The sequence below is a fragment of the Bos taurus genome, chromosome 7 (genome assembly GCF_002263795.3).
Source record: "Bos taurus isolate L1 Dominette 01449 registration number 42190680 breed Hereford chromosome 7, ARS-UCD2.0, whole genome shotgun sequence".
NCBI lineage: Eukaryota > Metazoa > Chordata > Mammalia > Artiodactyla > Bovidae > Bos > Bos taurus.
The window spans coordinates 41,973,420-42,045,508 of NC_037334.1; the positions used below are offsets into that span (position 1 = coordinate 41,973,420).

Consider the following 72,089-nt stretch of genomic DNA (forward strand, 5'->3'; position numbering starts at 1 on the left):
CAAGACAATGCACTGGTCATAGCAAACACCCTCTTCCAACAACACAAGAGAAGACTGTATACATGGACATCACCAGATGGTCAACACTGAAATCAGATTGATTATATTCTTTGCAGCCAAAGATGGAGAAGCTCTATACAGTCAGCAAAAACAAGACCAGGACCTGACTGTGGCTCAGATCATGAACTCCTTATTGCCAAATTCAGACTGAAACTGAAGAAAGTGGGGAAAACCCCTAGACTATTCAGGTATGACCTAAATCAAATCCCTTATGATTATACAGTGGAAGTGAGAAATAGATTCAAGGGATTAGATCTAATAGATAGAGTGCCTGAAGAACTATGGACAGAGGTTTGTGACATTGTACAGGAGACAGGGATCAAGACCATCCCCACAGAAAAGAAATGCAAAAAAGCAAATGGCTGTCTGGGGAGGCCTTACAAATAGCTGTGAAAAGAAGAGAAGTGAAAAGCAAAGGAAGAAAGGAAAGATTTAAGCATCTGAATGCAGAGTTCCAAAGAATAGCAAGAAGAGATAAGAAAGCCTTCCTCAGTGATCAATGCAAAGAAAGAGAGGAAAACAACAGAATGGGGAAGACTAGAGATCTCTTCAAGAAAATCAGATCTACCAAGGAAACATTTCATGCAAAGATGGGCTCGATAAAGGACAGAGATGGTATGGACCTAACAGAAGTAGAAGATATTAAGAAGAGGTGGCAAGAATAAACAGAAGAGCTGTACAAAAAAGATCTTCATGACCCAGATAATCACGATGGTGTGATCATTGACCTAGAGCCAGACATCCTGGAATGTGAAGTCAATTGGGCCTTACAAAGCATCACTATGAACAAAGGTAGTGGAGGTGATGGAATTCCAGTTGAGCTCTTTCAGATCCTGAAAGATGATGCTGTGAAAGTGCTGCATTCAATATGCCAGCAAATATGGAAAACTCAGTAGTGGCCATAGGACTGGAAAAGGTCATTTTTCATTCCAATCCCAAAGAAAGGCAATGCCAAAGAATGCTCAAACTACCGCACAATTGCATTCATCTCACACCCTAGTAAAGTAATGCTCAAAATTCTCCAAGCCAGGCTTCAGCAATACATGAACCATGAACTTCCAGATGTTCAAGCTGGTTTTAGAAAAGGCAGAGGAATCAGAGATCAAACTGCCAACATCTGCTGGATCATCGAAAAAGCAAGAGAATTCCAGAAAAACATCTATTTCTGCTTTATTGACTATGCCAAAGCCTTTGACTGTGTGGATCACAATAAACTGTGGAAAATTCTGAAAGAGATGGGAATACCAGAACACCTGACCTGCCTCTTGAGAAACCTATATGCAGGTCAGGAAGCAACAATTAGAACTGGACATGGAACAACAGACTGGTTTCAAATAGGGAAAGGAGTACGTCAAGGCTGTATATTGTCACCTTGTTTATTTAACTTCTATGCAGAGTAAATCATGAGAAATGGTGGGCTGGAAGAAGCACAAGCTGGAATCAAGACTGCTGGGAGAAATATCAATAACCTCAGATATGCAGATGACACCACCCGTATGGCAGAAAGTGAAGAGGAACTAAAAAGCCTCTTGATGAAAGTGAAAGAGGACAGTGAAAAAGTTGGCTTAAAGCTCAACATTCAGAAAATGAAGATCACGGCATCTGGTCCCATCACTTCATGGGAAATAGATGGGGAAACAGTGGAAACAGTGTCACACTTTATTTTGGGGGGCTCCAAAATCACTGAGGATGGTGACTGCAGCCATGAAATTAAAAGACGCTTACTCCTTGGAAGAAAAGTTATGACCAACCTAGACAGCCTAATGAAAAGCAGAGACATTAGTTTGCCAACAAAGGTCCGTCTAGTCAAGGCTATGGTTTTTCCAACAGTCATATATGGATGTGAGAGTTGGACTGTGAAGAAAGCTATGCGCCAAAGAATTGGTGCTTTTGAACTGTGTTGTTGGAGAAGACTCTTGAGAGTCCCTTGGACTGCAAGGAGATCCAACCAGTCCATTCTAAAGGAGATCAGCCCTGGGTGTTCTTTGGAAGGATGATGCTGAAGCTGAAACTCCAGTACTTTGGCCACCTCATGTGAAGAGTTGACTCATTGGAAAAAACTCTGATGCTGGGAGGGATTGGAGGCAGGAGGAGAAGGGGACGACAGAGGATGAGATGGCTGGATGGCATCACCAACTTGATGGACGTGAGTTTGAGTAACTCCGGGAGATATTGATGGACAGGGAGGCCTGGCGTGCTGCAATTCATGGGGTCACAAAAAGTTGGACACGACTGAGCAACTGAACTGAACTGACTGAACTGAACAACCTAGAATGGGTGGGGTGGGGAGGGAGGTGGGAGGGATATTCAAGTGGGAGGGGACATTGATAAATCTATAGCTGTTTCATGTTGATTTTTGACAGAAACCAATGCAGTACTGTAAAACAATTATCGTTAAATTAAAAATAAATCTTTAAAATATATAAAAAGATTGGAAACATGTATCATATTATTTCTAGGTACGGTTATAAAACTAGAAATCACTAACAAAAGAAAAATTTACCAACACATGGAATTTAAAAACTACAAACTCCTGAACTAGCAAGAGGAAATCAAAAAGGACATTTTTAAAATGATAAGTTAAAATGGAAACATGGCATGCATACCTTATAGAATATAACTAAAACAATTCCAAGAAGGAAATGCATAGAGATAAATGTCTTCAGTTAGAAAAAGAAAAATCTTTAATAAACTATCTAATTTTACACTTTAAGGAAATTGAAGAAGGAAAAATAAGCCCATAAATTAGTAGAAAGAAAGAAAAGTAAATGTTAGACTAATATAAATAAAATAGAAATTGAAAAATATAAGAATGATTAATGATTTGGAAAGATAAAGTACCTATGACAAAAATAATATAATTAGATTAAAAAAGAGATACAGCAACTGATGAAGCTTAAATGATCATAAAACACCTATGAACATTTATTTTCTAATAAATTTGATAACTTAGATCACTAAATATCTAGGAATATACAACCTTTCAAGTCTGAATCATGAATAAACAGAAAATCTGAACTAATGGCAAATGAAGAATTTAATCAATAATCAAAAAAGTCCTACAGAGACTAGCCAAGGCCTGGATAGAATGAATCATTGGCAAATTCTATGAAACATTTAATGAAAATTTAACAAGAATTCTTCTAAAAAATCTTCCCAAAAAAATGAAGAACAAAAATATAACCAAACTTATTTTATAATGCTAGTATCACTGTGATCCCAAAGCCAGGCAAGAACTCTAAAAGAAAATTACAGACCAATACTGGGCTACTCTGATGGCCCGGAGGTAATCAGAATCCACCTGCCAATGCAGAAGATCTGAGTTTGATCCTCTGGAGAAAGAAATGAAAATGTACTCCAGTGTTCTCACCTAGAAAATCCCATGGACAGAGGAGCCTGGTGGGCTACAGTCCATGGGGTCGCAAAAGAGTTAGACACGACTTAGCGACTAAACAATAACAGCAGCAGCATTCCTTATGATAATGAATGCAAAATTTCTCAAAACTACTAGCAAAATAAAATTCAACAACTCATTAAATAATCGTACACCATTAAATAATTTACATCAAATAATCATATATAATAATAATCACAAGTCAAGTGGGATTTACCCCCAAGATTCAAGGATAGTTAAACATATACACAACTTACCAATTATACCACCACCAAATATACAAAAATCAATTAATGTAATATACAACATTAGCATAATGAAGGATAAATATATATACAATTATTTCAATAGATGTAGTAGAAACGTGACAAAATTTAGCATCCTTCTATGATAGGAATCTCAACAAAGCAGGTATGGACACAGTGTACCTCAATATTTTGGCCATGTAAAACAAACACAGGACTAACATCACTGTCAACAACTCAATACATTATAACTAACTATCTGTTGTCAGACAAGAGCTCATCCAGACATTAAGTTTCTAGAGATTTTATACAATATAGATTTTATTTGGGGTTTCCCAAGTGGCACTATTAGTAAAGATCCAGCCTGCTAATGAAGGAGACTTAAGAGATGTGGGTTCGATCCCTGAGTCAGGGAGATACTCTGGAGGACGCCATGGCAACCCACTCCAGTATTCTTGCCTGGAGAATTCCATGGACAGAGGAGCCTGGCAGGTGATAGTCCATAGGGTCGCACAGAATCAGACATGACTGAAGCAACTTAGCACAGCACAGCACACACAAATAATTTACAAATTAGTCACTATTTATATATGCCAACCAATTTACTTCCAAAATATTTGATAATACTTTACGTCAACCTAGACAAAAATTAACATATGTATGTGAGAAGTCATAATCCTGTATTTCTTTTATGAAGATTTGTGGGTTCTTGGTTTTTATAAAATGGAGTCCACCTTCCTTAATATGGCTCAGTTGTGCCCAACTCTTTGCAACTCCATGGACTACAGCCCACCAGGCTCCTCTGTCCATAGGATTTTCCAGGCAAGAATGCTTGAGTGGGTTGCCATTTCCTTCTCCAGTGGATCTTCCTGACCCAGGGATCGAACCCAGGTCTCCTGCACAGCAGGCAGATTCTTTACTGACTGAGCTACAAGGGAAGCCCCTCCTTAATATCACATAAAGATAAATTTATATGACCAGCTTTGAATGAAAAGAATAATTATCTTAACAATGATCCTACTTATATTTATTTCACAGTAACAAAATGACTATAATTCGTATATTATGGTGATTATCAAAATAGATGATATAGAATTTGAAGAATCAGTTTTGGGGAAAATATGTGATTTGTATCATCCATAAGCTACTTATCAGTATTCTATTCTTGATCAATTCATTTGATGTTTCTGAATCAACTTTTAGCTGAAATGAGCTCTCCATGAGTGGAATGTTTTCTAAGTTATTGTAAATGAAATGAATACTTCAAAATGTGAGTATTTTTAAGCAGAAAGTATTAGAATTCACAGAATATATCTGACACAAGTGGGATAACCTGAGCTGCTTATTTCTCACATAAAATTAGTAAAATTACATTCCGATGTATCTGAAAAAAGAAAAATTAGAAATAAAAAAGTTTATACATTTATACTCTTCTGTTTAAGAATTGAACTGTAGTTGATTTACAGTGTTGTGTTAATTTCTGATATATAGTAAAGCGATTCATATATATATATATATATATATATATATATTCTTTTTCATATTCTTTCCCATCACGGTTTATCACAGGGTATTTAATGTAGTTCCCTGTGCTATCCAGTAAGACCTAGTTGCTTATCCATCCTATATATTATAGTTTGCATCTGCTAATTACAAACTCCCAATATTTCCCTAGGGCTTCCTTGGTGGCCCTTGCCTGGAGAATCCCATGGACAGAGGAGCCTGATGGGCTAAAGTCCATGGGGTTGCAAAGAGTTGAACATAACTGGGCGACTTAATTTTAATATTTCCCTCCCCCACCTCTCCTCCTTGGCATTCACAAATCTGCTCTCTATGTCTGTCTGTGACTTTGTCTATTTCATAGATATGTTCATTTGTGTCATATCTTATATTCCACATATAAGTGATACCATATGTTATTTGTTAAAGTGTCTAAAATGTTTTAAAAATATTTAATTTAATTAATTTTTCATAGACCACACCACCTGGTTTGCAGGCTCTTAGTTCCCTGACCAGAGATCAAATCCAGGTCCCTGGTAATGGAACAGATTCCTAATCACTGGACTGCCAGGGAATTTTCAAAATTATCTACATTCTTAATCTAAATTTCTGTGCTTATCTTTTAAGGCTGATTTCAAGAAATTATGGACTCTTGGTGATCAATGGTCAGTATTTCATAGAACATTAAGGTAAATTTCAACAGGGTGTTGGTATCCAACTGAATGCGTTATACAACTCCTAATAAAACTTAAAAATCTTTAATTGAGAATTGACTCTGTTTGAAGTAACTATCTCTATCTATTTATCCATCTATGAACTGATGAATCTTCATTAGAATAATAAACTTCAGTGAGTTGGATATTATTGAGTAAAGTAATAACACTTCCTGTATAACCAGAAAATGGAATTGAAGAGCCCCAGCCTTAGCACTTTCCCATTTTAACTACTCAGTAGTTATAATAAGCTAAACATATGAAAAGACTCCTGGAGGAGGGCATAGCAACACACTCCAGTATTCTTGCCTGGAAAATCCCCATGGACAGAGAAGCCTGATGGCCTACAGTCCACAGGGTTGCAGAGAGTTGGACATGACTGAAGCAACATAGCACAGATTCATGAAAATACTAATTATGGACATTTCCCACACACAAAAACCATCTGTATGAAATAGAAGAACACACTTTCTAAGAAAATGTTTAAGGTGATTTCATTCATTCTTTTTTTGAATCCTGTTTCTCACAGTTTATCCCTTTTATTTTCCAGATCGATCACCCTTTTAAAAATATGGTCAATTCTACCACTGTGATCTTTGCTGATAGTTGGAAGCTAAGGTACCTACACTCCATGTTGCTATTTCTGATGTACTGGGTTACCTTGTTAGGGAATCTTCTCATCATTACTGGTCACCATATTTGACCAGAAACTTCACAGGCCCTTGTGCTTCTTCCTCAGAAATCAGTCTATTTTAGATACGTGCTATATTACTGTCACTGTCCTTAATGCCTGTGTCGACTCTCTCCCTGGTAACAGGACCATTTCAGGAGCTGCATGTGCAATCCAGATATTCTTGGTCCTTTACTTTGCCTATGTAGAGGTGATGTTCCTCAACATCATGGCCCGAGACTGCTATATAGCCATCTGCCAGCCCCTCTACTACCCAGTTATCATGAACTCCCAATTCTGTGTTCAAATGACACACCTTCCTGGTCAGTGGTCTTGTGTATGCAGGTATGCAAACATGTAAATCATTCCAGCTGACCTTCTGTCAGTCCATCGATTCTTCTCTGATGTACCCTCTCTGCTGAGGATCTCCTGCCCTGACACCTCCAGCAATTTTCTTTTACTTCTTGTATCTGTCATTGTAGTTGGTGGGGGCTGCTTTATCTTTATTACTATGTCATATGTTCACATATTTTTCACTGTGCTAAGGTTTTCAATGAGAGCAAGGAAAAGCCATTTCTACCTGTGTCCCTCACATCCTTGTGGTATCTGCCTTTCTCAGTTCTATCATCTGTGTATACTTAAGGCCTTCAGTAAGCTCTAAAACAATTAAAGATATTATTTTTTCTGCCTTTTATACCATAGTTCCTGCATTCTTAAATCTTATTATCTATAGTCTTAGAAACAGACAGGTAAAGGAAGCTGTAAGGAAAATAATATTAAGATAGTTTTATTCTGCTGCTGCTGTTGCTACATCGCTTCAATCGTGTCCGACTCCGTGCGACCCCATAGACAGCAGCCCACCAGGCTCCCCCGTCCCTGGGATTCTCCATGCAAGAACACTGGAGTGGGTTGCCATTGCCTTCTCCAATGCATGAAAGTGAAAAGTGAAAGTGAAGTCGCTCAGTCGTGTCCGACTCTTCTCGACCCCATGGACTGCAGCCCACCAGGCTCTTCAGTCCATGGGATTTTCCAGGCAAGAGTACTGGAGTGGGATGCCATTGCCTTCTCCGAGTTTTATTCTGGATGATAATAAAAATCCATTTCAATTTTATCCCAATGTCACTGAAAGAGATCCAGACTTCTATAAAATAGCTTCTTGCCTGGGTTGTATATGTTAGTCTGCTCACTCCAAATTCACTCTATTGAGATCTGTTTAATTAATCTTATACAATAATGGTTGTACCTTATATTACCCTTTCCATTTATTCTCTATAAAAATTAACTATTTTAATAAATGAATATGATCCAAGATATTTGATCAGAACCATTTTAGATTATATGTTTGCTGTTCATCAAATATTAACAATATTAATAATTCCTTGAAAGAATTCTTAGCAAATCAATATGGAGGTAATTTGTAGGCTGCGTTATCTGTATTTAGTCAGCAAAATTTGAAATAAGTATATAAAAAATATGGTAGTTAATTATATTCATTTATGTAAAAAGTACAAATAAATAGTCTATGACATTCATCGAATGAAACTAACATACAATACATCTGAAAAGTGCAGAAAAATTCCACAAAATAAAATCTAAGTAAACTGTGATTTTTTTTTTTCTTCCTCACTTATTGGTTGTGGAATTCCTATTTGTTTTTGTGACCATGCTTTAATTCTCTAAGCTTGTTTCTTTTTCTTTTCTTTTTTTTTTTTTTGCAATTGTTTTAACAACTTCATTCTGAATGATCCATTTTCAAGGGACAAAATTTGATCCTGGGCTGAAGGTAAATGTTCCTTTTTCTTTTTTTCCCTCCAATATGTTACTTGATCTTTTTTCTCTGTGTATAGTGTCATGTCTGGCAATTCTGAAAAAATGACCTCTAATTTTTGGCCTAATTGATAACCTATGTCAGTTCTTAAATTTATTTGAGCTTATTTGGCAACCATAACATAAAAGTCTTATCTCCACCTGTAGTCCCAATTTTTTCATAAATACTTCTTTATATTCAATAGACAAATTAATTTTTTCTAAAATTTTTGTTTCCAAACTACCAAATTATTTTGCCTCATTAGTTTGCAACCACTTTGGTGTACATTCAGAATTAATTTATCTTAAGGAATTTTCTATAACAGACAAAATGGGAAATAAACCAATTTGTATAAAAATCATTAAGTGGTAAAAGAAAGGTAAATATCAGAAAATGAATTGCACTTTGATACATTGTTGAAAAATGAGGAAAGCAAAATGAATATATAACTTAATACAGCTTTTTAAATAGCCAAAATATACTTGTGCACCATTCTACTCTTTAGCTCTACAGATTTGATTATTCTGAGTACTTCATATAAGTGGAATTGTGGAGTATCTGCCTTTTTATGAGTGACATTTCATTTAGCATATTGAACTCCAGGTTCATCCATACTGGAGCATGTATTAGACTTTTCCTCCTATTTAAAACTGAAAAATATTTCACTATATGTATGTCACATAATTTTTATCCATTCATCTTTTGGTGGATGCTTGTGGATGCTTCTACCTGATGGCTGTTTTCTTGTTTTAATTAAAAGTGGTGCAAGAATGTGGACTGTATAGTTCATACTTGGTGGGATTCACTAAGAATTTCCAGGTATTTGAGCAATTTATATTCTGAGGGAAATTCAAAATTTTTCATTAAGCTTACCACAGAATTTTTTAAATTTGTATTGCTATCTCTCCATAATAATTCAACTTTACACATCACAAAGGAGGAAACAGAGGGAATTTTCTCATTATATTTCACAGGAATGAATAGAAGCATCTTAGTTTTTAAAGGGAAAGATTCTGGCACTATTATTACAGAGAGGCTTAGAAACAGGGCAATAACTTGCAATGAATGTGGAATGATTGGCATAACTTGCCTAAGAGTCTACTTTTACTCTTTTGCATTTAGCAAGAAGTTAGACCATATTGAACCAGTGCATTTAAGTCTATTTCTATATGGATAGATCCTCTCACCATTTGACTTTGTTCTCTAGTGGTTGTTAAAGACAGACGGAGAATTGTTTGGGTAAATACAATTTCTAACGAACATACTGAGGATAGAATTGTTGTAACCAGGACATTATTGCTGTTTATATTTTTTTAATTGAAATAAAATATAAACAACATAAAAGCTACCGTGTTGACCATTATAAAAGGCACAATTGTGTGGCATTATGACTGAGGTAGTTACATAATTATAAAAACACTGTTGATCTTTAACTCAATTTTAGAAATATAACTAGATTTATTTTATATTTTACCTTTGTCCTCAAAATCATTTGATTAATAAAATGAGCCTAGATTATGTCACTATTGCAGCTAATATTATCAGTTATTAGGGCAGTCAAATACAGAATGAAATTTCATTAAATGAAATTGTTAAAATTGCATCAGGTTAATATTGTTAGAAAGGTATCATGATAGATAAATAAGACTTTCTTTAGTTCAGAGAAATGGGTCAAGCTCTACTTTTACATATATTTTACATATATACATACATACAATATTACATGTTTTACATATAATTCATACATTTATTGTTTTATAGATGAATACCCATGTGAAGGAATTTTTATGAATTAAAGTGATCAGAAAAATTAAGTGTTAATTTAATGTGCAAAAAAAATCCCAAATTGAATGTTAACAATTTAGAACTATTAGTAGATATCAGTCTTGATTACAACTTTGTGTTTTATTCTACTCTAAGATATTTTACAATAAAGCAGCTCATAGCATCAGGAGATGGGAACTATCACAACCCTATAGTAAATATTTTACCACTATATCTCCCATTTGAATGCAAAATCCTTGGTGGTAACTCCTCTGCAAACAAAGAGAGCATCAAAATAAAATTTAATGTTAAAAGCTTTCCTTTATGTAATGTCATTTATCCTTGATAGCTATTCTCAACTGAATCTTTTAGATGAAATAGAGATATGTTCAGGGGTTATTAATTTTTTTTTTTTTTTTGCATTTTTTCTTTTTTTTTTCTTTTATTTTTTTTTCTAATTTTATTTTATTTTTAAACTTTACATAATTGTATTAGTTTTGCCAAATATCAAAATGAATCCGCCACAGGTATACATGTGTTCCCCATCCCGAACCCTCCTCCCTCCTCCCTCCCCATACCATCCCTCTGGGCCGTCCCAGTGCACCAGCCCCAAGCATCCAGCATCGTGCATCGAACCTGGACTGGCAACTCGTTTCCTACATGATATTTTACATGTTTCATTGCCATTCTCCCAAATCTTCCCACCCTCTCCCTCTCCCACAGAGTCCATAAGACTGTTCTATACATCAGTGTCTCTTTTGCTGTCTCGTACACCGGGTTATTGTTACCATCTTTCTAAATTCCATATATATGCGTTAGTATACTGTATTTATGTTTTTCCTTCTGGCTTACTTCACTCTGTATAATAGGCTCCAGTTTCATCCACCTCATTAGAACTGATTCAAATGCATTCTTTTTAATGGCTGAGTAATACTCCATTGTGTATATGTACCACTGCTTTCTTATCCATTCATCTGCTGATGGACATCTAGGTTGCTTCCATGTCTTGGCTATTATAAACAGTGCTGCGATGAACATTGGGGTACACGTGTCTCTTTCCCTTCTGGTTTCCTCCGTGTGTATGCCCAGCAGTGGGATTGCTGGATCGTAAGGCAGTTCTATTTCCAGTTTTTTAAGGAATCTCCACACTGTTCTCCATAGTGGCTGTACTAGTTTGCATTCCCACCAACAGTGTAAGAGGGTTCCCTTATCTCCACACCCTCTCCAGCACTTATTATTTGTAGACTTTTGGATCGCAGCCATTCTGACTGGTGTGAAATGGTACCTCATAGTGGTTTTGATTTGCATTTCTCTGATAATGAGTTATTAATTTTTTTATAGTACCTCACATGTAAATTGTTGCTCAGTTGCCCAGTAGTGTACATCACATAAGCTATACTAATTTTGATTTTTACATGAAGACTTAGCTTTTCTTTTATATCAAACATTTTGTTGTTCAGTCTCTCAATCGTATCTGATTCTTTGAAACCCCATGGACTGCAGCATGCCAGACTTCCCTGTCCTTCACCATCTCCCAAAGCTTGCTCAGACTCATGTCCATTGAGTCAGTGATGCCATCCAAACGTCTCATCCTCTGTCACCCCCTTCTCCTCCTGCCTTCAATCTTTCCCAGCATCAGGGTCTTTTCCAATGAGACAACTCTTCGTATCAGGTGGCCAAAGTATTGGAGCTTCAGATTTAGCATCAGTCCCTCCAATGAATATTCAGGATTTATTTCTCTTAGGATGGATTAGTTTAATCTTCTTGCAATCCAAGGGATTCTCAAGAGTCTTCTCCAATACCACAGTTTAAAAATATCAATTATTTTAATATTTCATTAAATATTTCAGTATTTTATAAATCAAACTCATTGAAAGAGATGTTTGATGGATGAGTAAAGTACCCTGGAAGTTTACAAGGATTATTAGCAAAAATGTACATCTGTGCAATTAACAAGTATTAACAAATAATCACTACTGTGCTTCAAATCTAATCATTTGAAACTAATAATTTGTGTTTTACCAAAACACCCCTAAGATACTACCTTATGGTACAGATCTGGTGTGTGTCTCTTCATATGACTTCTTTGTATCAGATGGCAAGGTTTATACGGAATGCTCTTCAAGAAAAAAATTTTAATGGCCTAATTAAGGAGACTCCCTTGTAAAATATTACAAAATTAAGCAACTCCTTGTTGAAGATCTCTATTTGTAAATATCTGTTTACATGGGTATTTCCTATAGCTTGCTGACAGTTATAGTATTATATATAGAAAAATCTTATCCTAAGAGTCACATGATAAACCTTTTAGATTTTGATTTATCTTATTGGTTGTAATTTTGTCCACTTAAAATTTTACTTAAAGGAAGGAAAACGACAAAATAGTATCTGCAGAAGTGATTAAGACGAGGTGGCAAGAATAAATAGAACTTTACAAGAAAGGTCTTAATGACCTGGATAACTATGATGGTGTAGTCACTCACCTAGGGAGCTAGACATCCTGGAGTATGAAGTCAAGAGGGTGTTAGGAATAATTTCTATGAACAAAGCTATGTGATGAAATTCCAGCAAAGCTATTTAAAGTCCTAAATTGTTCATTTAATACATTCCTCTATCGAAAGACATTTAGGTTGCTTCCATGTTTTGGCTATTATAATACGGCTGCAGTGAATGTGGAAGTGCATGTGTAATTTGTCTTATGGGATTCTCCGGACACATGTCCAGGAGTAGAATTGCTGAATCACATGATAGTTTTATTTTTAGTTTTAAGTGAAAATCCGTACCATTCTCCACAATAGATGTACCAGTTTACATTGCCACCAACAGTGCAAAAAGATTCCATTTTCTCCATATGTCTCCAGCATTTATTATCTATAGACTTTTTTGTTCTGATTTTATTAATTTATTTTAATTGAAGATAATTGCCTTACACAATTCTGTTGTTCTCTGCCAAATATCAACATGAATCTGCCATAGGTATACAAAACTCCCCTCCCTCTTGAACGTCCCTCCCATCTCCTTCCCCATCTCACCTAGTGGTTGCATTGTCCCTGTTTGAATTCCCTGAGTCATACAGCAAACTCCCATTGGCTATCTATTTTAAAAATGATAATGTAAGTTTCCATGTTATTCCCTCCATACATCTCACCCTCTCCTTCTTCCCCACACCCCCATGTCCATAAGTCTGTTCTTTATGTCTGTTTTTCCATTGTGTGCTGTGCTGTGCTTAGTCACTCAGTTGTGTCTGACTCTGCAACTCCATGGACTGCAACCCTTCATGCTTCTCCGTCCATGGAGATTCTCAGGCAAGAATATTGGAGTGGGTTGCTATGGCCCTCCTCCAGGGGATCTTCCCAACCCAGGGATCAAACCCAGGTCTCCCACATTGCAAGTGGATTCTTTACTGACTGAGCCACCAGGGAAGTTCCCCTGTTTCTCCAATGCTGAACTGCCAAATAAATTCATCAGTACCATCTTTCTAGATTCCATATATATACATTAATATACTATAGTAATATAGTATATATATTATATTAATATATTGTATACTATAATATATTAACTGAGTTGCTTCATTCTATATAATAGGCTATAAACTCATCCAATTCATTAAAATTGACTCAAATGTGTTCCTTTTTTATGGCTGAATAATATTCCACTGTATATATGTACTATAACTTCTTTATCCATTCATCTGTCAATGGACATGTAGGTTGCTTCTATGTTTTAGCTATTGTAAATAGTGCTGCAATGAACACTGGGGTACAAGTGTCTTTTTCAATTTTGGTTTCCTCAAGATATATGCCTACTAGTGGGATTGCTGAGTCATATGGTGATTTTACCTTGGACATGAGGTAGCTCCTCTCAGCTGCCGCCCACAACCTTGGGCATGGGGTAGTTCCACTCGGCTGCCAACCCAAGCCTCAGGCCTACCCCATGTCTGAGGTAAGGAGAGGCAGCTGAGGTTTGCTGGAACAGCCATGAAGAGATACCCCACATCCAAGGTAAGAGAAACCCAAGTAAGTCTGTAGGCACTGAGAGAGGGCATCAGAGGGCAGACAGACTGAAACCACAGTCACAGACAACAGGCCAATCTGATCACATGGACAACAGCCTTGTCTAACTCAATGAAACTAAGCCATGCTGTGTGGGGCCACCCAAGATAGATGGGTCATCGTGGAGAGGTCTGACAAAATGTGGTCTACTGGAGAAGGGAATGGCAAACCACTTCAATATTCTTGCCTTGAGAACCCCATGAACAGTATTAAAAGGCAAAAGGATAGGACACTGAAAGATGAACTGCCTAGGTCAGTAGGTGCCCAGTATGCTCCTGGAGATCAGTGGAGAAATAACTCCAGAAAGAATGAAGGGATGGAGCCAAAGCACAAACAACACCCAGTCGTGGATGGGACTGGTGATAGAAGCAAGGTCTGATGCTGTAAACAGCAATGTTGCATAGGAACCTGGAATGTAAGGTTCATGAATCAAGGTAAATTGGAAGTGGTTAAACAGGAGATGACAAGAGTGAACATTGACATTGTAGGAATCAGAGAACTAAGATGGACTGGAATGGGTGAATTTAACTCAGATGACCATTATATCTACTACTGCGGGCAGGAATCCCTCAGAAGGAATGGAATAGCTGTTATAGTCAACAAAAGAGTCCGAAATGCAGTACTTGGGTGCAATCTCAAAAATTACAGAATTATCTCTATTTGTTTCCAAGGCAAACCATCCCATATCACAGTAATCTAAGTCTATGCCCCAACAAGTAACGCTGAAAAAGCTGAAGTTGAACAGTTCTATGAAGACCTACAAGACCTTCTAGAACTAACACCCCAAAAAGATGTCCTTTTCATTATACGAGACTGGAATGCAAAAATAGGAAGTCAAGAAACACCTGGAGTAACAGGCAAATTTGGCCTTGGAATACAGAATGAAGCAGCACAAAGGCTAATAGAGTTCTGCAAAGAGAACTCACTGGTCATAGAAAACACCCTCTTCCAATAACACAAGACTCTACACAAGGACATCACCAGATGGTCGACACTGAAATCAGATTGATTATATTCTTTGCAGCCAAAGATGGAGAAGCTCTATTCAGCCAGAAAAAATAAGACCAGGAGCTACTGTGGCTCAGATCATGAACTCTGTATTGCCAACTTCAGACTGAAATTGAAGAAAGTGGGGAAAAACACTAGACCATTGAGGTATGACCTAAATCAAGCCCCTTACAGTGGAAGTGAGAAATGAATTTAAGGGACTAGATCTGATAGACAGAGTACCATATGAACTATGGACAGAGGTTTGTGACATTGTACAGGAGACAGGAATCAAGACCATCCCCAAGAAAAAGAAATGCAAAAAAGCAAAATGGCTGTATGATGGGGCCTTACAAATAGCTATGAAAAGAAGGGAAGCAAAAAGCAAAGGAGAAAAGGAAAGATATACCCATTTGAATGCAGAATTCGAAAGAATAGCAAGGAGAGCTAAGAAAGCCTTCTTCAGTGATCAGTGCAAAGAAATAGAAGAAAACAACAGAATGGTAAAGACTAGAGATCTCTTCAAGAAAATTAGAGATACCAAGGGAATATTTCATGCAAAGATGGGCTCAATAAAGGATATAAATGGTATGAAGCTACCAGAAGCAGAAGATATTAAGAAGAGATGGCAGAATATTCAAAACTGTACAAAAAAGATCTTCATGACCCAGATAATGTCTGGCTGTGGTCACTCATCTACAGCCAGACATCCTGGAATGTGAAGTCAAGTGGGCCTTAGGAAGGATCACTATGAACAAAGGTAGTGGAGGTGATGGAATTCCAGTTCAGCTCTTTCAAATCCTGAAAGATGATGCTGTAAAAGTGCTGCACTCAATATGCCAGCAAATTTAGAAAACTCAGCAGTGGTCACAGGACTGGAAAAGGTCAGTTTTCATTCCAATCCAAAAAAAGGCAATGCCGAAGAATGCTCAAACGAATGCACAATTCCACTCATCTCACACGCTAGTAAAGTGATGCTTAGAGTTCTCCAAGCCAGGCTTCAACAATACATGAACTGTGAACTTCCTGATGTTCAAGCTGGTTTTAGAAAAGGCAGAGGAACCAGAGATCAATGCCAACACCCACTGGATCATTGAAAAAGCTAGAGAGTTCCAGAAAAACATGTATTTCTGCATTATTGACTATGCCAAAGCCTTTGACTGTGTGGATCATGATAAACTGTGGAAAATTCTGAAAGAGATGGGAATACCAGACCACCTGACCTGTCTCTTGAGAAACGTGTAGCCAGGTCAGGAAGCAACAGTTAGCACTGGACATGGAAAAACAGACTGGTTCCAAATAGGAAAAAAGAGTATGTCAAGGCTATATATTGTCACCCTGCTTATTTAACTGATATGCAGAGTACATCATGAGAAACGCTGGGCTGGAAGAAGCACAAGTTGGAATCAAGATTGCCGGGAAAAATATCAATAACCTCAGATATGCAGATGACACCACCGTTATGACAGAAAGCAAAGAAGAACTAAAGAGCCTCTTGATGAAAGGGAAAGAGGAGAATGAAAAAGTTGGCTTAAAGCTCAACATTCAGAAAATGAAGATTATGGCATCCGGTCCCATCACTTCATGGCAAATAGATGGGGAAACAGTGGAAACAGTGGCTGACTTTATTTTTCTGGGCTCCAAAATCCCTTCAGATGGTGAATGCAGCCATGAAATTAAAAGACGCTCATTCCTTGTATGGAAAGTTATGACCAACCCAGACAGCATATTAAAAAGCAGAGACATTACTTTGTCAACAAAGGTCCATCTAGTCAAGCCTATGGTTTTTCCAGTAGTCATGTATGCATGTGAGAGTTGGACTGTGAAGAAAGCTGAGCACCGAAGAATTGATGCTTTTGAAGTGTGGTGTTGGAGAAAACTCTTGAGAGTCCCTTGGACTGCAAGGAGATCCAACCAATCCATCCTAAATGAGATCAGTCCTCGGTGTTCATTGGAAGGACTCATGTTGAGCTGAAACTCCAATACTTTGGGCACCTGATGCAAAGAGCTGACTCATTTGAAAAGACCCTGATGCTGGGAAAGATTGAGGGCAGGAGGAGAAGGGGATGTCAGAGGTTAAGGTGGTTGGATGGCATCACTGATTCAATGGACATGGGTTTGGGTAGACTCTGGGAGTTAGTGATGGACAGGGAGGCCTGGAGTTCTGCAGTTCATGGGGTCGCAAAGAATCGGACTCGTCTGAGCGACTGAGCTGAACTGATGGTGATTTTATTCTTAGTTTTTTAAGGAATCTCCATACCGTGTTCCAAAGAGGCTGTATAAATTTACATTTGCACCAACAGAGCCAAAGTGTTCCCTTTTCTCTTCACCATTTCCAGCATTTACAGTTTGTAGACTTCTTGATGGATGGCCATTCTGACTGGTATAAGGTGTTATCTCACTGCAGTTTTTATTTACATTTCTCTAATTATGAGAGATGTTGACTATCTTTCCATGTGTTTGTTAGCTATCTATATATCTTTGGAGAAATGTCTGTTTAGGTCTTTGGCCCACTTTTGGATTGCATTGTTTCTTTTTCTGGTATTGCACTGTATAAGCTGCTTGTATATTTTTGAAATTAATCCTTTTTCAGTTGTTTCATTTGCTATTATTTTCTCCCATTCTTAGGGTTGTCTAAGTTTAACTAGGTCTCATTTGTTTATTTTTTATTTTATTTCCATTACTCTAGGAGATGGATCACAGAAGATCTTGCTTTGATTTATGTCATCAACTGCTCTGCCTATGTTTTGCTCTAAGTGTTTTATAATTTCTGGTCTTACATTTAGGGCTTTAATCAATTTTGAGTTTATCTTTGTGTATGGTGTTAGGAAGCAAGTGTTCTAATTTTATTCTTTTACACATAGCTGTCCACTTTTCCAAGCATCACTTATTGAAGAGACTATCTTTGCCCCATTGCATATTCTTGCAACCTTTGTCAAAAATAAGGTATCCATAGGTGTGTGGGCTCATCTCTGGGCTATCTTGTTCCATTTGCCTATATTTCTGGTTTTGTACCAGTAACAAACTGTCTAGATGACTGTAGCTTTGTAGTACAGTCTGAAGTCAGGAAGGTTGATTCCTCCAGCTCCATTCTTCTCTCTCAAGAATGCTTTGGCTATTCAGGGTCTTTTGTGTTTCCATGTTGATTGTATATTTTTTGTTCTAGTTCTTTGAAAAATTCCATTGGTAATTTGATAGGGATAGCATTTGGTAGTATAGTCAAATGCAATTACCAGATTGCATTTGGTAGTATAGTAATTTTCACAATATTGATTCTTCCAAACTAGGTACACAGACTATCTTTCCATCTGTTTATGTGATCTTTGATTTGTTTCATTAGTGTCTTATAATTTTCTGTATACAGTTCTTTGGTCTCCTTAGGTAGGTTTATTCCTAGATATTTTATTATTTTTGTTGCAATGGTGAATGGCATTAATTCCTTAATTTCTCTTTCTCATTTTTCATTGTTACAAAACCTACCTCAATAAAAACCTACCTCTTTAGTTCCTCTTTGCTTTCTGCCATAAGGGTGATGTCATCTGCATATCTGAGATTATTGATATGTCTCCTGGCAGTCTTTATTCCAGATTGTGCTTCATACAGCCTGGCATTTTTCATGATGTACTCTGCATAGAAGTTAAATAAACAGGGTGACAATATACAGCCTTGACGAACTCCTTTTCCTATTTGGAACCAGTCTGTTGTTCCACGTCCAGTTCTAACTGTTGCTTCCTGACCTGCATACAAATTTCTCAAGAGGTAGATCAGGTGGTCTGGTATTCCCATCTCTTTCAGAATTTTCCACAGTTTATCGTGATCCACACAGTCAAAGGCTTTGGCATAGTCAATAAAGCAGAAATAGATGTTTTTCTGGGACTCTCTTGCCTTTTCCATGATCCAGTGGATGTTGGCAATTTGATCTCTGGTTCCTCTGCCTTTTCTAAAACCAGCTTGAACATCAGGAAGTTCACGGTTCACATATTGCTGAAGTCTGGCTTGAAGAATTTTGAGCATTGCTTTACTAGCGTGTGAGATGAGTGCAATTGTGTGGTAGTTGAGCATTCTTTGGCATTGCCTTTCTTTGGGATTGGAATGAAACTGACCTTTTCCAGTCCTATGGCCACCGCTGAGTTTTCCAAATTTGCTGGCATATTGAGTGCAGCACTTTCACAGCATCATCTTTCAGGATTTGGAATAGCTTAACTGGAATTCTATCACCTCCACTAGCTTTGTTCATAGTGATGCTTTCTAAGGCCCACTTGACTTCACATTCCAGGATGTCTGGCTCTAGGTCAGTGATCACACCATCGTGATTATCTGGGTCATGAAGATCTTTTTTGTACAGTTCTTCTGTGTATTCTTGCCATCTCTTCTTAATATCTTCTGCTTCTGTTAGGTCCATACCATTTCTGTCCTTTATCGAGCCCATCTTTGCATGAAATGTTCCTTTAGTATCTCTGATTTTCTTGAAGAGATCTCTAGTCTTTCCCATTCTGTTGTTTTCCTCTATTTCTTTGCATTGATCACTGAAGAAGGCTTTCTTATCTCTTCTTGCTATTCTTTGGAACTCTGCATTCAGATGCTTATATCTTTCCTTTTCTCCTTTTGCTTTTGCTTCTCTTCTTTTCACAGCTATTTGTAAGGCCTCCCCAGACAGCCATTTTGCTTTTTTGCATTTCTTTTCCATGGGGATGGTCTTGATCCCTGTCTCCTGTACAATGTCATGAACCTCATTCCATAGTTCATCAGGCACTCTATCAGATCTAGTCCCTTAAATCTATTTCTCACTTCCACTGTATAATCATAAGGGAATTGATTTAGGTCATACCTGAATGGTCTAGTGGTTTTCCCCACTTTCTTCAACTTCAGTCTGAATTTGGCAATAAGGAGTTCATGATCTGAGCCACAGTCAGCTCCCGGTCTTGTTTTTGCTGACCGTATAAAGCTTCTCCATCTTTGGCTGCAAAGAATATAATCAATCTGATTTTGGTGTTGACCATCTGGTGATGTCCATGTATAGAGTCTTCTCTTGTGTTGTTGGAAGGGGGTGTTTGTTATGACCAGTGCATTTTCTTGGCAAAACTCTATTATATCAGGGTCCAAAATCACTGCAGATGGTGACTGTACCCATGAAATGAAAAGATACTTACTCCTAGGAAGAAAAACTATGAGAAACCTAGTTCAGATAGTTTGGTTCAGTCAGTCAGTTCCCGACTGTTTGCCACCCTATGGACTGCAGCATGCCAGGCCTCCATGTCCATCACCAACTCCCAGAGTTTACTCAAACTCATGTCCATTGAGTCGGTGATGCCATCCAACAACCTCATCATCTGTCGTCCCCTTCTCCTTTACCTTAAACCTTTCCCAGCATCACGGTCTTTTCCGTTGAGTTATTTCTTCACATCAGGTGGCCAAAGTATTGGAGTTTCAGCTTCAGCATCAGTCCCTCAATGGATATTCATGACTGATTTCCTTTAGGATGGACTAGTTGGATCTCCTTGCAGTCCAAGGGATTCTCAAGAGTCATCTCCAAACCACAGTTCAAAAGTATCAATTCTTTGGCACTCAGCTGTCCTTATAGTCCAACTCTTACATCCATAGGTGACTCCTGGAAAGACCATAGCTTTAACTAGACAGACCTTTGTTGGCAAAGTAATGTCTCTGCATTTTAATATGATCTCTAGGTTGATCACAACTTTTCTTCAAGGAGCAAGTGTCTTTTAATTTCATGGCTGCAGTCACCATCTGCAGTGATGTCACTGTTTGTCATCAAACAGTGTTTGACATCAGACTTCGATGTTTGTCACTGTTTCCACTGTATCCCCATCTATTTGCCATGAAGTGATGGGACCAGATGCCATGATCTTAGTTTTCTGAATGTTGAGTTTTAAGCCAACTTTTTTACTTTCCTCTTCTACTTTCATCAAGAGGCTCTTTAGTTCTTCTTCACTTTCTGTCATCTGCTTATCTGAAGTTATTGATATTTCTCCCAGCAATCTTGATTCTAGCTTGTGTTTCATCCAGCCCAGCATTTCTCATGATGTACTCTGTGTACAAGTTAAATAAGCAGAATGATAATATACAGCCTTGACCCACTCCTTTCCCAATTTGGAACCAGTGTGTTGTTCCATGTCCAGTTCTAAGTGTCACTTCCTGACCCGCATACAGATTTCTCAACAGACAGGTCAAATGGTCTGGTATTCCCATCTCTTTAAGAATTTTCTACAGTTTGTTTTGATCCACACAGTCAAAGTCTTTGGCATAGTCAATAAAGCAGAAATAGATGGGTTTTTTTTCTGGAATTCTCTTGCTTTTTTAATGATCCATAGAATGTTGGCAGTTTGATCTCTGGTTCCTCTGCCTTTTCTAAATCCATCTTGAACATCTGGAAGTTTTCATAGTTCACGTACCGTTGAAACCTGACTGGAAGAATTTTGAGCATTACTTTACTAGCATGTGAAATGAGTGCAACTGTGCAGTAGTTTGAGCATTCTTTGGCATTGCTTTTCTTTGGGATTGGAATGAAAACTGACCTTTTCCAGTCCTGTGGCCACTGCTGAGTTTTCCAAATTTGCTGACATATTGACTGCAACACTTTCACATTATCATCTTTCAGGATTTGAAAGAGCTCAACTGGAAACAGCTTAACTGGAATCACCTCCACTAGCTTTGTTCATAATGATGCTTTCTAAGGCCCACTTGACTTCACATTCCAGGATATCTGGCTTTAGGTGAGGGAATCACACCATCGTGATTATCTTGGTCATGAAGATCTTTTTTGTACAATTCTTCTGTGTATTCTTGCCACCTCTTCTTAATATTTCCTGCTTCTTTAGCTGCCTACCATTTCTGTCCTTTATTGAGCCCATCTTTGCATGAAATGTTCCCTTGGTATCTCTTATTTTCTTGAAGAGATCTCTAGTCTTTCCCATTCTATTACTTTCCTCTATTTCTTTGATCGCTGAAGAAGGCTTTCTTTTCTCTTCTTGTTATTCTTTGGAACTCTGTATTCAAATGGGTATATCTTTCCTTTTCTCCTTTGCTTTTCACTTCTCTTTTCTCAGCTATTCTTAGCTTTTCTCAGCTAAGGCCTCCTCAGACAGCCATTTTGATTGTTTGGACTTCTTTTTCTTGGGAATGGTCTCGCTCCCTGTCTCCTGTACAATGTCACAAACCTCCATCCATAGTTCATCAGGCACTCTCTCTATCAGATCTAGTCCCTTAAATCCATTTCTCACTTCCACTATATAATCATAAGTGATTTGATTTAGGTCATACCTGAATGGTCTAGTGGTTTTCCCCATTTTCTTCAACTTCAGTCTGAATTTGGCAATAAGGAGTTCATGATCTGAGCCACAGTCAGCTCCCGGTCTTGTTTTTGCTGACCATATAGAGCTTCTCCATCTTTGGCTGCAAAGAATATAATCAATCTGATTTTGGTGTTGACTATTTTTGATGTCCATATGTAGAGTTTTCTCTTGTGTTGTTGGAAGAGGGTGTTTTCTGTGACAGTGCATTCTCTTAGTGGAACTCTGTTAGCCTTTGCCCTGCTTCATTATGTACTCCAAGATCAAATTTGCCTGTTACTCCAGGTGTTTCTTGACTTCCTACGTTTGCATTCCAGTCCCCTGTAATGAAAAGGACATCTTTTTGGGGTGTTAGTTCTAGAAGGTCTTGTAGGTCTTGATAGAACCATTCAACTTCAGTTTCTTTAGTATTACTGGTCAGGGCATAGACTTGGATTACTGTGATATTGAATGGTTTGCCTTGGAAATGAATAGAGATCATTCTGTCGTTTTTGAGATTGTATCCAAGTACTGCATTTCAGACTCTTCTGTTGACTTTGATGGCTACTCCATTTCTTCTAAGGGATTCCTGACCACAGTAGTAAATATAATGGTCATCTGAGTTAAATTCACCCATTCCAGTCCATCTTAGTTCGCTGATTCCTAGAACGTCAATGTTCACTCTTGCCGTCTCCTGTTTGACCACTTCCAATTTCCCTTAATTCATGGACCTAACATTCCATGTTTCTATGCAATATTGCTCTTTACAGCATCGAACCTTGCTCCTATCACCAGTCCCATCCACAACAGGGTATTGTTTTTGCTTTGGCTCCATCCCTTCATTCTTTCTGGAATTATTTCTCCACTGATCTCCAATAGCATCTTGGGTACCTTCCAACCTTGTGAGTTCATCTTTCAGTGTCCTACCTTTTTGCCTTTTCATACTGTTCATTGGGGTTTTCAAGGCAGGAATACTGAAGTGGTCTGCCATTCCCTTCTCCAGTGGACCACATTCTGTCAGACCTCTCCACCATGACCTGTCCGTCTTGGGTGGCCCCACACAGCATGGCTTAGTTTCATTGAGTTAGACAAGCTGCCGTCTTTGTGATCAGACTGGCTAGTTGTCTGTGATTGTGGTTTCAGTCTCAGTGCCTACCTTCTCACTTGGGTTTCTCTTACCTTGGACGTGGAGGAGCTCTTCACAGGCTGCTCCAGCAAAGTGCAGCCACCACCCTTGACCTTGAACGTGGGGTAGCTCCTCTCGGCCACACTCCTGCACCGTCACAGCCGCCTTGCTCCTGCGCCATCACGGGAAGCATTACTATGAACAAAGTTAGTGGAAGTGATGAAATTCCAGCCAAGCTGTATAAAATTCTGAAAGATGATGCTGTTAAAGTGCTGTACTCAAAAGTATTAGTTGCTCAGTCATATCAGACTCTGGAACCCATGGACTACAGTACACCAGCTCCTCTGTCCATGGGATTCTCCAGGCAAGAATACTGAAGTGGGTAGCCATTCCATTCTCCATGAGATCTTCCTGACCTGAGTATCAAACCCTGGTCTCCTGCACTGCAGGCAAATTCTTTACCATTTGAACCACCAGGGAAGCTCACAGGACTAGAAAAGGAAAGCTTTCATTCCAGTTCCAAAGAAGGCCAATACCAAAGAAAGTATAATTGTGTTCATTTCATGTGCTAGTAAAGTTATGCTCAAAAATCCTTCAAGGTGGGCTTAAGAAGTATGTGAACTGAGAATTTTCAAATGTACAAGTTGGATTTATAAAAGGCAGAGGAGCCAGATACCAAATTGGCAAGTTTCACTGGATCTTAAAGAAAGCAAGGAAATTCCAGGAAAATATCTACTGCTGCTTCACTGACTATGTTAAAGCCTTTGACTGTGTGGATCATAGCAAACTGTGGAAAAATCTTAGAGTTGGGACAGACAATCTTACTTGTCTCCTGAGAAATCTGTATGCAGGTCAATTAGAAACAGGTAGAACCAGACATAGAATAAATGGCTAGTTCAAAATTGGGAAAAGAGTACATCAAGGCTATATATTGTACCCTGCTTATTTAACTTACATGCAAAGTACACTATGTGAAATGCTGGGCTGGATGAATCACAAGCTGGAATCAAGATTGTGGGGAGAAATACCAATAACCTCAGATATGCAGATGACACCATCCTTATGGCAGAAAACAAAGAGGAATTAAAGAGTCTCCTGATGAAAGTGAAAGAGGACAGTGCAAAAGCTGGCTTAAAACTCAACGTTCAAAAAACAAAGATCATGGCATCCAGTCCCATTACTTCATGGCAAATAGATAGGGAAACAATGGAAATGGTGACAGTATTTATTTTCTTAGGCTCTAAAACCACTGCAGATGGTGACTGCAGCCATGAAATTAAAAGATGCTTGCTCCTTGGGAGAAAAGCAATGACAAAACTAGACAGTGTATTAAGAAGCAGACACATTACTTTGCCTACAATGGTCCATATAGTCAAAGCTATGGTTTTTCTAGTAATTATGTACAGATGTGAGAGCTGCACAATAAAGAAAGCTGAGCACTGGAGAATTGATGCTTTCAAACTGTGGTGCTGGAGAAGATTGTTGAGAGTTCCTTGGACAGTAAGAAATCAAATCAGTAAATCCTAAAGGAAATCAAGCCTGAATATTCATTGGAAGGACTGATGCTGAAGCTGACGCTCTAATACGTTAGCCACCTGATGCAAAGAGCCGACACACTGGAGAAGATGCAGATGCTGGGAAACATTGAAAACAGAAGGAGAAAGGGATGACAGAGGATGGGATGATTGGTTGGCATCCCCTACTCAATGGACATGAGTTTGAGTAAACTCTGGAAGAAGGTGAAGAACAGAGAAGCCTAGTGTGCTGAAGTCCCTGAGGCTGCAAAGATTTGGACAGGACTGAGCAACTGAACAAAAAAAATTTTGAAATATATAGCATCATATACATCTTAAACTTACATGATGCAATATGTAAATTACATTTTGATTAAAGCTAGAAACTATTTTTTAATTAAAAAGAAATTGGAAACATTGAAAAAATAAATATAACATTAAACTAACATTGATACCACATGAGGAACAAAAGAAAGTGTGCATTCAGTAATCTAACCGAGTGACCAAGACAATAATGTGAAGGATCTGCTCTCAGTTTTGACTATAGTACTAAGTAGTGCTACTGTTTTAACAAATCAGTTGAACTGTGAGTTTCAAAATGTGTATCTATATAGCCTCTTCAATAAGCGGCGCTGGGAAAACTGGACAGTTACCTGAAAAAGAATGAAAGTAGAACACTTCCTAACACCATACACAAAGATAAAATCAAAATTGATTAAAGATCTAAATGTAAGACAAGAAGCTATAAAACTCTTAATGTAAAACACAGGCAGAACTCTCAATGACATAAATCAAAGCAAGATCCCCTATGACCCACCTCCTAGAATAATGGAAATAAAAACAAAAATAAAAAATGTGGGGCCTAATTAAACTTAAAAGCTTTTGTGGAAACTCTAAACAAAGTGAAATGACAACCCTCAGAATGGAAGAAAATAATAACAAATGAAACAACTGACAAAGGATTAATTTCCAAAAGATACAACAGCTTATACAACCTCAATACCAGAGAAACAAACAGCACAATCAAAAAGTGGGCAAAAGACCTAAACAGACATTACTCCAAAAAAGACTTACAGATGGCTAATAAACACATGAAAAGATGTTCAACGTTGCTCATTATTAGAGAAGTGCTAATCAAAACTACAATGAAATATCACCTCACACCTGTCAGAATGTGAAGTGAAAGTCAGTCAGTCATGTCCGACTCTTTGTGACCCCAAGGACTATAGTCCATGGAATTCTCCAGTCCAGAATACTGGAGGGGGTAGCCTTTCCCTTTCTGAGGGGATCTTCCCAACCCAGGGATAAAATCCAGGTCTCCTGCATTTCAGGTGGATTCTTTACCAGCTAAGCCACCAGGGAAGTCCCCTGGTCAGAATGGCCATCATCAGAAAATCTACATGCTGGGGATTTTCTACATACACTACATGTTGGAGAGGCTATGGAATAAAGGAAACCATCTTACACTGTTGGTGGGAATGTAAATTGATACAGCTACTTTGGGAGACATTATGAAGATTCCTTAAAAAACTAGGAATAAAACTACCATACGACCCAACAACCCCACTACTGGGCATATACCCTGAGAAAACCACAATTGAAAAATACACATGTACCCCAATGTTCATTATAGTAATATTTACAATAGCTAGGACATGTAAACAGGACTTCCCTGTAGCTCAAACAGTAAAGAACCTGCCTGTGATGCAGGTGACCAGGGTTTGATCCCTGGGTTGGGAAGTTCCTCTGGAGAAGGGAATGGCAACCCACTCTAGTATTCTTGCCTGGAGAATCCCATGGACAGAAAAGCCTGGCAGGCCACAGTCCATGGGGTCACAAAGAGTTGGACATGACTGAGAGATTAACACACACAGGACATGTAAGTAACCTAGATATCCTTTGACAGATGATTGGATAAGGAATCTGTGGTACATATACACAATGGAATATTATTCAACCATAAAAAGAATGCATTTGAGGCAGTGCTAATAAGGTAGATGAACCTAGAGCCTATTATACAGAGTGAAGTAAGTCATAAAGTGAAAGACAAATATCATATATTAACACATATAATGGAATCACTGCAGATGGTGATTTCAGACAGGAAATTAAAAGACACTTACTCCTTGGAAGGAAAGCTATGACCAACCTAGATAGCATATTCAAAAGCAGAGATATTACTTTGCCAACAAAGGTCCGTCTAGTCAAGGGTATGGTTTTTCCAGTGGTCACGTGTGGATGTGAGAGTTGGACTGTGAAGAAGGCTGAGCGCTGAAGAATTAATGCTTTTGAACTGTGGTGTTGAAGAAGACTCTTGAGAGTCCCTTGGACTGCAAGGAGGTCCAACCAGTCCATCCTAAAGGAGATCAGTCCTGGGTGTTCTTTGGAAGGACTGATGCTAAAGCTGAAACTCCAATACTTTGACCACCACATGCAAAGGGTTGACTCATTGGAAAAGACCCTGATGCTGGGAGGGATTGGGGGCGAGAGGAGAAGGGGACAACAGAGGATGAGATGGCTGGATGGCATCACCAACTCGATGGACGTGAGTTTAAGTGAACTCTGGGAGCTGGTGATGGACAGGGAGGCCTGACATGCAACAATTCATGGGGTTGCAAAGAGTCGGACACGACTGAGCGACTGAACTGAACTGAATTGATATATGGAATCTAGAAGGAGTGTACTGATGAACCTATTTGCAGGGCAGCAATGGAGCTGCAGACATAGAGAACAGACTTATGGATCTGGGGGTGGGGGGTGGGAAGGAGAGGGTGGGGTGAATGGAAGAGTAGCATGCATACCTATACACTACCCTAGTAAAATAGATAGCCAGTGAGAATTTGGTAGATGACTCAGGGAACTCAAGCCAGGGCTCTGTGACTATCTAGAGAGGTGGAATGGACTGGGAGGTGGGAGGGAGATTCAAGAGGGAGGGAACATATATGTACCAGTGGCTGATTCATGTTGATATTTGGCAAAATCCACCACAATATTGTAAAGCAATTATCCTTCAATCAAAAAATGAAAAGTATTTTTTTCACAAATTTTGCTTGAATTTAAATGAGGAAAAATGTAATTTACACATATATGAAAATACATTTTAATGAAAAGTTTACTTAGAAACTAACTTGTATACTTCCATATCTAAATAATTTATTGGTGATGTTGAAATTTGTGATTATTGTTAATACTGGTTAAAATGTTAATAAATATTAAGATTGAAAAAAATTTTAAGGTGTTTATAAAAATAGATGAGGAAAAAGACTCAGAAAAGTGCAATGCGGAGACCTATTAGCTTCTTTAGATTTCTTAATTGCATTCCTTTTTATAGTCTCAGAGGTATTTATCAACAGATAACTTTCAACCACTTCCTAAATGGGCATAGCATAACCAGGGGTGATGTCATTCCTCTACTTCTCTTCGTACACCTAACCTAAAATACTACATTATCTCATCTGGATGAAACTACCAACATCACTTAATGCTGGGTTCAACCAGACAAGCAGACAGAACTGCAAGAGCCAAAGGTAATGATTTTTCTTGATGTGTTCTGTTTCTGATACATTCTATTAGTTCTTAAAGATATTTTTTTTCCTATTTTTAGCTAGCTATTTTTAAAGAGGAAAGAAAAGGTGCTTTATCTTTTTGAATCTCTTTATGTAGCATGCATTTACTGCAATATGTTAGAGAGTGGCTCTTTGTTTTTCAATTATTTGTAGAGAAAGTAATATATATTCTTCCTATGTTATTAAATATACTTTTTTTTTTTCTGACCCTAAAATTTTACAAAGTAAGAGCTACTCATTTTACTTTGAATAGGGATGTTTTCTGGGGGTTAGAAAACACTGCAAATAAATGTCTCAGTCATATTTACACTTTCCTAATGAAACTGGCAATGGCTGACCCACCACCCAAATTGTCTGCTATAGAGGAAAGACTATGTCCCCAAGAGACAAGAGGCAGAATTAAAGTCTGTGGGTTCAACTCTTGAGCTAAGATAAGGATTCTCACTCAACTTAGTTGTGTAGTGTTTAAGCAGATACCCTGAAACCTGATCTTTTTAACTTTTAAAAGGAGAAAGTAAAATGAGTAAGTAGGCTCACAGGCTCTCAGGAAAGATCAAATGTAGTAGAGTTGGAACAATTTCTGGAATGCTGTCAGCTTCATATAAAGGTTGTATATTATCCTACCACTACTGGCAATAATTTCCCAATTTAAATATGCACAAAACTGTTTACATGAAGTTCAAGGAATTAGATTAGATAATTTGAGAATGAATAAGGGGCAAAGTTGCTATACAGACAGAGAAGGAAACACTGTCTGGTGTCTTGGGTGGGTTGTTAGTGTGGTTTAATAGCAGTGACCGCTCCATTTACCAAAGTGCAGCAGGGATTTGTCCAGAGCCCAGCAAGTACCCTCCTTGGTCTCCCTCCATCTGCTTAGTAAATAGCTTCAAGGTCTTCACATGTATTGATCACTTCTCCAGTCCTTGATTTCCTTTAATCACAAGTATAAACTTGATCAGTATGCATTGTTTTGAAATTTATTTAACTGTTTTTCAATTTTGCTCAGAGCCAGATTTCTTCTGCCACTGAAGGTAGAATTTAACATAAAAGTTATATTTTTAATGAAATGCATCCTAGGTTTGCTAGACATTTATAATGATATCAAGAAATCAAGAAATCTTTTGTAGTGTTATCTACTTCTTTTAGTACTCTGGAACTCAGAACTGATAATGAGTTGAATATTATAATTAGCCTTGAGAATTATTACAAAGTATATCTGAAACTTGAACATGATTCCTGAAATATCCCTGCATCATAACATGCTCTAAACTCTTCCCAGAAAGAGGAGCCAATATTTCATTCTCATTGGCAATATCTTTTGCAATTTAACATTTTACATGTCTGAAATTGAGAAATTTAAAGGTTTAATCTTTATAAGAGAAAAAAGTAGAATAAGAAGCTACTCCTTATTCCCTAAGAAAGGTCAGATTGTATTTTTTGTCTATTTTTCTTTGTCTATTTTTCTTTTTATTTATTTTGTATACTTTAAATCACATTTATATAGTATTTCCCCTGAATAGACGAATGTGATTTCCTTAAATCTAATCAAGTTTAATTTGCCTTTGGTTCATGTTCAGTGACTAGTACAAGGCTGGCTATAAGCAGCAAGATAGAAGAAGAAACAATGAATTAGTGTCAGAAATATCACAGTGTTGTTCAGTTTTCCTTTCTTCATCTCAGTTTCCAAGAATAATTAATTGATGCGTATGAAAGCAGATAACATTTGGGGAAATAACCAAAATTTAGTCTGATAGATGTCAGTAACCCTTTAAAGCAGATGAATTTTCAACTTGGAAACACATGTACCAGACAGAAATAAAATGGATTTCTAGATAAAGCTCTGCTTAAACAGGATACCATTTAAAAAACATATTATACATTTATCCATATTTATTTATATTTATATAGAATTATCACACACCACATAGATATATTTGTTTAAAATTTAAATATATACATAATTATATGTATATGTACACTCCACATAACCACAGTGCCTCACAGTATCACCCAGTCCTGTAGACAAAAGAGATTCAAATGTTTTGTACCGATTTTCCTTAAATTATATTTCAGTAACTTTTTTTTAACTTTACAGTATTGTATTGGTTTTGCCATATATCAACATGAATCCGCCACAGGTATACACGTGTTCCCCATCCTGAACCCTCCTCCCTCCTTCCTCCCCCTGTACCATCCCTCTGGGTCGTCCCAGTGCACCAGCCCCAAGCAACCAGTATCATGCATCAAACCTGGACTGGCGACTCGTTTCATAATGATATTATACATGTTTTAATGCCATTCTCCCAAATCATCCCACCCTCTCCCTCTCTGGAGGAATCCAAAAGACTGTTCTATACATCAGTGTCTCTCTTGCTGTCTCATATACAGGGTTATTGTTACCATCTTTCTAAATTCCATATATATGCATTAGTATACTGTATTGGTGTTTTTCTTTCTGGCTTACTTCACTCTGTATAACAGGCTCCAGTTTCATCCACCTCATTAGAACTGGGAGAAGGCAATGGCACCCTACTCCAGTACTCTTGCCTGGAAAATCCCATGGGTTGAAGAGCCTGGTGGGCTGCAATCTGTGGGGTTGCAAAGAGTCAGACACGACTGAGTGACTTCACTTTCACTTTTCACTTTCATGAATGGAGAAGAACTGGGAGAAGGCAATGGCAACCCACTCCAGTGTTCTTGCCTGGAGAATCCCAGGGACGGGGGAGCCTGGTGGGCTGCCGTCTATGGGGTCGCACAGAGTCGGACACGACTGAAGTGACGCAGCAGCATTAGAACTGATTCAAATGTATTCTTTTTAATGGCTGAGTAATACTCCATTGTATATATGTACCACAGCTTTCTTATCCATTCATCTGCTGATGGACATCTAGGTTGCTTCCATGTCCTGGCTATTATAAACCTTTCTTACATGTAATACACCTCCAAGAGTTTTAAAACTCCCAGTTGGATCCTTAAACTGGGGATAATAAAATTCCAAGTTCTATAAAAGCATTTTAGAAGAGTGTGATATCTTTTTTTAAAAAAGTAATTTACTTTTTGTGTTTGCATAGGCCAGACACTACATAAATTTCTATTCTTGTCCATGAAGGACATTACATCATCAGATGTCATAAACTTCAACTGCAGCAACATAGCTGTAAGTTAGCAATTTTTTAGACCCACAGTTGTGAAATACTAGTTTTCTAGTAATCTGTAAAATTACAGATACTTTTAAAACTCCATATCTATAGAGTCATAGAATTTCCTCTTGTTAGCACAATTGAGTGGTTCACACATACACATACACACTCACATACACATATATACATATGAGCACACTCTCCGTAAACACTCCTTTCAGTTGGTAGATTCCTATAAGTAATTCATTAACTTCAAAGTTCTCCTTGGTGGTCTAGGTGAAACCTCATGGACAATAACACCTGGATGACCAGCTACACTGAAAGATTAGATTTCACCCTGGTGGGAATCTTCAGTCAATCACAACACCCTGCTCTCCTTTGTTTGGTCATTTCTGTGATTTTCCTGATGGCCTTGTCTGGAAATATCATTCTGATGTTTTTGATATATTCTGATGCTCACCTCCACACCCCCATGTACTTTTTCATCAGTCAGCTGTCTTTCATGGACATGATGTACATTTCTGTTACTGTACCCAAGATGCTCACGGACCAGATCACAGGTGTAAATAAGATCTCAGTTCCTGAATGTGGGATTCAAATGTTCCTCTATGTGACACTAGCAGGTTCAGAATTTTTCCTTCTAGCCTCCATGGCCTATGATCGCTACATGGCCATTTGCCATCCTCTCCATTACCCTGTCCTCATGAACCACAGGGTGTGTCTCTTCCTGGCATCTGGCTGCTGGTTTCTGGGCTCAGTGGATGGCTTCTTGTTTACTCCCATCACCATGACCTTCCCCTTCTGCAGATCCCAGGAGATCCATCATTTCTTCTGTGAAGTTCCTGCTGTATTAAAGCTTTCCTGCTCAGACACCTCCCTCTATGAGATTTTCATGTACCTGTGTTGTGTCCTCATGCTCCTCATTCCTGTGACAATCATTTCAGGCTCTTATTACTTTATCCTCCTCACCATTCACAGGATGAACTCAGCAGAGGGTCGGAAGAAGGCATTTGCAACTTGTTCCTCCCACATGACTGTGGTCATCCTCTTTTATGGGGCTGCCATATACACATATATGCTTCCCAACTCCTACCACACACCTGAGAAGGACATGATGGTATCTGTCTTTTACACCATACTCACTCCTGTACTAAACCCTTTAATCTATAGTCTAAGGAATAAGGATGTTACGGGGGCTCTGAAGAAAATGTTAAACATGGGAATTGTTTTTCAAGAAACTATAAAGTAAGAAACTTTGTATTAATTTGTTTTGCCTTCTCTTTACATTTCATAAGTTTAGATTCTTATGCCAACAGCACCGCTTAGAATTTTATACTATGATATCTCATTTTCACACCTTTTTAGAGAAGTCCTTCCTTGAATGAGAAAACTCTCAAATTCTCCAATCCTTCTCCACTCAAAATGCATTATACAATTATACTGTATCAATGTTATTTACTGAAGCTGATAACTGCACTATGACTTTGTAGATGAATATATATATTCTTTGGAAACCCATAATAACAATGTTTAAAGGAAAAAAGTTACAAGATGCTATGAAATTGATTAAATGGGGGATAATGAAGCAAAACCTATAGAATATTAACAACTGGGGATTCTGAGGAAAGGGTATGTGGTTTGTACTATTCTTATTTGTGCTACTTTTCTATAAATAAACACTTACTCAACATAAACAGTTAAAGTATCAATCCTCACTCCTTTATTGAATTTGTCTTCTGCTTTGTGGCAATGTAAATGGCATAATACCTAAGAAAACATGCTCATTTTAATGTGGTTAATTATTACTGAGATAATCCTGTCTCTGCCCAACTTTATATGGCCTTCTTTGTTCCACGTGGGTGAATTCTGAAGGCATTTAGTGGAGGTTAATTGTTCTCTGCAAGTAGTAGGTTTAGAATGCAGAACTGCACAAAGGACAGAGGGAAATATATAAATTCAAAGTGGCAGAAAGATTTAGAGAAGATTCCTCCATGGGGTGGCATCTGAACCAAGTTTTGAAGTATGTAATTTATTACACAAAAAGAGGCAGGATATCAAATTTCAAACTCATTTATTTATTCAATTATTCAATTAATATTTCCTATACTATACTATAATCCAAAATAAAAGCTAAATGAGAGTAAAATCTGACTACTACATGGCTGCTGTTCCCAAGGGATCTGGATCTGTAGCTGTAGTTTCACACACAAATGGGTGCTATAAAGTATTTGCTGTGTCTTGATGTTCATGAAGAATGGGCACAGCTCATAAAGAGATATCAGTTCTATCTGTGACATGTAAGTTGGGTAAAATAAAAGGTTGAGAGCAGCCCCTGGAATTCAGTGTTGAATGGTGACCAGATGTTAATTTCAGATGAGTATAAACAACTGGAGGGAGGGAGGGGATTGTTCAAGGACACAGAAAAAGAAGAGCACAAAGGTCAGACAGTTTACCAAGGAGGAGAGGAAAATGTTCCAATGGCTCCTCCTTTCCTGCCTTACTTTATAGACTAATTTCTTGACCTTCTGTGATCCAGTTTTACAAATATCAACCAAACAATGAGATTATTCTTTGTGAAATGTTAAATCAGTGGAAATCAACTGGGAAGTTTAACATTGAGATGGGAAGATGAGGTGAGTGAGAATGAGAATTGAATGGTGTTTTGTTACTACTATTCAGCTGCTAAGTCATGTCTGATTCTTTGTGACCCCGTGGACTGCAGCACATCAGGATTCCTTGTCCTTCACTATCTCCTGGAGTGTGTTCAAACTCAAATCCATTGAGTTGGCAATGCTACCAACCATCTCATCCTGTCACTCCCTTTACCTCTTGCCCTCAATCTTTCCCAGAATCAAGGTCTTTCCCAATGAGTCAGCTCTTTGCATCAGGTGGCCAAAGTATTGGAGCTTTAGCTTCAGCATCACTCCCTCCAATGAATATTCAGGGTTGATTTCCTTTAGGATTCACTGGTTTGATATTCTTGCAATCCAAGAGACTCTCAAGAATCTTCTCAAGTGCCACAGTTTGAAAATATCAATTCTTCGGGCTCAATCTTCTTTATGATCCAATTCATATCCATGGCCTTTTCTGATAGCTCAGTTGGTAAAGAATCTGCCTGCAATGCAGGAGACACTGGTTCGATTTCTGGGTCGGGAAGATCCTCTGGAGAAGGGTAGGCTACCCACTCCAGTGTTCTTGGGTTTCCCTTGTGGTTCAGCTGGTAAAAAATGCAGGAGACCTGAGTTTGATCCCTGGGTTGGGAAGATCCCCTGGAGAAGGAAAAGACTACACACTCCAGTATTCTGGCCTGGAGAATTCCACAGACTGTATAGTCCATGGAGTCATAAAAAGTCAGACACAACCGATCGACTTTCATTTTCACTTTTCTCATATCCATACATGACTGCTAGAAAACCATAGCTTTCACCACATGAACCTTTGTTGGCAAAGTGATGTCTCTGCTATTTAATACACTGTCTGAGTTTGTCATAGCTTTTCTTCCAAGGAGCAAACATCTTTTAATTTCATGGTTGCAGTCACCATCTGTAGTGATTTTGAAGCACAAGAAAATAAAATGGGTCACTGTTTTCATTTTTTCTCTTGTTATTTGGCACAAAGTGATGGAAAAAGATGCCATGAACTTAGTTTCTTGAGTACTGAGTTTTAAATGAGATTTTTCACTCTCCTCTTTCACCTTCATCAAGAGGCACTTTAATTCCTCTTCATGTTCTGCCATTAAGATAGTATCATCTGCATGCCTGAGATTGTTGATATTTTTCCTGGAAATTGTGATTCTAGTTTGTAACTCATTCAACCTGACATTTCACATGATGTACTCTGCATACAAATTAAATAAGCAGGGTTAAATTATACAGTCTTGACATACTCCTTTCCCAATTTTGAACCAGTTAATTGTTGCATGTCCGATTCTAGCCGTTGCTTCTTGACTTGACTACAGGTTTCACAGGAGAAATATGAGGTGGTCTGGTAGTCATATCTTTTTAAGAATTTTCCACAGTTTGTTGTGGTCCACACAGTCAAAGGCTTTATTGTTGTCAGTGAAGCAGAAGTAGATGTTTTCCTGGAATTCCCTTGCTTTCTCTATGATCTAGAGAATGTTGGCAATTTAATCTCTGGTTCCTCTGCCTTTTCTACACCCAGCTTGTGTATCTGGAGGTTGCTGGTTCTCAAACTGCTGAAGCCTAGTTTGAAGGATTTCGAGCAACACCTCGCTAGCATGTGTGAGGTGCAATTTTAAGATAGTTTGAACATTCTTTAGCATTGCCCTTCTTTGGGATTGGGATGAAAACTGACCTTTTCCAGTCCTGTGGTGGCCACTGCTGCATTTTACAAATTTGCTGCTATATTCAGTGTAGCACTTTAACAGCATGGTCTTTTAGGATTAGAAATAGCTCCAGAGGAATTCCATCACTTTCACTAACTTTGTATGTAGTAATGCTTTCTAAGGCCCACTTAACTTCACATTCTAGGATGTCTGGCTCTGGCTGAGTGGCCACACCATCGTGGCTATCTGGGTCATGAAGACCTTTTTTGTGTAGTTTTTCTGTGTATTCTTAATCTCTTCTGCTCACTAGGTCCTTATAATTTTTGCCCTTTATTGTGCCTATCCTTGCACAAAATTTTCCCTCACTATCTCCAATTTTCTTGAAGAGATCTCTAGACTTTCCCATTCTATTTTTTTTCTCTACTTCTTTGCATTGTTCACTTAATAAAGCTTTCTTATTTCTCCTTGATATTCCCTGGAGCTCTGTATTCAGACGGGTATATCTTTCCCTTTCTCCCTTGTCTTTTACTTATCTTCCTTTCTCAACTATTTATAGAGCCTCCTCAGAAAACCATTCTGCCTTCTTGCATTTCATTTTCTTTGGGATGATTTTGGTCACTGCCTCCTGTACAATGTTATGAACCTCCATCATAGTTCTTCAGGCACTCCATCAACCAGATCTAACCCCTTGAATTTATTTGTCACCTCCACTGTATAATCATAAGGGATATGATTTAGGTCATATCTGAATGGTCTAGTGGTTTTCCCTACTTTCTTCAAATTAGGCCTGAATTTTGCAATAAGTCACTCATGATCTGAGCCACAGTGTAGGGAAAGATCAAATTAGCCAAGATAGCATGCTCAGGCTCTCTCACCCCACATTTTATAAAAAATGACTATGTAACAGCTGAGATCATTTATATCACTGTGCATGCGCATCACAAGGAACTCACTTGGTCATGAGCTACTTTATGCTGTAGGGATATACGGGCTCCACCTAGAAAGAGGGGGAATTACTGCTGTAACACAGCTGTGTCCATTGGGTCAGCCACAAGATGAGAGAATATTGTGTGTCTGCTGCTACAACTGCTGTGTCAGCCAGGAGAGAATAAACGTGTCTGCAGTTCCTATGGTTCCTGGCTCCTCGAGTCTTCTTCTGACCTCTTAGCTCACTCCTTACCTGCCCTGGGTTCAGCAAATAGTGCAGACAGTGTGAACAGCAGACAACTGCCGTAACGTACAGGATCAGCAATACCACTGATGCAGCAAGCAGGGTCAGCAATATGCACAGTCATTTCTAGGTCTTGTTTTTGCTGACTGTAAGAGATTCTCCATCTTTGGCTCCAAAGAATATAATCGGTCTGCTTTCAGTGTTGATCATTTGGTGATGTTCATGTCCAGAATTATCTCTTGTGTTGTTTCAAGAGAGTGTTTTCTATGACCAATGTGTTCTCTTGGCAAAACTCTGTTAGCCTTTTGTTCTGCTTCACGGTGTACTCCAAGGTCAAGCTTACTTGTTTCTCCAGGTATCTCTTGACTTCCTACTTTTGCATTCCAATCCCCTATGATGACAAAAACATCTTTTTTTGGCATTAGCTCTAGAAGGTCTTGGAGGTCTTCATAGTACTGTTCAACTTCAGCTTCTTGAGTGTTAGTGGTTGGGGCATAAACTTCGATTGCTGTGATGTCGAATGGTTTGCCTTGGAAATAAACCAAGATCATTCTATTGTTTTTGAGATCACACCCAAGTACTGCTTTTCAGACTATTTTATTGACTATGAAGGCTACTCCATTTCTTCTAGGGCATTCTTGACCACAGTGGTAAATATAATGTTCATTTGAACTAAATTCACCCATTCCTATCCATTATTAATTCACTGATTCTTAGAATGTCAGTGTTCACTCTTGCCATCTCCTGCTTGACTATGCCCAATTTACCTTGATTCGTGGTCCTACCATTCCAGGTACCTATGCAATATTATTCTTTACTGCATCAGACTTTACTTTCACCACCAGACACACCCACAGGTAAGTGTCATTTCTGCTTTGGCCCAGTCTCTTCATTCTTTTTGGAGCTATTTCTCCTCCATTCCCTGGTATCTTATTGAGCATCTTCTGAGGCAGGAGTCTCATCTTCCATTGACATATCTTTTTGCATTTTCATACTGTTCCTGAGATTCTCAAAGCAAGAACACTGGAGTGGTTTGCCATTCCCTTCTCTGGTGGACTACATTTTCTCAGAACTCTCCTCTATGACCTATCCACTTTGGGTGACTCTGCATATCATGGCTCATAGCTTCGTTGAATTACACAAGCCCCTTTGCCACAACAAGGCTGTGTTCTATGAAGCGGGAATAGTGTTTCTCTATTAATAAGTGGCATGCATTGTGCTTTGACAACAGAAGAATCCCAATGGAGAAGATTTGGAGTAAGAGGGGCCTTGTTGAATCTGTGGCAGAAAGCCATAGACATGGTTGCATGTATTCTCATTTTCCAACTGGCTATGTCCAGCTTGTGGTTTTAAAAATGCATATTCCTTTTTCCTCTTGATACAAATAATTAATGACTGTAAAATAAATATATCCCAGTGTTTTTGGAAACAATTTCAGAAAATAAGTTTGCAATATTTCTATTGTAGTGAAAACAAATGGGTAAAATATGCGTTCTGAACTTAAAGTAATTGAGAAGTGTATTCATCACCCCTTAATTTGCTCAACTACAATAATCCACATTTGATAGCTCTATTTACAACATAAACATAGGGGACAAAATAAAACAAAATGTGGTGTGGAATTATATTCTTCCAAAGATTTTTTTCCCTCTACCAAACTGAAGAAAAGTGTTTAAAAGTGTATTTTAAGAAAATCAAATTATCTTTTTAGATAATGTGTCTGAAATACAATTTTCCAAAATCCCTACTAGTAATAATTTGTAAGAACGATGTAATGGAAAATTCTTCATAAAAATATCAATTATATATAATATTTAATAATCAGAATTCTTAGACACAGAGAACCAGTTGCTACTCAAAATTTCTTTTATATAGAGTTAAAAATTGAAATGGAAGAACTTTTGGCACTCAAATCCATTCGCTTACCATGCTACATAGGTAGCTGTCTTCTGAAGTTATTTAAAATTTTCAAACTTCTTATTTATTCATGTGCTTATGATAGGAATGACAGCATTTCACATTTGGGCAAATAAATCACTTAAATTCCATGTTAACAAGGCATCAGCCTTCTCCTTCTTATAAAGTACATAAAGGAATGTGATTGGAATTCTTCATCCAAATATAGGAGTTAGTCAACTTGGATTAAATAGAGAAGCATGCATCATTTTCATAAATCTTCTGCTTTCTTTAATGTGTTCAAAGAATGAAATCTGAAGAAACAGACAATCTAAATCATTTTCTAAGAATGGCTAAAAGAAAGGGGTTTATTAAGCATAACTAGAGACATTAATTTGCCAACAAAGGTCCGTCTAGTCAAGGCTATGGTTTTTCCTGTGGTCATGTATGGATGTGAGAGTTGGACTGTGAAGAAGGCTGAGTGCTGAAGAATTGATGCTTTTGAACTGTGGTGTTGGAGAAGACTCTTGAGAGTCCCTTGGACTGCAAGGAGATCCAACCAGTCCATTCTGAAGGAGATCAGCCCTGGGATTTCTTTGGAAGGGATGATGCTAAAGCTGAAACTCCAGTAGTTTGGCCACCTCATGCAAAGTGTTGACTCATTGGAGAAGACTGTGATGCTGGGAGAGATTGGGGGCAGGAGGAGAAGGGGATGACAGAGGATGAGCTGGCTGGATGGCATCACTGACTCGATGGACATGAGTCTGAGTGAACTCTGGGAGTTGGTGATGGACAGGGAGGCCTGGTGTGCTGCGACTGATGGGGTCGAAAAGAGTCGGACACGACTGAGCGACTGAACTGAACTGAACTGAGAGACATTAAAACTGACGTGCATAGTTTTGATTGCCTTTTCACCTCTTAGGCTATTATCTGTAAACAAATGTTTTCTGTCCTGCTTGACACTGTCTTTGAAAAATGTAGACCTCTATCTAATGTCATGACCAGAAATGTGGAGTCCTATAATTCACACTTCTTTTTAAAGAAACAAATCAAACATTGACCTCCAACATGCTTTTTTAGCTCAGTAAGTTGTTTCAAGTATCTTACTACTTCAGTGCATGGAACTGGATCATATTCCAAAAGATGGATTTGTCAGTAACTTTGAATTAAATAGCCTAATAATGGACTTGGTGATGCCATTGTTCAATCATAGTAACTGTTATTTGAAAAATAATTGTCTCATACAAACACCTTTCTTCACATATATTACTTTCAGAAGACAGAATCCCAAGTAAATCAGTTCAAATAATCAATGATTTTTGAATTTTAATACAAAGTATTAATCTGCATGCTATGAAATTCTAATTTATAATTTAGACTAATTAGCCCCCCACTTCCTGAAAAGAAAGAGGATCGGTTTCATACATCCCCACTGTGTTGGCACTTTGATCCTGTCTTTCATACATGGCTTATCTTCTATTTCTCTCTGTAATCAGAGTGTGCCACCTGTCCCTCTGCCTTCTAGATTGGCCAGTGAGAGACTCCAGAAGGAGATTGAAGGGTAGCAGCAGACTCAGGTCTGAATACTGTTTCAGCACCTTCTCTGCTTACTTGTGACTGGCAGTGACCAAGCTCCCCCAGCTCAGGCCCAGGTCTCACCAGTGGTCCTACCCTCTGCAGCTTCAACTACTGTAGATCCTGGAAATGGTTAATTCTTCCATTGCTTCTTGGAACCAGGGCTGGAGAGAATTTCCTTTTGTTGATGTCTTTGAGTCATTCTCCATCCCTAGATAAAAATCTTTTCTACTTATATCCTGACGTAATTATTCATCAATATTAGCTACACTTTGCATGTTTTCCCCAACATATCAATTCAATCGAGGTTATATCTTTGGATTTTTCTGACAAATTTTGATTTAGATTCTTTCCAAAGCTTTTTATTTAGTTTTTCCATGTTCACTGTTCTAGAGTATTGCTTAAGCTCTGAATTAGTTAATTAAAAGATTACACTTTTTGACTCCATTTCTGTCTGACTAATTTCATTTATGTACCATTATTATTAATCTTTTATTATATATGTAATGTCTTTCCAAAAAGTGAGATTTCAACATATGCCTATATTTTTCTGTGTTTTGTAGATTTTTATGGTGTCAATTATTTTTGGTTTGGAAATGCCTATTTTGTTTACAAAGGCCTTCTCCATTCTATTACTGTAGAAGTTGTCTTCTACATTCTTTTCAGGTTAAAAAAATACATACAACTTTTTCATCAGCATGTAATATTTTTAGTATATTATGAGATAGACCTGCAATTTTATTTTTCAATGTTATAGTACTAGAAATATTACCTTGTCAATGATTCAGTTAATTTCCACATAAAACACACTCACACATTCATTTATCCCCACAACATACTGTGGCATATAAGGGACCCAGAATTTACTCAACTACCTTGTGGGTGGCTTCACAGCTAGTGGTATATTGAGAAGACCATATCAATGTTAACACATCATCCCCAAACTTCAGTAACAGCTGTTCTGCCTCAGCACAAACCAAGTCAGGGACACTTCTGACCAACGCTGTTTTTCAACAATGGTAACCAAAAGGACAGCATTTGCTGAAGAAGGAGGGGGCGGGGAAGCGGTATCCCAGAAATCAAATGAAGCTAGGGTTCTAAGCAAGGTGGAGGAATCTATGGTACTCACCTCAAGCCATTGCTTAACAAAGATGGATACTGAAAATTAATCATTATATTTGGAAATGTTAATGTCGTTGTGGCCTTTGGGAAGTGGACTCAGAGTAGGGATGGGTACAACAGTCTAATCAGAATGAATTTAAGAGAAAATGGGAGGAGAGGAATTAAAGAGGAAATGGCTTCATTCAGTGATGTTTCAGGGACCAGATACATACTCCATAGACAACAAGTCAACCTGTAGCTGTTTCACAAGGCCTATAGGGAGTTTTTATTCAGGGAAAAGCTTCACATTGTATAACACCTGAAGATTCTAAACCCAGTGAATTATAGCTTTTCTTTACCTGGAGCCTCTTTCCATGCTCCCCTTCATAGTGACATTACCCCTCAACTCTCACCACTTATCCAGTGTCAACTTCATTTTCTTCCCCAAATTTCTAGAAGACACTAACATCCTTCTCTCTGGGCCTCCTGTTTATCCTTTGCACTTGGAATACCCATCCTGCCTGTTCTCTCGTTTACATATATATTTTTCAGGTATGCCACCTGTCCCTCAGCATCAGCTTCACACCCTTCCCTAGAGAGCTCGTCTATCCACAGAGTATCCTCTGGCCAGATCTCTCATCTAAGACTCCTTGTCCAGACTCCTTGACCAAAAGTATATACATTTGCTTATCTGCCAGCAAGGTACTAGAAGACAGAATTCTTGTGGGTAATTTGTTCAGCTTTGACTCCATTTTCTTGCTTTCCTCTCAACTTCAGTGTTTATTAAGTGGATGAAGGAACTGTTCTTCAGAGAAAACTTGTTCTCTTAAAAGGTACCTCTTCATTGCTGTTAAGACCACATCAGTCTTGCTCTTCTGGGAATAAAATAGGCAGAGAAATGGAACATTTAAGATCTTTACCGCCCTCTCTTGCCAATGGAGATGGAGACATTAAGGCCTTGTATCTGAACTGGGCACTCCCTGGTGAACTGGGACAGAGTATGTCCTGTGTCTCTGGGAATATTTTCAGAGTGCTCAGTGACCTCTCAGTGTTGAAATATCCTGGCCTTATTGGTATCTCTGTCCTGTCATCTCTGTCCTCTGCAGCCAAATCCCCTGTTGACTATAAAGCAACCCTCCATCCGGTCAGCAGCTCTCAGTTAGGCAGCCTGTTGACAACGCATGCTCCCCTCAGGTTCTTTCCCTTCTCCAGTACTCCTTGTCTCTATAGAAAAATTCTCCTCCAGGCCTTGTGCTTGCTGTGTATGGTGGCTACCAGTCTTGGGAAGAGCTCTGAGCCCAATGCAGGTACATGAGCAGCCTTAGCATCCACACGGAGCAACTGTCCAGATCTTAGAGGAGGTGTTTGTCCAAGTCTCCCAACATCCATTTTACAGCAGTGAGAACAGGTCCCATGACTATCCAGATTGGAAAAGGAGCTACGTCAGGCCCTGAGGGGAACCATACTGGTCGGTCAATGCTGTCATCTAGTGGTTTTGAGGGTTAGTGCTGCTGATACTCCAGGCAAAGCCTGACTGTGCAACCTCCCAAGAGCAGCCTGTTTCTCAGAGGAAAATGCTGCAGGTAGGACTGAGAGTATTTTGTCCTAGTTCTATGTCTCTTCTCTTCTGAATTTCAAATTTCCAGCGGTTTCAAGGAAATTGTTTCCTTTAATTCATGACTAAATCAACAATGTCCTTGGATTTCAAACCATTGCTTCCATAGCCTGTCTTTACCATTTATTCACTGAGTAAATTTAACAAATCATTGACCTCTCTTAGTCTCAAGTATTGGATGAAAAAATATCTCCTGTAAGACTTGGTTTCCTTAACTGTAAAAATGAGAACATATTCTTAATATATAGGTGTGTTGTAGGAATTTAATTTAATACTGCACATGAAAAGATTTTGAGGCTATTTAAAAATTACCCAAGTAGTATAAGCATCCACATTTAAAAGACCTAACCTAGTCTGTCCTGGACTCTCCTGAAATTTGGCCAAAGCCTTCATCTAAACCTCCTTGTCCAGGCTCCTTGACCAAAAGTATGTACATCTCATCTGCCAGTAAGGTACTAGGGGCAGAAGTCCTGCAGGTAATTTGTTCAGCTTTGACTCCGCTTCCTTGCTTTCCTCTCAACTTTAGTATTTATTAAAAAGATGAAGGAACTGTTCTCCAGAGAAAACTTGTTCTCTTAAAAGGTACTCATCTGTCTTTATAAAAACACTAGGAAATCATCATTATTATTATTCCAGTCCCCTCCTTGGAGGAGACAGAATTGAAACGCAGAAAGTTGAAGTTACTTGCCCAAGGCCACCCTTCCAGCTTGTGCTCAGAAAGATCCAGAATCAGGGCAGCTCTTGAGCAGAAAGATGTTATCTTGTTGTCCACACAAAAACCACCAGTACTGTGAATTTTCATGGTCCTTATCCACCAAGCCCTGTACCTCCCCTATGTTTCCTTATTACCCTACATTGAATCAACCATACAACCTGACTTTGAAGGGAAAGGTAAGCCAGAAAATTTGAAATTTTTCTGAAATCACTGGTAGCATCTGTGAACCCATGCCCCAGTAAATCTTACTTCTGAGCCCCAGCAGTGCTCAACACTTGTAGCAGAATTTTCTTTTATTTCAGCACTAGGTTTAATTCAATTAAAAGCATATCCACTTCATTTTTTTCTTCAGTATTAAAAAAAAAAAACTGAACAAAATAGATGGATAACACAGATAAAGGAGATCCATATTTTCTGTCCAACCTTGGCAGATGTGAACTGTGTATCTTTAGGACTGCACAGTTGATGCGATTTCTCTTGAATGTTCCCTCATCTCCAAAATGAGATAGAATCTGTGTTTTATGCAACATACCTGATGTGAAGAGCAGACTCTTTGGAAAAGACCCTGATGATGGGAAAGATTGAGGGCAAGAGGAGAAGGGGGTGACAGAGGATGAGATAGTTGGATGGCATCACTGACTCAATGGATGTAAATTTGAGCAAACTCAGGGAGATAATGAAGGACAGGGAAGCCTGGGGCGCTGCAGTTCATAGGGTCGCAAAGAGTCGGACACCACTTAGCAACTGAATAACAACAACAAGTGTGCTATTCCATTGTATACAATTTAATGTTACTCAGCCAAAAAATGAACAAAATTGGGTCATTTGTGGTGATGTGGATGAACTTGAATATGTCATACAGAGTGCAGTAAATCAGAAAGAGAAAAAGAAGCATTGTATATTACCATAACACACATATATGGAATCTAGAAAAATACTAGATGAACCTATTTTCAGGGCAGGAAAAAAGACACAGACTTAGAGAACTAATTTGTGGACACAAGAAGCAAAAGAGAGGGAGGAACAAATTGAGAGAGGTAGCATTGATATATATATTGTACCATGTGTAAAATAGATAGCTACTGAGAAGTTGCAGTAGAGCACAGGAGCTCAGCTCAGTGCTCTGTAATGACCTAGAGGAGTGGAATGGTGAAGTGAAAGGAAAGCTCAAGAGGGAGGGGATATATGTATACATATAGCTGATTCACTTTGTTGTATAGAAAAACTAACAAACATTGTAAAGCAATTATATTCCAAATAAATAAATAAATAATGATCTACATAAAGAAAAATCTTTTAAAAAAATGGAACCTAACATTAATTAGTAATAAAACATTACTGTTCAGAAATTTAGTCTTCAATATATTTTGTTTTCATTTTCTCCATGTGTGCTAAGTTATTTCAGTGGTGTCCGACTCTGTGCGACCCTATGGACTGTAGCTTGCCAGGTTTCTCAAGGCAAAGATACTGGAATGGGTTGTCATGCCCTTCTCCAGGAATCTTCCCAACCCAGGATCAAACCCATGTCTCTTACATCTACTGTGTTGACAGGCAGATTCTTTACCACTAGCACAACATGCAGAGGAAGCAATGGCACCCCACTCCAGTACTTTTGCCTAGAAAATCCCATGGATGGAGGAACCTGGTAGGCTGCAATCCATGGGGTCGCTAGAGTTGAACACGACTGAGTGACTTCACTTTCACTTTTCACTTTCATGCATTGGAGAAGGAAATGGCAACCCACTCCAGTGTTCTTGCCTGGAGAATCCCAGGGATGGGGAAGCCTGGTGGGCTGCCGTCTATGGGGTTGCACAGAGTCAGACACGACTGAAGTGACTTAGCAGCAGCAGCAGCAGCAGCATAACATGGGAAACCACTTTTTTCCCCATAATATTTATTATTTAATGATGACACGGAGAATGCAAAGTATACAAAATGTTGCAAAGTATAAGCCAAAATTACTTTCTTTCCTTATTAAGATCAATCTTAGTGCCGTACTTTTCACAGTAGAACCCTCTTAAATCCTGAGCATATTTACAGAATGTAATCTTAGCAAAATTCATTTCATAAGAAAAAAAAAAAAAGATGGAAATCTTACCATGTGAGACAATAGAGTTAGAGCTAACAGGTATTATGCCTAGTTAAATAAGTCAAAGAGAAATACTGTTTGATCTTACTTCTACATGGGATCTAAAACAAAAACAAAAATATAAACTCATAGGAAAGGAGATCAGATTTGTTGTTATCAGAGGTGCATGGGGGCAGAAATCGGTTGAAGAGAGTCAAAAGGAACAAGAAAAATAAGTGCCATGAATGTAATACACACACCAACAATATTTATGACAGTAGTTAACACTGTTGTATGGTGTCCTTGTATGGTGTCTGGATTCTCCAGACAACAATATTAGAGTGGGTTTCTATTTCCTACTCCAGGGGATCTTCCTGACCCACAGATTGAACCCACATCTCTTACATCTCCAGTATGGCAGGCTAGTTTTTTACCATCACTGCCACCTGGGAAGTCCCTCATATGATGAAAACCTATACTCTAAGAATTATAATACATTGATGAAGGAAACTGAAGATGGTATAAAGAAATGAAAGATACTCCATGTTCTTGGATAAGCAGAATTAATATCGTTAAACGGCCATATTTCCCAAAGCAATCAAAATTTAATTCTATCGTATCAGAAATGCCCTTGGACATTTTTACAGAAATAGAGTAAATAATCTTGAAATTCATATGGGGTCACATAAGATCCCAAATTACTAAAGCAATCTTGATTTAAAAAAAAAAAAAAAAAAGAACAAATCTGGAAGTATCATGTACCCAGACTTCAGAATGTTCTATAAAGCTACAGTAATCAAAAGAGTATGGCAGTGGCACAAAGTATCCATATAGAGCAATGAAACAGAAGAAAGAGCTCAGAAATAAACCCACAGACCTATGGTCAATTAATTTACAACAATAGAGGCAAGAATACACAATGGAGAAAAGACAGTCTCTTCAATAATTGATACTGGGAAAATTAGACAGCTATGTGAATAGCAATGAAATTAGAACATTTCCTCACACCACATTAAAAAAAGAAAAAAAGTCAAGTTTGATTAAAGTCCTAAATTTAAGACCTAAAATCATAAAACTCCTAGAAAAAAAATGGGCAAAACACTCTGACATAAATTATTGCAATATATTTTATATTTGTCTCTTAAGGAAAAATAAATGAAAGCAAAAGTAAACAAATGGAAGCTAATAAAAAAGGAGGGAGGCTCAAGGGGGAGGGGATATATGCATAATTATAGCTGGTTCATGCTGTGCTATGGCAAAAACTAACACATATTGTAAAAATTTTTTAAATAATAATAAGTAAAACTTCACAAAACAAAAACACAAACTAAAAACTGGGAGAAAATTTTTGCAAATGATATGACCTACAAGGGATTAATATACAAAATAAATAAACATCTCACACAAGTTAATACAAAAAAAAATGACTCAATAAAATAAGTGGGCAGAATAGACATTTTTTTCTGAGAAGACATATAGATGGGCAACAGGCACATGAAAATATGCTCAACATTGCAAATTATTAGAGAATGCAAATCCAAACACACAGTGAGACACCACATCACACCTGTCCAAATGGCTATCAACAAAAAATCTACAAATAACAAATGGTAAGGATATAAAGAAAAAGGAATATGTGAACACTTGTTGGGAATGTAAATTGTATCACTATGGAAAAAAAGCATGGATGTTCCTCAAAAAAACTAAAAATAGAACTACCATATGAGCCAGAAATTCTATCCCTGGGTATATATCTAAAAACATGAAAACAATATTCTAAAAGTATACATGTACTTGTGTTCATAGCAGTACTATTTATGATAGCCCAGATAGACAAGCTATCTATGTAATGGGTGAATTTAACTCAGATGACCATTATATCCACTACTGTGGGCAAGAATCCCTTAGAAGAAATGGAGTAGCCATCATAGTAAATAAAAGAGTCTAAAATTCAGTACTTAGATGCAATCTCAAAAATGACAGAAAGATCTCCGTTGATTTCCAAGGCAAACCATTCAATATAACAGTAATTGAAGTCTATGCCCTGACCAGCAACGCTGAGGAAGCTGAAGTTGAATGGTTCTATGAAGACCTAAGAGACCTTTTAGAACTAACACCAAAAAAAGATTTCCATTTCATTATAGAGGACTGGAATGCAAAAGTAGGAATTCAGGAAACACCTGGAGTAACAGGCAAATTTGGCCTTGGAATACAAAAAGAAGCAGGGCAAAGGCTAATAGAGTTTTTCCAATAGAACACACTGTTCATAGCAAACACCCTCTTCCAACAGCACAAGAGAAGACTCTACACCTGGACATCACCAGATGGTCAACACCAAAATCAAATTGATTATATTCTTTGCAGCCAAAGATGGAGAAGCTCTATACAGTCAGCAAAAACAAGACTGGGAGCTTATTGTGGCTCAGATCATGAACTCCTTATTGTCAAATTCAGACTTAAATTGAAAAAAGTGGGGAAAACCACTAGACCATTCAGATATGACCTAAATTAAATTCATTAGGAGTATACCATAGAAGTGAGAAATAGATTTAAGGGACTAGATCTGATAGGCAGAGTGCCTGAAGAACTATGGATGGAGCTTCATAGCATTGTACAGGAGACAGGGATCAAGACCATCCTCAAGAAAAAGAAATCCAAAAAAGCAAAATGGCTGTCTGAGGAGGCCTTACAAATAGTTGTGAAGAAGAAGAGAAGTGAAAGGCAAAGGAGAAAAAGAAAGATACACCCATTTGAATGCAGAGTTCCAAAGAATAGCAAGGAGAGATAAGAAAGCCTTCCTCAGAGGTGGGAAAGACTAAAGATCTTTTCAAGAAAATTAGAGATAACAAAGAATATTTCAGGCAAATATGGGCTCAATAAAGGACAAAAATGGTATGGACCTAGCAGAGCAGAAGATATTAAGAAGAGGTGTCAAGAATACACAGAAGAATTATACAAAAAATATCTTCATGACCCAGATAATCACAATGGCGTATTCACCTAGTGCCAGACATCCTGGAATGTGAAGTCAAGTGGGCCTTAGGAAGCGTCACTACAAACAAAGCTAGTGAAGGTGATGGAATTCCAGTTGAGCTATTTCAAATCGTAAAAGATGATGCTGTGAAAGTGCTGCACTCATTATGCCAGCAAATGTGTAAAACTCAGCAGTGGCCACAGGACTGGAAAATGTCAGTTTTCATTACAATCCCAAAGAAGGGTAATGCCAAAGAATGCTCAAACTACTGCACAATGGCACTCATCTCACATGCTAGTAAAGCAATACTCAAAATTCTCCAAGCCAGGCTTCAATAATACATGGACCATGAACTTCCAGACTTGAAGCTGGTTTTAGAAAAGGCAGCAGAACCAGAGATCAAATTGCCAACATTCGCTGGCTCATGGAAAAAGCAAGAGAGTTCCAGAAAAACATATATTTCTGCTTCATTGACTATGCCAAAGTCTTTGACTGTGTGGATTACAACACACTGTGGAAAACTATGAAAGAGATGGGAATACCAGACCACCTGACCTATCTCTTGAGAAATCTGTATGCAGATCAGGAAGCAACAGTTAGAACCGGACATGGAACAACAGACTGGTTCCAAATAAGAAAAGGAGTACATCAAGGCTGTATATTGTCACCCTGCTTATTTAACTTATATGCAGAGTACATCATGAGAAACCCTGGACTGGATGAAGCACAAGCTGGAATCAAGGTTGCAAGGATAAATATCAATAACCTCAGATTCACAGATGATGCCACCCTTACAGCAGAAAGCAAAGAAGAACTAAAGAGCCTCTTGATTAAAGGGAAAGAGGAGAGTGAAAAAGTAGGCTTAAAACTCAATATTCAGAAAACTATTATCATGACATCCGGTCCCATCACTTCAAGGGAAATAGATGGGGAAACAGTGGAAACAGTGACAGACTTTCTTTTTTGGGGATCCATAACCACTGTAGATGGTGACTGCAGCCATGAAATTAAAAGACACTTGCTCCTTGGAAGAAAAGTTATGATCAGCCTAGAGAGCATATTAAAAAGCACAGACATTATTTTGCCAACAAAGGTCTGTCTAGTCAAGGCTATGGTTTTTCCAGTGGTCATGTATGGATGTGAGAGTTGGACTGTGAAGAAGGCTGAGCACCAAAGAATTGATGCTTTTGAACTGTGGTGTTGGAGAAGACTCTTGAGAGTCCCTTGGACTGCAAGGAGATCCAACCAGTCCATTCTGAAGGAGATCAGCCCTGAATGTTCATTGGAAGGACTGATATTGAATCTGAAACTCAATACTTTGGCCATCTGATGCAAAGAATTTAAAAGACCCTGGTTTGGGGAAAGATTGAAGGCAGGAGGAGAAGGGGCCAATAGAGGAAGAAGTGGTTGGATGGCATCACCTACTCAGTGAACATTAGTTTGTGTAAACTTTGGAAGTTGGTGATGGACAGAGAGGCCTGACGTGCTGCAGTCCACAGGGTCACAAAATGTCGGACATCACTGAGCAACTAAACCGAATTAAACTGAGATAGAGAAGCAACCTAAATGTCCATCAGTTCAGTTCAGTTCATTCGCTCAGTCACATCCGACTCTATGCGACCCCATGAGTCACAGCACGCCAGGCCTCCCTGTCTATCACCAACTCCTGGAGTTCACTCAAACTCATGTCCATCTAGTCGGTGATGCCATCCAGCCATCTCATCCTCTGTCATCCCCTTCTCCTCCTGCCCCCAATCCCTCCCAGCATCAAGGTCTTTTCCAATGAGTCAACTCTTCACATGAAGTGGCCAAAGTATTAGAGTTTCAGCTTTAGCATCAGTCCTTCCCATTGAACACTCAGGACTGACTCCTTTAGCATGAACTGGTTGGATCTCCTTGCAGTCCAAGGGACTCTCAAGTCTTCTCCAACACCAGAGTTCATAAGCATCAATTCTTTGGCACTCAGCTTTTTTCATCCATACATGATCACTGGAAAAACCATAGACTTGACTAGACGGACCTTTGTTGGCAAAGTAATATCTCTGCTTTTCAATATACTATCTAGGTTGGTCATAACTTTCCTTCCAAGGAGTAAGCGTCTTTTAATTTCATGGCTGCAGTCACCATCTGCAGTGATTTTGGAGCCCCAAAAAACAAAGTCTGACACTGTTTACACTGTTTCCCTATCTATTTCCCATGAAGTTATGGGACCAGATGCCATGATCTTCATTTTCTGAATGTTGAGTTTTAAGCCAACTTTTTCACTCTACTCTTTCACTTTCATCAAGAGGCTTTTTAGTTTCTCTTCACTTTCTGCCATAAGGGTGGTGTCATCTGCATATCTGAGGTTATTGATATAAATGTCCATCAACATATGAGTGAAAAATAGAAAATGTGTTGAAGTGGAGACAAGAGGATAGAGATAGAAAGCCCAAAATTGATGTCTCCCCAAAACTATGGTATTTTCCAGATGCTAGTGAGGGACCTCTGATAACCAGGTAGATGACAGGAATCCTCAAGTGATCAGTAGGACTTGGAGGGGATCAAGTGGAGAGAAGTGGAGTCCAGAAGGGACCAATGCACCTAAAGGCTGGGTAAAGGAGGGAAAGGGAGAAGTTCACGTGCCTGAAGAGGTGTGTTTAACTCTGGGATATTGGTTAGGTAGGGGCTACATTTGAGGGTCAGAGGATCGGAGGGAATGTGCTTGATGTTCCCCCACACCCACTCAGCCCTGGAGAGCCTGCTGAGGCATGAGTCCTTATCCTCCACACCCAGAGGTCAGAGGCACTCTGGAGCCCCCTCAGCTGGGCTGAGACTGGGCCCTAGCCCCCACCCACACCCAAGGCCATTTCCAGTGGTATGGGTCCTAATCCTAAACCCATTCCCACTTAAGCCCTGTCCCACCTAAGCCCTGCCCCCTACAGCCAAGTTTCTTTGTTTTTTGTTTTTTGGGGTTTTTTTTTTTGCCTTTTGTTCTTTTCATTACATGCTATTAGATTTCAGTTTTACTGCTGCCATGATTGTTTCATATATATTCTTATTTTTTCTAATATATACAATTTTCAAAACTTATTTTCTGTTTTATTCTTTGCTACTGTTCTGTATCTGTTTTTTTTTTTTTTTTTCTACATTATGGTACTTATGGGATCTTGGTTCATGGGCTGCAGATCAGGCCTGAACTCTTATGATAGAATCATAATGTACAAACCACTTGACTATCAGAGAACCTTAGGCCCCAAGGAATATTAACTGGAGTGAGGTATCACAGAAGTCCACATCTCAACAAACAAGATCCAGCTCTACACAACTGCCTGCAAATCCACTGCTAGAAACCGCAGGTCCAACAACTAGTAACACAGAACACAGTTCTACCCATCAAAGAAAATGAGATGACAAAAAGATATGTTACAGATGAAGGGCCAGGATAAAAGCCTAAAACCCCCAATAAATGAAGAGGAAATAGAAAACCTATCTGAAAAAGAATTTAGAGTAATTATAGTAAAGATGTTACAAACCTTGAAATTAGAATGGAGAAAATGCAAAAACATTTAATAAGATTCTAGAAGAACTAAAGAATAAGCAAACTGTGATGAACAGCACAATAACTGAAATTAAAAATACTTCAGAAGGAATCAATTAATTGCAGAATAACTGAGACAGAAAAATGGATAAGTGAATTGGAAGATAAAATGGTGGGAATAACTGTTGAGCAAAATGAAGAAAAAAAGAACGAAAATAATTGAGGACAGACTCAGAGAACCCTGAGACAGTATTAAACACAGCACTATTTGGACTATAGGTGCCTCAGAAGAAAAAGAGAATGGGTGTGAGAATATATTTGGAGATAGTAGAAAACTTTCCTAACATGGGAAAGGAATAGACACACAAGTACAGAAAGAACAGAGAATCCTTTACAGGATTCTAGGAGAAACACACAAAAACAAATATTAATCAAATTAACAAAAATTAAATACAGAGAATAAATATGAAAAGCAGTAATGGAAAAACAAACAAAAAAAATAGCATACAGGGGAATCCCTATAAACATATCAGTTGATTTTTCAGCAGAAAGTCTGCAAGCCAGAAGGTCTGCAGGCATGATATATTTAAAATGATGAAAGGAGGAAAAAACCTACAACCAAGATTGCACTACCCAGCAAGTATCTCATTCAGATTTGACAAAGAAATCAAAAGTTTACAGACAAGCAAAAGCTAAGAGAATTCAGCACTACCAAACCAGTCTTACAATAAACACTTGTCTAGGCAGAAAACAAAAGAGAAGAAAAAAAACTAACAAAAACAAACAAAAAACAATTGAAAGTGAAAGTGAAAATGTCAGTTGCTCAGCTATGTCTGACTCTTTGCAACCCCATGGACTGTAGCCCACGAGACTCCTCTGCCCATGGGATTTTCCAGGCAAGAATAGTGGAATGTGTTGCCACTCCCTTCTCCAGGCCATCTTCTCAAGCCAGGGACTGAACTTAGATTCCTGCATTGCAAGCAGATTCTTTACCATCTGAGCTAAGAAAATGGAAATAGAAACATGCATATCAATAATTACCTTAAATATAAATAGATTAAATGCCCCAACCAAAAGACACAGACTGTTTCAATGGACACAAAAACAAGACCTGTATATATGCTGCTTACAAGAGACCCACTTCAGACCTAGGTATAAATACAGATTGAGAATGAGGGGATGGAAAATGAAGTTCGATGCAAATGGAAATATTAAAAAAGCCAGAATAGTAATACTCATATAGACAAAATAGAATTTAAAATAAAAAATGTTAGAAGAGATAAGGAAGGGCATTACATAATGACCAATGGATCAATTGAAGAAGAAAATATAGTAACTATAAATATCAGTTCAGTTCAGTTCAGTCGCTCAGTCGTGTCCGACTCTTTGGAACCCCATGAATCGCAGCACGCCAGGCCTCCCTGTCTATCACCAACTCCCAGAGTCCACTCAGACTAACGTCCATCAAGTCAGTGATGCCATCCAGCCATCTCATCCTCTGTCGTCCCCTTCTCCTCCTGCCCCCAATCCCTCCCAGCATCAGAGTCTTTCCCAATGAGTCAACTCTTCACATGAGGTGGCCAAAGTATTGGAGTTTCAGCCTCAGCATCATTCCTTCCAAAGAAATCCCAGGGCTGATCTCCTTCAGAATGGACTGGTTGGATCTCCTTGCAGTCCAAGGGACTCTCAAGAGTCTTCTCCAACACCACAGTTCAAAAGCATCAATTCTTCGGTGCTCAGCCTTCTTCACAGTCCAACTCTCACATCCATACATGACCACAGGAAAAACCATAGCCTTGACTAGATGGACCTTTGTTGGCAAAGTGTCTCTGCTTTTGAATATGCTATCTAGGTTTGTCATAACTTTCCTTCCAAGGAGTAAGTGTCTTTTAATTTCATGGCTGCAATCACCATCTGCAGTGATTTTGGAACCCCAAAAAATAAAGCCTGACACTGTTTCCACTGTTTCCACTGTTTCCCCATCTATGAAGTGATGGGACCCAATGCCATGATCTTCGTTTTCTGAATGTTGAGCTTTAAGGCAACTTTTTCACTTTCCACTTTCACTTTAATCAAGAGGCTTTTTAGTTCCCCTTCACTTTCTGCCATAGGGTGGTGTCATCTGCATATCTGAGGTTATTGATATTTCTCCTGGCAATCTTGATTCCAGCTTGTGCTTCTTCCAGTCCAGCGTTTCTCATGATGTACTCTGGGTGGAAGTTAAATAAGCAGGGTGACAATATACAGCCTTGACGTACTCCTATTCTTATTTGGAACCAGTCTGTTGTTCCATGTCCAGTCCTAACTGTTCCTTCCTGACCTGCATACAGATTTCTCAAGAGGCAGGTCTGGTATTCCCATTTCTTTCAGAATTTTCCACAGTTTATTGTGATCCACACGGTCAAAGGCTTTGGCATAGTCATTAAAGCAGAAATAGATGTTTTTCTGGAACTCTTTTGCTTTTGTCATGATCCAGCGGATGTTGGCAATTTGATCTCTGGTTCCTCTGCCTTTTCTAAAACCAGCTTTAACATCAGGAAATTCACGGTTCACATACTGTTGAAGCCTGGCTTGGAGAATTTTGAGCATTACTTTACTAGCTTGTGAAATGAGTGTAATTGTGTGATAGTTTGAGCATTCTTTGGCATGGCCTTTCTTTGGGATTGGAATGAAACTGACCTTTTCCAGTCCTGTAGCCACTGCTGAGTTTTCCAAATTTGCTGGCATATTGAGTGAAGCACTTTCACAGAATCATCTTTCAGGATTTGAAAGAGCTCAACTGGAATTCCATCACCTCCACTAGCTTTGTTCATAGTGATGCTTTCTGAGGCCCACTTGACTTCACATTCTAGGATGTCTGGCTCTAGGTGAGTGATCACACCATCATGATTATCTGGGTCATGAAGATCTTTTTTGTACAGTTCTTCTGTGTATTCTTGCCACCTCTTAATATCTTCTGCTTTTTAGGTCCATACCATTTCTGTCCTCTATCGAGCCCATCTTTGCATGAAATGTTCCCTTGGTATCTCTAATTTTCTTGAAGATATCTCTAGTATTCCCCATTTTGTTGTTTTCCTCTATTTCTTATCTCTTCTTGCTATTCTTTGGAACTCTGCATTCAGATACTTATGTCTTTCCTTTTCTCCTTTGCTTTTGCTTCTTTTCTTTTCACAGCTATTTGTAAGGCCTCCCCAGACAGCCATTTTGCTTTTTTGCATTTCTTTTCCATGGGGATGGTCTTGATCCCTATCTCCTGTACAGTGTCACGAACCTCTTTCCATAGTTCATCAGGCACTCTATCTATCAGATCTAGGCCCTTAAATCTATTTCTCACTTCCATTTTATAATCATAAGGGATTTGATTTAAGTATACCTGAATGGTCTAGTGGTTTCCCCTACTTTCTTCAGTTTAAGTCTGAATTTGGTAATAAGGAGTTCATGATCTGAGCCAGTCAGCTCCTGGTCTTGTTTTTGCTGACTGTAGAGAGCTTCTCCATCTTTGGCTGCAAAGAATATAATCAATCTGATTTCGGTGTTGACCATCTGGTTATGTCCATGTGTATAGTCTTCTCTTGTGTTGTTGGAAGAGGGTGTGTTCCACGACCAGTGCATTTTCTTGGCAAAACTATATTAGTCTCTGCCCTGCTTCTTTCTGTATTCCAAGGCCAAATTTGCCTGTTACTCCAGGTGTTTCTTGACTTCCTACTTTTGCATTCCAGTCCCCTATAATGAAAAGGACATCTTTTTGGGGTGTTAGTTCTAAAAGGTCTCTTAGGTCTTCATATAACCATTCAACTTCATCTTTTTCAGTGTTACTGGTTGGGGCATAGACTTGGATTACTATGATATTGAATGGTTTGCCTTAGAAATGAACAGAGATCATTCTGTCATTTTTGAGATTGCATCCAAGTACTGCATTTCGGACTCTTCTGTTGACCATGATGGCCACTCCATTTCTTCTGAGGGATTCCTGCCCACAGTAGTAGATATAATGGTCATCTGAGTTAAATTCATCCATTCCAGTCCATTTGAGTTCGCTGATTTCTAGAATGTCGACATTCATTCTTGCCATCTCTTGTTTGACTATTTCCAATTTGTCTTGATTCATGGACTTGACATTCCAGGTTCCTATGCAATATTGCTCTTTACAGCATCAGACCTTGCTTATATCACCAGTCACATCCATGGCTGGGTATTGTTTTTGCTTTGGCTCCATCCCTTCATTCTTTCTGGAGTTATTTCTCCACTGATCTCCAGTAGCATATTGGGCACCTACTGACCTGGGGAGTTCATCTTTCAGTATCCTATCATTTTGCCTTTTCATACTGTTTATGGGGTCAAGGCAAGAACACTGAAGTGGTTTACCATTCCCTTCTCCAGTGGACCACATTCTGTCAGATCTATCCACCATGACCTGCCCGTCTTTGGTGGCCCCCAGGGGCATGGCTTAGTTTCACTGAATTAGACAAGGCTGTGGTCCTAGTGTAATTAGATTAACTAGTTTTCTGTGAGTATGGTTTCAGTGTGTCTGCCCTCTGATGCCCTCTTGCAACACCTATCGTCTTACTTGGGTTTCTCTTACCTTAAGTGTGGGGTATCTCTTCATGGCTGCTCCAGCAAAGCGCAGCCACTGCTCCTTTCCTTGGACGAGGGGTATCTCCTCACTGCCGCCCTTCCTGACCTTCACGAGAGAGAGAATGGGCCCGGCCCAGCTGGCAGATGGGGCACTCACTGCCCTCAGCACAGAGCTCACACAGCACGGCCTGTTGGCACGGAGGCACTGCTCGGTTCTGCTCCTGACACTTAAGGCATTTCAACGACTGCATGTGGAATACGGCCTGCGGAGGAAGGGATACTACAGTCAGTGGCCTGGGCCCCTGTGGGACAAGGAGCTCCCTCAACTCTCACTTCAGCCCCTTTGGGTGTGGAAACTGGGCACAGAGCTCTACAGCCTGCTCACAGCCCACAAGAGGGCAGGGTCAGAGGCCAGGCTCATCGCCTTGAGGCACCCAATCTCTGCCTTCAGCTGCCAGTGGGCCCAGTGGGGCCCGGTGGGGTGTGGGAAGGCCAGGGCTGCTCTGCAGCTCCCGCTGAGTCAGGCCTTTCCTCGCACCAAGGCTTCCTGCCTCTTGTCTTGTTAGATCTTGTAGTGACCCTAGGTCCCCCGTGAGAACTCTGGGGTCTGGAGGGGGTACCACTGGGCCTGAGGTGACAGGGCCACATGTGGTGCCTGGCTGCCGGAAGTCTAGTGAAGGGAAGAAAGCTCTTCCCTGCTAGGTCGTGCTCCCAGGACCCAGCAGGGGACTGAGGAATGCAGACAAGAGCCCCAGGGGCCTAACATTCTGGAAAGTCTGCTGGCCTCCACAGAGCTTACAGAAAGGGAAGTGGTCGGGATGAAGCCTAGGGCACAGGCGCACTAACTCAGCTCAGCTCAGGCCCGCACTCCAAAGAGCCGGGGTGGGCCCTGGCGCCCCCTACCTCCACTCTCCCCTCCCCAGTGCGGGCGTCCTGGGTCAGCTCAGCTGCAGCAGAGGCTCTCAGAGGAGGGTAGCCAGCCCCGAGAGGCAGGGACCCATCTGAGTCCCAGCACTGGCCAAGGCCACTGTGCAGCCTCACCTGTGCTCCCTGGGGTGCTGACCTTGTCCACTTGCTCCAGGAGAGCCCGCAGCTGCTTCTGGAGAGAGTGGAGGGTGGAGAGTGAGAGGGCCTCCAGGCCGGGGAAGGTGGGCAGGGCCTGTGGGTCAGGGCCCGAGTGCAGCCACTCCAGCTTCTCCTGCAGCTTCTTCACCTGCACCTCCAGGGCATCCCGCTGCTCCCGGGCCAGCTCACACTCCGCGCCTGCCGGAGGCACCTAAACACATAAGACTAACAATGGTAACCATCATAAAAGGAGAAATCGACAGTAAGACAGTAATAGTGTGGGACGTTAACACCCTACCTGCACCAACAGACAGATTATTCAGACAAAAAAATAAGTAAGGAAACAGAACTTTAAATGACCCAACAGATCAGATAGATTTAATTGATAATTACAGAATGTTCCATCTGAGAGCAGCAGAATGCACTTTCTTCTCAAGTGCATAGCACATACTCCAGGATAGATTACATCTTGGGTCACAAATCAAGCATTAGATAACTTAAGAAAATTGAAATTGTGCCAAATTTGTTTTCCAACCACAAGACTATGATGTTAGAAATTAATTATAGGGGGGGAAAAGAACTGTAAAAAGCACAAACACATGGAGGCTAAACAGTGAGCTGCTAAATAACTGAGTGATCATTGCAGAAATTAAAGAGGAAATAAAAAATAAATAGAAACAAATGACAACAAAAACACTATGGCCCAAATCCTATGGGGCATGACAAAAATGTTCTAAGACAGAAGTTTATAGCAATTCAATCTCACCTCAAGAAATGAGAAAAATCTCAAATGGAAACCTAATCTTACATCTAAGGCAACTAGAGAAAAAAGAACATAGAAAATTCAAAGTCGGTAGAATGAAAGAAATCATAAATATCAGAGCAGAAATAATTAAAATAGAAATGAAGAAAACCATAGCAAAGATCAATAAAAGTAAAAGTTGATTCTATGAGAACATAAATTGATAGACCTTTAGTCAGACTCCTCAAGAAAAAAAAAAGGGGGGGGGGGGAGAGAACTCATATTAATAAAACCAGAAATGAAAAAGAAGAAATCACAACTGACACCATAGAGACTACTGCAAGCAAGTATAATTCACTCAGTCATGTCTGACTCTTTGCAACCGCATGGACTTAGTTCATGGAATTCTCCAGGCCAGAATACTGAAGTGGGTAGCCTTTCCCTTCTCCAGGGGATATTCCCAACCAGGGATCAAACCCAAGTCTCCCACATTGCAGGTGGATTCTTTACCAGCTGAGCCACAAGGGAAGCCCAAGAATATTGGAATGAGTAGCCTATCCCTTCTCCAGCGGATCTTTCCTACCCAGGAATTGAACTGGTGTCTCCTGCATCACAGGCAGATTCTTTACCAACTGAGCTATGAGGGAAGCCCAAGTACAAGCCAATAAAATGGAAAACCTATAAGAAATGTACAAATTATTGAGAAGGTAAAATCTTCCAAAACCAAATCAAGAAAAATTAGAAAATATAGACAGACCAATCACAAGCATTGAAATTGAAACTGTAATTAAATATCTTCCAGCAAACAAAAGTCCAGGACCAGGTGGCTTCACAGGTGAGTTCTACCAAACATGAAGGGAACAACAAAAATCTATCCTTCTAAAATGCTTCCAAAAGATTACAGTGGGAAGAACACTCCCAAATTTGTTCTACAGGTTCACCCTCACCCTGATACCAAAATCAGACACAGATACCACATAAAAAGAAAATTATAGACCAGTATAACTGATGAACATAGACACAAAAATCAACAACACAATACTAGCTGACAGAATCCAACAACGTATCAATAAGATCATACACCATGATCAAGTGGGATTTATCCCAGGAAATGAAAGGGTACTTCCATATACCAAATTCAATTAATGTGATGTATGCAGAATACATCATGAGAAATGCCAGGCTGGATGAAGCACAAGCTAGAATTAAGATTGCTGAGAGAAATACCAATAACCTCAGATACACAGATGACACCACCTTTATGGCAGAAAGTGAAGAGGAACTAAACAGCCTTTTGTTGAAGGTGAAAAAGGAGAGTGAAAAAACTGGCTTAAAACTCAGCATTCAAAAAAGGAAGAGAATGGAATCTGGCCCCATCCCTTCATGGCAAATAGATGGGGAAACAATAGAAACAGTGACACATTTTATTTTTTTAGGCTCCAAAATCACTGCAGATGGTGACTGCAGCCATGACTGAGTGACTGAACTGACCGACTGACCATATTAACAAAGTAAAGAACAAAAACCATATGGTCATTTCAATAGACACAGAAAAAGCCTTTGAGAAAATTCAACACCCATTTATATAAAAACTCTCCATAAAAATTGGCATAGAAGAAACCTCCCTAAATATGGTAAACCTAGGGAAGGGGTTTCCCTGGTAGCTCAGCTGGTATAGAATCTGCCTGCAATGCAGGAGACACTGGTTCAGTTCTTGGGTTGGGAAGTTCCGCTAGAGAAGGGATAGGCTATCTGCTCCAGTATTGTGGCCTGATGATTTCTATGGACTATATGGTGTCACAAAGAGTTGGACATGACTGAACGACTTTCACTTTCATGGTAAACCCACAGAAAACATCATTTTCAGTGGTAAGAAACTGAAAACATTTCCCCTAAGATTAGAAAAAAGAAAAGGATGCCCACACTTGCCATGCTTTTTTAATATAGTATTGGAGGTCCTAGACAGCAAATACAGAAGAAAAAGAAATAAAAGGAATACAAATTGGAAAAAGAGAAGTAAAACTCACGGTTTGTATATGACATGTTACTATACATCAGTTCATTTCAATTCAGTCGCTCAGTCATGTCTGACTCTTTGCAAACCCATGGACTGCAGCACACCAGGTTTCCCTGTCCATCACCAGCTCATTAGTTCAGTTCAGTCGCTCAGTCTTGTCCAACTCTTTGGAACCCCATGAATCGCAGCACGCCAGGCCTCCCTGTCTATCACCAACTCCCAGAGTCCACTCAGACTCACGTCCATCAAGTCAGTGATGCCATCCAGCCATCTCATCCTCTGTCGTCCCCTTCTCCTCCTGCCTCCAATTCCTCCCAGCATCAGAGTCTTTTCCAGTGAGTCAATTCTTCGCATGAGGTGGCCAAAGTACTGGAGTTTCAGCTGTAGCATCATTCCTTCCAAAGAAATCCCAGGGCTGATCTCCTTCAGAATGGACTGGTTGGATCTCCTTGCAGTCCAAGGAACTCTCAAGAGTCTTCTCCAACACCACAGTTCAAAAGTATCAATTCTTCGGCGCTCAGCTTTCTTCACAGTCCAACTCACACATCCATACATGACCACAGGAAAAACCATAGCCTTGACTAGACAGACCTTTGTTGGCAAAGTAATGTCTCTGCTTTTCATTATGCTATCTAGGTTTGTCATAACTTTTCTTCCAAGGAGTAAGCATCTTTTAATTTCATGGCTGCAATCACCATCTGCAGTGATTTTGGAGCCCAAAAAAATAAAGTCTGACACTGTTTCCACCGTTTCCCCATCTACTTCCCATGAAGTGATGAGACCAGATGCCATGATCTTCATTTTCTGAATGTTGAGCTTTAAGCCAACTTTTTCACTCTCCACTTTCACTTTCATCAAGAGGCTTTTGAGTTCCTCTTCACTTTCTGCCATAGGGTGGTGTCATCTGCATATCTGAGGTTATTGATATTTCTCCCAGCAATCTTGATTCCAGCTTGTGTTTCATCCAGCCCAGCATTCCGCATGATGTACTCTGCATAAAAGTTAAACAAGCAGGGTGACAATATACAGCCTTGACATACTCCTTTCCCGATTTGCAACCAGTCTGTTGTTCCATGTCCGGTTCTAACTGTTGCTTCCTGATCTGCATACATGTTTCTCAAGAGGCAGGTCAGGTGGTCTGATATTCCCATCTCTTTAAGAATTTTCCAGTTTTTCGTAATACACACAGTCAAAGGCTTTGGCATAGTAAACAAATCAAAATAGAAGTTTTTCTGGACCTCTCTTGCTTTTTTGATGATCCAGAGGATGTTAGCAATTTGATCTCTGGTTACCATATGCAGAAAACCCTGAAGATTCTACCAGAAAATGACTGGACCTAATCAATGCAATTGTTAAAGCTGCAGGATACAAAATTATTGCAGAGCAATCTCTTGCATTCCTATATACTAATAATGAAAGAATAGAAACAGAAATTAAGAAAACAATCCCATTTACCATCACAACAAAAAAGAAAATACATAGGAATAAGCCTACCTATAAAGGAAAATAACTGTACTCAGAAAACTGTAAAACACTGATGAAAGCAATCAAAAAGGATATAAATTGATGGAGAAATATGCCATGTTCTTGTATCAGAAGAAAAAAAATATTGAAAATGACTATATTACCCAAAGCAATCTATAGATTCAATGCAATTCCTATCAAATTACCTATGTCATTATTCATAGAATTAGAGCAAATCATTTTACAATTTTTATTTAAGCACAAAAGACTCCAAATTGCTAAAGTAAGGTTGAGGAAGAAAAATGGAACTGGAGGAATCAGGCTTTCTAACTTCAGACTATATTGCAAAGCTACAGTAATCAAACAAATGGTACTGGCAATATATATATATATATATATAATGTATGTATATATATATATATAGTACAGGTTAGAAAGCCTAGAGCATAGAGATAAAGCCACACGTCTATGGTCATCTAATCAATGATAAAGGAGGCAAGAATACACAATAAAGTAAACAACAGCCTCTTCAATAAGTGGTCACAGGAAATCCGGACAGCTACATTTAAAAGAATGTAATTAGAACACTGCCTAACACCATACACAAAAATAAGCTCAAAATGAATTAAAGACATGATGTAAGACAGGACACTATAAAACCCTTAGAGGAAAACATAGGAAAAAAACTCTTTGATATAAGCCACAGCAAGACCATTTTGGATCCACTTCCTAGAATAATGAAAATAATATAAAAAATTGAGACCTAATTAAACTTTAAAGTTTTTGCACAACAAAGGAAATGATAAATAATACAAAAAAGACAACCTTAAGAAGGGGAGGAAATATTTGCAAATGAAGCAACAGACAAATAATTAATCTGCAAAATATACAAACAGCACATTGAGCTCAATATAAAAAAAAAAAAATTCCAATAAAAAATGAGTGGGAAGCCTAAATAGACATCACTCCAGAAAAGATATATAGAAACTAAGGGCACAGGAAATGATGCTCAACATCATAAATTATTAGAGAAATGCAAATCAAAACTTCAATGAGATATTACCTCACATCAGCCAGAATGGCCTTCATCTATGCTTGGGGCTGGTGCACTGGGACGACCCAGAGGGATGGTACAAGGAGAGAGGAGGGAGGAGGGTCAAGGATGGAGAACACGTGTATACCTGTGGCAGATTCATGTTGATACATGGCAAAACAAATACAATATTGTAAAGTTAAAAAATTAAATTAAATTAAAAAAAAAAACTCTATGAACAATAAATACTGGAGAAGATGTGGAGTAAACGGAACTCTCTTACACTGTGGGTGAGAATGTATACATCCAGTATGGAGAAAAGTATGGTGTTTCCTTAGAAATCTAAACATAGAACTACTATATGACCCAGCAAACTCACTACTGGATATATACCCTGAGAAAACCATAACTCAGTAAGGCACATGTACCTCCATGTTCATTGCAGCACTTTTTACAATAGCCAGGACATGGAAGCAACCTAGATGTCCTATGTCCATTGATGGATTAATAGATAAAGATGATGTAGTATATGCAATGCAATGTTACTCAAATTAAAAAAAAAAAAAGATGTGGTAAATATATACAAAATAATACTATATATCCTAATTGGAAAAGACTCTGATGCTGGGAGGGATTGGGGGCAGAAGGAGAAGGAGACCACAGAGGATGAGATGGCTGGATGGCATCATTGACTCTATGGATGTGAGTCTCAGTGAACTCCGGGAGTTGGTGATGGACAGGGAGGCCTAGCATGCTGCGATTCATGGGGTCGCAAAGAGTTGGACACGACTGAGCGACTGATGTGATCTGGTTTGATCTGATCCTAAAAGGAATGAAATGTTGCAATTTGAAGCAACATGGATGGACCTGGAAATATGCTTTGTGATATAAGTCAGACAGAGAAAGAAAAATAGTTTATGACATCATTCATACATGAAATAAAAGTAATACAAAGGAATATATTATTGCAAAACAGAAACAGACTCAAAGATATAGAAAACTAACATGTTATTAGAGGGGAGAGGGGAGGGAGGAAGTACAAGGTAGGCATATTGAGAGATGGAAGCTACTATATATAAAATAAGTAAACAATAAGAATATATCTTATATCATAGGGGATTACAGCCATATCTCATAATAATCTTAATGGAGTATAATCTTAAAAAATATTGAATCACTATGCTATACATGAAAGTCATTCAGTCGTGTTTGCCTGGAATTCTCCAGGCCAGAATACTGGAAGCCTTTCCCTTCTCCAGGGGATTTCCCCAACCTGGAAATCGAACCAGGTCTCCTGCATAGCAGGGCAATTCTTTACCAGCTGAGGCACAAGGGAAGCCCAAGAGTACTTGAGCAGGTAGCCTATGTCTTCTCCAGTGGATCTTCCTGACCTAGGAATCAAACTGGGGTCTCCTGCATTGTAGATGAATTCTTTACCAACTGAGCTATCAGGGAAGCCCTACGCTATATATCTGAGACTAATATCGTATCAGTCATATTTCAATAAATATGACTGAATTTAAATCAGTCAATAAATTTGACTGAAATCAGTCGTATTTCAATAAATTTGACTGAATTTAAATCAGTCAATAAATTTGACTGAAATCAGTCATATTTCAATAAATTTAAAAAAACCATTATGCTGTATCACCCATTAAAATAGTATTTCTTAAATATTAAAATAATGAAACTATTTTTTGCCTAAAAAATAATTAGTGTATATGTTATCATCTGTCCTAATATTAACCTCCAATTAAAATAAATAAATTTATATTAAAAATAAAACATAAGAAACCAAATTATAGAGTCAAGGGAAACAGAATGTTGGGAGGCAGCATTTGTTAATTTTCTCATCATTCTTAAAAAGCATCAGTGTATCATTTGAAATTGATAAGTCAGTTAATACAGCATAATTTTCAAACATACATAGTAATATAATATGAGAAAAAAATTATAAATGATTGATAGCAATATATTTAGAGAATGTGGTTGGGGTTAAAAGACTGTTGATGAATTGAACTCAGTTGATAGAGTAAGATGGGGAGAAAATGGTTCAATTTAGGGTATTTTAAATGAAGTGTCAACAAACCAGGCTCATAAATTAGTAGTAGTGTATTAGACAAAGAAAAATGTATAGAAACAGAGTATATAACATTTTTCTCTGGCTTCCACACAGAAACAGGTTATTGACAGTCATAGAGTACAAATCTTCTGAATTTATACCATGGACAACTATAAGTGGTGTTTAGGAAACTGAGCTTATGTCAAATTTAATAGAGAAAAGTGCACCAGTCACTCTAAACTTGCTCTTCCTTGACAAACTTGGATTGATAAGAGTGGTCTGGGGTTACAAGATTCAATTCTGAGAAGTAGAAACTGATAGAAACAAATTTTAGGGAAAAGATCGTTTATCTGGTAATAATATAAACTAATGATAGTCATAACTTTTTACTTTGAATGCATTTACTAATCTCATCGTCACAAACCTATTAGCTCTAATTTGCCATGGAGAGTTTATACCTTGATCACTAGTAGGTCAATGGTTCTTAATATAATGCCTAGCACATTGTACACACTTAAATTTGTTTGTTGGGTGTTTTGTCAGTTGATATCAGTAATCTCAGATTTTCATATAAAATAACGATGCTTCATCATACAATACACTATTTACATATTCTTACTTTCTCTCATTGTCATAAGAATTCATCCCATAACTTATAGTTTGATATCCCCAGAGAGAAAAGGCATATCAGGAGATGATAGCTGATAGATTTTACATATGGAGAATAGTATCTTCAAGAACCTGGGGCCTATTATATAGAGTGAAGTAAGTCAGAAAGAGAAAGACAAATACTGTATATTAATGCATATATATGGAATTTAGAAAGATGGTACTGATAATCCTACATGCAGGGCGGCAAAGGAGACACAGAGATAAGGAACAGGCTTTTGGACTCAGTGGGAGAAGACGAGGGTGGGATGATTTGAGAGAAGAGCATTGAAACATGTATATTACCATATGTAAAATAGATGACCCATGCAAGTTTGCTGCATGAAGCACCCCACTCCAGTACTCTTGCCTGGAAAATCCCATGGATGGAGGAGCCTGGTAGGCTGCAGACCATGGGGTCGCGAAGAGTCGGACACAACTGAGCGACTTCACTTTCACTTTTCACTTTCATGCATTGGAGAAGGAAATGGCAACCCACTCCAGTGTTCTTGCCTGGAGAATCCCAGGGACGGGGGAGCCTGGTGGGCCACCGTCTATGGGGTCGTACAGAGTCGGACACGACTGAAGCGACTTAGCAGCATATATCAGAATTAAAAGAGAAGCTCTAAGGCTGGTGAAATAGACATTGTCTTACCAATATATATTGCTACTAAGTGCTATAAAATTATTTGGTGGTTTGTTTGGCAATAGGGATTTCTCTGCTTTCCCTTAGCAACTCCACTTCTTGAAAACTCTTCCAAAGAAAAAGATTTGAACACAAATATTTCTGTAGAGCAGTCCATTGCACTGCCATATTCAATGCCACAAATGTGGAATCAACACAGTAAACTCATTACTATTGTTTCTCTTTATAATAATTTATCATGAGATCATTAAAATCAGATTGCAGGTTGCAACATTATATGATATATAATAAAGTGAAAGAATGAAGCAAATATTGTTTTTGTTCACTCATGCAACTGAATATAAATTATTATAAAGAGAAACAATTGCAACTAGTTCCCTAGGCTGATTCCACATTTGGGGTATTAAGAATGGCAGTGCAATGGACCACTCTTCAGAAATATTATGCTTAACAATATACCCTATCTAAATTCCATACATATTCCTAAACATATAGATCAAAATATAACACTAGTTCTTCGGTTGTTGGAATGATATATGATGTTATTTTTTTTTTAACTTTCCACACTTATTACTTTTCCCATTTCAGGAAGACATAGGTAGTATTCATCCCAGACCTCAAGAGTCTGATGTTCCCAGAAAAAAAAAGCATATCTAAACTATCTAACTGACTGACACACATTGCTTATATACTTAAGTGATGAAGTAGTGCATATGTTTTTCAAATTTTTACATGAATTTTGCTATGGTAGAAACCAACTCAACATTGTAAAGCAAAAGTTTAATTCTTAAGTCCTAATTTAAGATGAAGCCCTTTTCATTAACTTGATGTCTGATCAGATACTCAAGAGGATTTGACAACAATCATTTTCATCCTTGGATTTTTACTTTACAGGAGGTTGCTTCATGGAAAAAAACGAGTAAAAGAATTAGAGTTCATGATTGTTAGTAGAGTGATTTAAAAAATGATCACATAAAAAACTTCTCTTTCCTTTGGCACTATTCCCACTATTGCTAATTTGCTCTCTAGGGAAGTGAAATACATAAGGAAGCTTGTGATGAAACATTCAGAAAACAGTTGTTCTCAAGTTGATAATTGGAAAAAAAAAAAAACAGAATTCAGCATAATCACTTCAGTCTTAGAGCACATAATTTGCTTGCCATTTAGACATTTTGAGTAAATTTTTTCAGTTTTAACCAGAGCCAGTTTAATTGATATCCCCTCTGGATTCTTAGAAGGAGATCTCTCCATGAGAAATCTCAGGGTGGTTATGGTATTATTCTTTAAGTTATATAAAGTCTCCCCTCTGAGTCCCTACTGCTGTGTGCCCCAACATATTGGAGGCACTGAAGTGAAATCCATGGCTTCAGCTATACCGTCATCTTTACATAGTTCTAACTAACAATCTCCTTTTTGATGCTTTGAGCTTTTCAGCCTGGATTTCCTGTCATCTTATCAAAGAAGAAAAGAAGCCAATATGGAGACAGAAAAGAAAACCAAGGAGGTTTCGTTTTATCTTTTAGTTGCTAAGGTCTTATCTTTTGTGATATTGTCCATAACCAACCTTGCCTATAACTAATATTCCTCTCTCTAAATATATTATACCTGTAAGCGATATACTGACATCACCTCCATGCTCAGGGTAAGAAAGCCGCTTGGCTCTCTTGCACAATATGTATGGGGGACAGGAAGAATCGCTAAGAAAGGTTACTGATTTGTGACAGTTTAGATGTTTCATGCAAGTTCATTTTCCACAGACTTGCTGTCTTATAAGTTTCAAGCATAGAGACTTAGGTGGTGAAAAATAATTCAACTGAATAATATTGGAAAGTAGAAATTTTGGTGAAAGTGTGAGGAAATAAGATGTTTTACCTTAAGAAGACTGAATTGGAAATGGAGGAAAGGAATACAGAGGCAAACAACTTTGACCGAATCACATAAACCCAAAATTGTGGACAAAAATCTAGTAGTTAAACCTAAAAAAAAAAAAAAAAAGGCTACTAGTTAAACTGTTTCACAACACTGTCAAAATACTCAGTAAGCACAAAGACTTTTTTTTTTTTTTTTTTTTGAGGTAAAAATGAAATATATACAGTTAAATGTTGTAGAGTCAGCATTTGGGCATAAATAATCAGAGACACATCTGGGAAAGACCTCAGATTTTCTGTTGCTTCAGCTACAAATTATCCACATACTTGTTTAGAATAAACATAACTTTTTCAAAAAAAAAAAAAGGTGATCAAATGGTAAATCATCCTGCTAGCACTGTGACTGAGTGAGTCACTATTTCTTGGACTGATTTTATTGATTGCATTTTATGAACCAGTTTGGACATATCAAGCAACAGTATCTAGAAGATGGGAGCACTCTTCACTAATGGCTGTGGATATTGATTGGTTACATGTTGTTAGGCTGTGTTTAAAGTGAATGTATATAATGCACTCTTTGATGTTAGACGGGAACAAATGGTTGACAGCGTCACCTGTCTGATTGGTGTCTTGATCTTTCATTCTTTTCCAGAGACTTGTTTTATTCTTATTTAAGAGTTCTTCAAAGTAAGACTATTTGATGCAGTGTGAGATCATAGAGGATATAAAAGTGAATATTCATACCTTTTGTGCCCTTGTGTATAACCTGTAATTGGGAAAATATTAAGCATGCTTGCATGCATGCTCAGTCATGTCTGACTCTTCTCAACCCCATGGACTGTAGCTTGCCAGTCTCCACTGGCTGTGCAATTTTCCAGGCAAGAATACTGGAGTGGATTGCTATTACCTACTCCAGGGGAATCTTCCCAATCCAGGGATCCAATCTGTGTCTCTTGTGCCTTCTGCATTGACAGGTGGATTCTTTACCACTGTGCCACCTGGGAAGCCCCCAATATTAAGCATAGGAGTCATTAAATTTTAGGAGTAATCTATTGACATATAGACCACTTAACATATGAAACTTCCCAGGTGGCTCAGTGGTAAAGAATCTGCCTACCAATGAAGGAGCTGCACGAGAAGCAGGTTTGATCCCTAGACCAAGGAGATCTTCTGGAGGAGGAAAAGGCAAAGCACTCCAGTATTCCTGCTGGGATAATCCCATGAACAGAGGAGCCTGGTGGGCTACAGTCCATGGGGTTGCAAAGAGTCAGCAACAACTGAAGCCACTGAAGCCACATGCATGCACTCATAATATATGAAAGACTGTGCTATTGCCCATGAATATAAAAACTATTTAGACAATGACTCTACCTTCAAATAGTTCATATTGTAGTTGGGAAGACAGAAATACATAACAAATGCAAGCATTAGGCAGGCTGCCAGAAGTTCTGAAAGCTAGTTGAAGATATGTCATAGAGGCAAGTAGGGAGCAGTGTTCTCCACTGTCAGAAATTTGAGAGCATCACAGAGATTTAAGGTGTTCTGGAACTCTAACCAACAGGTCTAGTCTATCTTATTTGTAAAGGCATAAAATACAAAGTTCATAGTATTCTATACATAAAACAAACCAGATTCTAGGATGCCCTGGTAAAGTATCTTCCTGATTCTTCAATCTCCAGTTCAGCACATCCTCTGGATTGCTCTTCTGCCTTGATCTGATTTCTGCCCTTGGTTTTATTCTTCTCTAACTCAATGCAAAACTCACTATATCAACTATGGGTGACCAATTTTTTCTATGCTTATACATTACTTCTGAAAAGGGATAGTAATCATTTTTTTATTCAAAAATATTTATATTCAATCCAACTAACCTATGTCATTATTATCACTGGTTTCAAAGTAAGGACCATAATGTTTAATTTTGTCAATCCCGTAGTCTTGATCATTTAGATTGTTTTCTGCTTATTTTCTCCCTATCAAAAGCAATAATTAGTTTAAAACTTTCCCATATACTCACATCTTCATACTGTGTTTTTCCTTAGAATAAATTAATAAAAAGGAGATAAGATAAATTTTTTAAAAATTGGTAAATATTTCCAAACACTTCCAGATAATTTAATTTGCACTCACACTGGCAGCTCCTAAGCTCATTTCCTCCAGTGAAAGTCCTAAATGTTGCTGCTGCTGCTAAATCACTTCAGTCGTGTCCAACTCTATGCGACCCCATAGGCGGCAGCCCACCAGCTCCCCCGTCCCTGGGATTCTCCAGGCAAGAACACTGGAGTGAGTTGCCATTTCCTTCTCTAATGCATGAAAGTGAAAAGTGAAAAGTGAAAGTGAAGTCGTTCAGTGGTGTCTGACTCTTAGCGACCCCATGGACTGCAGCCCATCAGGCTCCCCCCTCCGTGGGATTTTCCAGGCAAGAGTACTGGAGTGGGGTACTATTGCCTTCTCTGCTAAATGTTACTATTATTGTTTAAATATATCTTTTCTGATTACAAAACAATGTATTTATTAGAGTTTCAAACATTATACAAAATGTTTCATTTTATAAAAGTGTTTTTTAAGTTTTTGAGCCACCTGGGCTAAGGATCATGAGCTTAAAAGGAAAGTTTTATTCATCTCTAAATTGCAATTTTGTTGTCTCTGTAGGGGAGAAAACATTACCTCTACAAATGTTACGTGTTCAGCTGGGGTTCTTTAGCAAAGAGACAGATTAATAAAAGAAAAACAGCTGTTAATACATGCAGCTTACAATGCGTGGAAGAAAACTCAGCAAAAAAAGTAACTCAAGGCAGTTGATGGCTTAGAACTGTGCCATATAGCATCTTCAGCAAAGAACATTTGTAGAGAAAATAAGACAAAGGGAAGCAGTTTGATGTCTCCATGAATAGTAACCTGTTGTTGTTCAGTTGTCAAGTTGTGTCCAGTTCTTTGTGAGCCAGGCATCCCTGTCCTTCACTATCTCCCAGAGTTTGCCCAAGTTCATGTCCACTGAATCAATGATGTCATCCAATCATCTCATCCTCTGTTGCCTTCTTCTCCTGTTTTCAATCTTTCCCAGCATCAGGTCTTTTTTAATGAGTCAGCTCTTTGCATCAGGTGGCCAAAGTATTGGAGCTTCAGCTTCAACATAGATCTGTCCAATGAATATTCAGGATTGATGCCTGTGGGAAGGTACATATAAAGGAGGAAATATAACAGAAAATAACAGAGTAAGGC

The 72,089-nt window shown here is 38.6% G+C and overlaps 1 protein-coding gene and 1 pseudogene across 1 annotated transcript; both read left to right on the top strand.

Annotated features, from left to right (window-relative positions):
* The first annotated feature begins 6,483 nt into the window (after nucleotides 1–6,483).
* Nucleotides 6,484–7,370, top strand: LOC107132629 (olfactory receptor 14C36-like; annotated as a pseudogene).
* A 24,743-nt stretch (nucleotides 7,371–32,113) lies between these two features.
* OR2T4 (olfactory receptor family 2 subfamily T member 4) lies at nucleotides 32,114–33,076 on the top strand. The gene has a single exon (NM_001390547.1). It carries the CDS (start codon nucleotides 32,114–32,116, stop codon nucleotides 33,074–33,076), a length of 963 nt encoding a protein of 320 aa, NP_001377476.1.
* The last annotated feature ends 39,013 nt before the right edge of the window (nucleotides 33,077–72,089 follow it).

What these genes read in the sequence shown, in the direction of transcription:
- OR2T4 (NM_001390547.1), top strand. Translation starts at nt 32,114, where the DNA reads ATGGACAATAACACCTGGATGACCAGCTACACTGAAAGATTAGATTTC.